Raw genomic sequence first — 65,695 nt, 5'->3', positions numbered from 1 at the left:
TAGTTCAAAAATTTTAAAAAAAGTGTTTTTTTCGCCTCCCATACTTCGCCATACTTGGCCCATAGTTCGCCCGTAGTTCGAAAATTTAAAAATAAATGTTTTTTTCGCCTCCCATACTTCGCCATACTTGGCCCATAGTTCGCCCATAGTTCAAAAATTTAAAAAAAGTGTTTTTTTCGCCTCCCATACTTCGCCATACTTGGCCCATAGTTCGCCCATAGTACAAAAATTTAAAAAAAGGGTTTTTTTCGCTTCCCATACTTCGCCATACTTTGCCCATAGTTCGCCCATAGTTCGAAAATTTAAAAAAAAGTGTTTTTTTCGCCTCCCATACTTCGCCATACTTGGCCCATAGTTCGCTAATAGTTCGAAAATTTAAAAAAAAGTGTTTTTTTTGCCTCCCATACTTCGCCATACTTGGCCCATAGTTCGCCCATAGTTCGAAAATTTAAAAAAAAATGTTTTTTTCGCCTCCCATACTTCGCCATACTTGGCCCATAGTTCGCCCATAGTTCGAAAATTTAAAAAAAAGTGTTTTTTTCGCCTCCTATACTTCGCCATACTTTGCCCATAGTTCGCCCATAGTCCAAAAATTTAAAAAAAGGGTTTTTTCGCTTCCCGTACTTCGCCATACTTTGCCCATAGTTCGCCCATATTTGAAGAATTTGAAAAAAATGATTTTTTTCGCCTCTTATTCTTCGCCATACTTGGCCCATAGTTCGCCCATAGTTCAAAAATTTAAAAAAAGTGTTTTTTTCGCCTCCCATACTTCGCCATACTTAGCCCATAGTTCGCCCATAGTTCGAAAATTTAAAAAAAAATGTTTTTTTCGCCTCCCACACTTCGCCATACTTGGCCCATAGTTCGCCCATAGTTCGAAAATTTAAAAAAAAGTGTTTTTTTCGCCTCCCATACTTCGCCATACTTGGCCCATAGTTCGCCCATAGTTCAAAAATTTAAAAAAAGTGTTTTTTTCGCCTCCCATACTTCGCCATACTTAGCCCATAGTTCGCCCATAGTTCGAAAATTTAAAAAAAAATGTTTTTTTCGCCTCCCACACTTCGCCATACTTGGCTTATAGTTCGCCCATAGTTCGAAAATTTAAAAAAAAGTGTTTTTTTCGCCTCCTATACTTCGCCATAGTTGGCGCTTAGTTCGCCCATAGTTCAAAAATTTAAAAAAAAGTGTTCTTTCGCCTCCCATACTTCGCCATACTTGCCCCATAGTTCGCCCATAGTTCAAAAATTTAAAAAAAAGTGTTTTTTTCGCCTCCCATACTTCGCCATACTTTGCCCATAGTTCGCCCATAGTCCAAAAATTTAAAAAAAGGGTTTTTTTCGCTTCCCGTACTTCGCCATACTTTGCCCATAGTTCGCCCATATTTGAAGAATTTGAAAAAAATGATTTTTTTCGCCTCCCATACTTCGCCATACTTGGCCCATAGTTCGCCCGTAGTTCGAAAATTTAAAAATAAATGTTTTTTTCGCCTCCCATACTTCGCCATACTTGGCCCATAGTTCGCCCATAGTTCAAAAATTTAAAAAAAGTGTTTTTTTCGCCTCCCATACTTCGCCATACTTGGCCCATAGTTCGCCCATAGTACAAAAATTTAAAAAAAGGGTTTTTTTCGCTTCCCATACTTCGCCATACTTTGCCCATAGTTCGCCCATAGTTCGAAAATTTAAAAAAAAGTGTTTTTTTCGCCTCCCATACTTCGCCATACTTGGCCCATAGTTCGCTAATAGTTCGAAAATTTAAAAAAAAATGTTTTTTTTGCCTCCCATACTTCGCCATACTTGGCCCATAGTTCGCCCATAGTTCGAAAATTTAAAAAAAAATGTTTTTTTCGCCTCCCATACTTCGCCATACTTCGCCCATAGTTCGCCCATAGTTCGAAAATTTAAAAAAAAGTGTTTTTTTCGCCTCCTATACTTCGCCATACTTTGCCCATAGTTCGCCCATAGTCCAAAAATTTAAAAAAAGGGTTTTTTCGCTTCCCGTACTTCGCCATACTTTGCCCATAGTTCGCCCATATTTGAAGAATTTGAAAAAAATAATTTTTTTCGCCTCTTATTCTTCGCCATACTTGGCCCATAGTTCGCCCATAGTTCAAAAATTTAAAAAAAGTGTTTTTTTCGCCTCCCATACTTCGCCATACTTAGCCCATAGTTCGCCCATAGTTCGAAAATTTAAAAAAAAATGTTTTTTTCGCCTCCCACACTTCGCCATACTTGGCCCATAGTTCGCCCATAGTTCGAAAATTTAAAAAAAAGTGTTTTTTTCGCCTCCCATACTTCGCCATACTTGGCCCATAGTTCGCCCATAGTCCAAAAATTTAAAAAAAGGGTTTTTTTCGCTTCCCGTACTTCGCCATACTTTGCCCATAGTTCGCCCATATTTGAAGAATTTGAAAAAAATGATTTTTTTCGCCTCTTATTCTTCGCCATACTTGGCCCATAGTTCGCCCATAGTTCGAAAATTTAAAAAAAAGTGTTTTTTTCGCCTCCCATACTTCGCCATACTTGGCCCATAGTTCGCTAATAGTTCGAAAATTTAAAAAAAAGTGTTTTTTCCGCCTCCCATACTTCGCCATACTTGGCCCATAGTTCGCCCATAGTTCGAAAATTTAAAAAAAAGTGTTTTTTTCGCCTCCTATACTTCGCCATACTTGGCCCATAGTTCGCCCATAGTTCGAAAATTTAAAAAAAAATGTTTTTTTCGTCTCCCATACTTCGCCATACTTGGCCCATAGTTCGCCCATAGTTCAAAAATTTTAAAAAAGTGTTTTTTTCGCCTCCCATACTTCGCCATACTTGGCCCATAGTTCGCCCATAGTTCGAAAATTTAAAAAAAAGTGTTTTTTTCGCCTCCCATACTTCGCCATACTTGGCCCATAGTTCGCTAATAGTTCGAAAATTTAAAAAAAAGTGTTTTTTCCGCCTCCCATACTTCGCCATACTTGGCCCATAGTTCGCCCATAGTTCGAAAATTTAAAAAAAAGTGTTTTTTTCGCCTCCTATACTTCGCCATACTTGGCCCATAGTTCGCCCATAGTTCGAAAATTTAAAAAAAAATGTTTTTTTCGTCTCCCATACTTCGCCATACTTGGCCCATAGTTCGCCCATAGTTCGAAAATTTAAAAAAAAGTGTTTTTTTCGCCTCCTATACTTCGCCATACTTGGCCCATAGTTCGCCCATAGTTCAAAAATTTAAAAAAAGTGTTTTTTTCGCCTCCCATACTTCGCCATACTTGGCCCATAGTTCGCCCATAGTTCAAAAATTTAAAAAAAGTGATTTTTCCCCTCCCACACTTCGCCATACTTGGCCCATAGTTCGCTAATAGTTCGAAAATTTAAAAAAAAGTTTTTTTTTCGCCTCCCATACTTCGCCATACTTGGCCCATAGTTCGCCCATAGTTCGAAAATTTAAAAAAAAATGGTTTTTTCGCTTCCCATACTTCGCCATACTTGGCCCATAGTTCGCCCATAGTTCGAAAATTTAAAAAAAAGTGTTTTTTTCGCCTCCCATACTTCGCCATACTTCGCTTATAGTTCGCCCATAGTTCAAAAATTTAAAAAAAAGTGTTTTTTTCGCCTCCCATACTTCGCCATACTTTGCCCATAGTTCGCCCATAGTTCGAAAATTTAAAAAAAGTGTTTTTTTCGCCTCCCATACTTCGCCATACTTGGCCCATAGTTCGCTAATAGTTCGAAAATTTAAAAAAATAGGAAAAGAACTAGGCGCTATTGCGCCTACATCTAGGGTTTCGTGGCGCTTTAAATTTTAATTAAAAAAAAAAAATCAAAAATAAATAATTTAAAAATAAATAATAAAATTTATTTTATAAATTTTATGTACTATTAAATTTTATTTATTTAGCAAAATTTTTATTATAAAAAAAAAAAATTTATGGCAAACTTTTTAAAAAATGGCAATCAAAGAAAATCAAAAATTGCCAAAAATCAAAATTGAAAAAAAAGGTAAATGAAAGAAAAAAAAAGAGTGGCTGTGGAGTGGAGGTCTTTCTTCTATCATTTATCTTTTTTGATTCACAAACAAAAAAATTAGGTAAAATGTCCATTCGATAATGTCCACTATTAAGACATGTCAACTAAGACATGTCAAGAAAAAAGAAAGAGTGGCTGTGGAGTGGAGGTCTTTCTTCTATCATTTATCTTTTTTGATTCACAAACAAAAACATTAGGTAAAATGTCCATTCGATAATGTCCACTATTAAGACATGTCAACTCTTGGACATGTCAACTATAGAGACATATCAACTATAGGGACATGTCAACTATAGGGACATGTCAACTATATGGACATATCAACTATTGGGACATGTCAATTACTGAGACAGGTCAACTACTGGGACATGTCAATTATAGGGCCATGTTAACTAATGGGACATGTAATGTCCATTCATGTAATGTCATTTCGGAAAAATGTCCATTCAGTAAATGGAGATTTGGGATCTGTGGGGCCCCAAAATTTGAATTTGGGAGCTATGGTGCCCCAAAATTTGAATTTGGGATCTGTGGTGCCCCAAAATTCGAATTTGGAAGCTATGGTGCCCCAAAATTTGAATTTGGGATCTGTGGTGCCCCAAAATTCGAATTTGGAAGCTATGTTTGCCCAAAATTCGAATTTGGGATCTCTGGGGCCCAAAAATTCGAATTTGGGAGCTATGGTGCCACAAAATTCGCATTTGGGATCTCTGGTGCCCCCAAAATTTGAATTTGGGATCTGTGGTGCCCCAAAAGTTTAATTTGGGATCTGTGGGGCCCCAAAAGTTGAATTTGGGATCTGTGGTGCCCCAAAATTTGAATTTGGGATCTGTGCCCTAAAATTTGAATTTGGGATCTGTGGTGCTCCAAAATCGAATTTGGAAGCTATGTTTGCCCAAAATTCGAATTTGGGATCTGTGGGGCCCAAAAATTCGAATTTGGGAGCTATGGTGCCACAAAATTCGAATTTGGGATCTCTGGTGCCCCCAAAATTCGAATTTGGGATCTGTGGTGCCCCAAAAGTATAATTTGGGATCTGTGGTGCCCCAAAATTTGAATTTGGGATCTGTGGTGCCCCAAAAGTTTAATTTGGGATCTGTGCCCTAAAATTTGATTTTGGGAGCTGTGGTGCCCCAAAATATACTACGGACAGACGGACGCCAAAGTGAAACTATAAGGCTTTCGGCCATGGGCCACGAAACCCTAAAAAAGTGTTTTTTTCGCCTCCCATACTTCGTCATACTTGGCCCATAGTTCGCCCATAGTTCAAAAATTTAAAAAAAGTGTTTTTTTCGCCTCCCATACTTCGACATACTTGGCCCATAGTTCGCTAATAGTTCGAAAATTTAAAAAAAAGTGTTTTTTTTGCCTCCCATACTTCGCCATACTTGGCCCATAGTTCGCCCATAGTACAAAAATTTAAAAAAAGGGTTTTTTCGCTTCCCATACTTCGCCATACTTTGCCCATAGTTCGCCCATAGTTCGAAAATTTAAAAAAAAGTGTTTTTTTCGCCTCCCATACTTCGCCATACTTGGCCCATAGTTCGCTAATAGTTCGAAAATTTAAAAAAAAGTGTTTTTTTTGCCTCCCATACTTCGCCATACTTGGCCCATAGTTCGCCCATAGTTCGAAAATTTAAAAAAAAATGTTTTTTTCGCCTCCCATACTTCGCCATACTTGGCCCATAGTTCGCCCATAGTTCGAAAATTTAAAAAAAAGTGTTTTTTTCGCCTCCTATACTTCGCCATACTTTGCCCATAGTTCGCCCATAGTCCAAAAATTTAAAAAAAGGGTTTTTTTCGCTTCCCGTACTTCGCCATACTTTGCCCATAGTTCGCCCATAGTTCGAAAATTTAAAAAAAAGTGTTTTTTTCGCCTCCTATACTTCGCCATACTTGGCCCATAGTTCGCCCATAGTTCAAAAATTTAAAAAAAGTGTTTTTTTCGCCTCCCATACTTCGCCATACTTGGCCCATAGTTCGCTAATAGTTCGAAAATTTAAAAAAAAGTGTTTTTTTTGCCTCCCATACTTCGCCATACTTGGCCCATAGTTCGCCCATAGTACAAAAATTTAAAAAAAGGGTTTTTTTCGCTTCCCATACTTCGCCATACTTTGCCCATAGTTCGCCCATAGTTCGAAAATTTAAAAAAAAGTGTTTTTTTCGCCTCCCATACTTCGCCATACTTGGCCCATAGTTCGCTAATAGTTCGAAAATTTAAAAAAATGTGTTTTTTTTGCCTCCCATACTTCGCCATACTTGGCCCATAGATCGCTAATAGTTCGAAAATTTAAAAGAAAGTGTTTTTTTTGCCTCCCATACTTCGCCATACTTGGCCCATAGTTCGCCCATAGTTCAAAAATTTAAAAAAAGTGTTTTTTTCGCCTCCCATACTTCGCCATACTTGACCCATAGTTCGCCCATAGTTCGAAAATTTAAAAAAAAATGTTTTTTTCGCCTCCCATACTTCGCCATACTTGGCCCATAGTTCGCCCATAGTTCGAAAATTTAAAAAAAAGTGTTTTTTTCGCCTCCTATACTTCGCCATAGTTGGCCCTTAGTTCGCCCATAGTTCAAAAATTTAAAAAAAATGTTCTTTCGCCTCCCATACTTCGCCATACTTGCCCCATAGTTCGCCCATAGTTCAAAAATTTAAAAAAAAGTGTTTTTTTCGCCTCCCATACTTCGCCATACTTTGCCCATAGTTCGCCCATAGTCCAAAAATTTAAAAAAAGGGTTTTTTTCGCTTCCCGTACTTCGCCATACTTTGCCCATAGTTCGCCCATATTTGAAGAATTTGAAAAAAATGATTTTTTTCGCCTCTTATTCTTCGCCATACTTGGCCCATAGTTCGCCCATAGTTCAAAAATTTAAAAAAAGTGTTTTTTTCGCCTCCCATACTTCGCCATACTTAGCCCATAGTTCGCCCATAGTTCAAAAATTTAAAAAAAGTGTCTTTTTCGCCTCCCATACTTCGCCTTCCATAGTTCACCCATAGTTCAAAAATTTAAAAAAAAGTGTTTTTTTCGCCTCCCATACTTCGCCATACTTGGCCCATAGTTCGCCCGTAGTTCGAAAATTTAAAAATAAATGTTTTTTTCGCCTCCCATACTTCGCCATACTTGGCCCATAGTTCGCCCATAGTTCAAAAATTTAAAAAAAGTGTTTTTTTCGCCTCCCATACTTCGCCATACTTGGCCCATAGTTCGCCCATAGTACAAAAATTTAAAAAAAGGGTTTTTTTCGCTTCCCATACTTCGCCATACTTTGCCCATAGTTCGCCCATAGTTCGAAAATTTAAAAAAAAGTGTTTTTTTCGCCTCCCATACTTCGCCATACTTGGCCCATAGTTCGCTAATAGTTCGAAAATTTAAAAAAAAGTGTTTTTTTTGCCTCCCATACTTCGCCATACTTGGCCCATAGTTCGCCCATAGTTCGAAAATTTAAAAAAAAATGTTTTTTTCGCCTCCCATACTTCGCCATACTTGGCCCATAGTTCGCCTATAGTTCGAAAATTTAAAAAAAAGTGTTTTTTTCGCCTCCTATACTTCGCCATACTTTGCCCATAGTTCGCCCATAGTCCAAAAATTTAAAAAAAGGGTTTTTTTCGCTTCCCGTACTTCGCCATACTTTGCCCATAGTTCGCCCATATTTGAAGAATTTGAAAAAAATGATTTTTTTCGCCTCTTATTCTTCGCCATACTTGGCCCATAGTTCGCCCATAGTTCAAAAATTTAAAAAAAGTGTTTTTTTCGCCTCCCATACTTCGCCATACTTAGCCCATAGTTCGCCCATAGTTCGAAAATTTAAAAAAAAATGTTTTTTTCGCCTCCCACACTTCGCCATACTTGGCCCATAGTTCGCCCATAGTTCGAAAATTTAAAAAAAAGTGTTTTTTTCGCCTCCCATACTTCGCCATACTTGGCCCATAGTTCGCTCATAGTCCAAAAATTTAAAAAAAGGGTTTTTTTCGCTTCCCGTACTTCGCCATACTTTGCCCATAGTTCGCCCATATTTGAAGAATTTGAAAAAAATGATTTTTTTCGCCTCTTATTCTTCGCCATACTTGGCCCATAGTTCGCCCATAGTTCGAAAATTTAAAAAAAAGTGTTTTTTTCGCCTCCTATACTTCGCCATAGTTGGCCCTTAGTTCGCCCATAGTTCAAAAATTTAAAAAAAAGTGTTCTTTCGCCTCCCATACTTCGCCATACTTGCCCCATAGTTCGCCCATAGTTCAAAAATTTAAAAAAAAGTGTTTTTTTCGCCTCCCATACTTCGCCATACTTTGCCCATAGTTCGCCCATAGTCCAAAAATTTAAAAAAAGGGTTTTTTTCGCTTCCCGTACTTCGCCATACTTTGCCCATAGTTCGCCCATATTTGAAGAATTTGAAAAAAATGATTTTTTTCGCCTCTTATTCTTCGCCATACTTGGCCCATAGTTCGCCCATAGTTCAAAAATTTAAAAAAAGTGTTTTTTTCGCCTCCCATACTTCGCCATACTTAGCCCATAGTTCGCCCATAGTTCAAAAATTTAAAAAAAGTGTCTTTTTCGCCTCCCATACTTCGCCCTCCATAGTTCACCCATAGTTCAAAAATTTAAAAAAAGTGTTTTTTTCGCCTCCCATACTTCGCCATACTTGGCCCATAGTTCGCCCGTAGTTCGAAAATTTAAAAATAAATGTTTTTTTCGCCTCCCATACTTCGCCATACTTGGCCCATAGTTCGTCCATAGTTCAAAAATTTAAAAAAAGTGTTTTTTTCGCCTCCCATACTTCGCCATACTTGGCCCATAGTTCGCCCATAGTACAAAAATTTAAAAAAAGGGTTTTTTTCGCTACCCATACTTCGCCATACTTTGCCCATAGTTCGCCCATAGTTCGAAAATTTAAAAAAAAGTGTTTTTTTCGCCTCCCATACTTCGCCATACTTGGCCCATAGTTCGCTAATAGTTCGAAAATTTAAAAAAAAGTGTTTTTTCCGCCTCCCATACTTCGCCATACTTGGCCCATAGTTCGCCCATAGTTCGAAAATTTAAAAAAAAGTGTTTTTTTCGCCTCCTATACTTCGCCATACTTGGCCCATAGTTCGCCCATAGTTCGAAAATTTAAAAAAAAATGTTTTTTTCGTCTCCCATACTTCGCCATACTTGGCCCATAGTTCGCCCATAGTTCAAAAATTTAAAAAAAAGTGTTTTTTTCGCCTCCCATACTTCGCCATACTTGGCCCATAGTTCGCCCATAGTTCAAAAATTTAAAAAAAAGTGTTTTTTTCGCCTCCCATACTTCGCCTTCCATAGTTCCCCCATAGTTCAAAAATTTAAAAAAAAGTGTTTTTTTCGCCTCCCATACTTCGCCATACTTTGCCCATAGTTCGCCCATAGTTCGAAAATTTAAAAAAAAGTGTTTTTTTCGCCTCCCATACTTCGCCATACTTGGCCCATAGTTCGCTAATAGTTCGAAAATTTAAAAAAAAGTGTTTTTTCCGCCTCCCATACTTCGCCATACTTGGCCCATAGTTCGCCCATAGTTCGAAAATTTAAAAAAAAGTGTTTTTTTCGCCTCCTATACTTCGCCATACTTGGCCCATAGTTCGCCCATAGTTCGAAAATTTAAAAAAAAATGTTTTTTTCGTCTCCCATACTTCGCCATACTTGGCCCATAGTTCGCCCATAGTTCAAAAATTTTAAAAAAGTGTTTTTTTCGCCTCCCATACTTCGCCATACTTGGCCCATAGTTCGCCCATAGTTCAAAAATTTAAAAAAAATTATTTTTTTCGCCTCCCATACTTCGCCTTCCATAGTTCCCCATAGTTCAAAAATTTTAAAAAAAGTGTTTTTTTCGCCTCCCATACTTCGCCATACTTTGCCCATAGTTCGCCCATAGTTCGAAAATTTAAAAAAAAGTGTTTTTTTCGCCTCCCATACTTTGCCATACTTGGCCCATAGTTCGCTAATAGTTCGAAAATTTAAAAAAAAGTTTTTTTTTCGCCTCCCATACTTCGCCATACTTGGCCCATAGTTCGCCCATAGTTCGAAAATTTAAAAAAAAATGGTTTTTTCGCTTCCCATACTTCGCCATACTTGGCCCATAGTTCGCCCATAGTTCGAAAATTTAAAAAAAAGTGTTTTTTTCGCCTCCCATACTTCGCCTTCCATAGTTCCCCCATAGTTCAAAAATTTAAAAAAAAGTGTTTTTTTCGCCTCCCATACTTCGCCATACTTTGCCCATAGTTCGCCCATAGTTCGAAAATTTAAAAAAAAGTGTTTTTTTCGCCTCCCATACTTCGCCATACTTGGCCCATAGTTCGCTAATAGTTCGAAAATTTAAAAAAAAGTGTTTTTTCCGCCTCCCATACTTAGCCATACTTGGCCCATAGTTCGCCCATAGTTCAAAAATTTAAAAAAAGTGTTTTTTTCGCCTCCCATACTTCACCATACTTAGCCCATAGTTCGCCCATAGTTCAAAAATTTAAAAAAAGTGTCTTTTTCGCCTCCCATACTTCGCCTTCCATAGTTCACCCATAGTTCAAAAATTTAAAAAAAAGTGTTTTTTTCGCCTCCCATACTTCGCCATACTTGGCCCATAGTTCGCCCGTAGTTCGAAAATTTAAAAATAAATGTTTTTTTCGCCTCCCATACTTCGCCATACTTGGCCCATAGTTCGCCCATAGTTCAAAAATTTTAAAAAAGTGTTTTTTTCGCCTCCCATACTTCGCCATACTTGGCCCATAGTTCGCCCATAGTTCAAAAATTTAAAAAAAGGGTTTTTTTCGCTTCCCATACTTCGCCATACTTTGCCCATAGTTCGCCCATAGTTCGAAAATTTAAAAAAAAGTGTTTTTTTCGCCTCCCATACTTCGCCATACTTGGCCCATAGTTCGCTAATAGTTCGAAAATTTAAAAAAAAATGTTTTTTTTGCCTCCCATACTTCGCCATACTTGGCCCATAGTTCGCCCATAGTTCGAAAATTTAAAAAAAAATGTTTTTTTCGCCTCCCATACTTCGCCATACTTCGCCCATAGTTCGCCCATAGTTCGAAAATTTAAAAAAAAGTGTTTTTTTCGCCTCCTATACTTCGCCATACTTTGCCCATAGTTCGCCCATAGTCCAAAAATTTAAAAAAAGGGTTTTTTCGCTTCCCGTACTTCGCCATACTTTGCCCATAGTTCGCCCATATTTGAAGAATTTGAAAAAAATAATTTTTTTCGCCTCTTATTCTTCGCCATACTTGGCTTATAGTTCGCCCATAGTTCAAAAATTTAAAAAAAGTGTTTTTTTCGCCTCCCATACTTCGCCATACTTAGCCCATAGTTCGCCCATAGTTCGAAAATTTAAAAAAAAATGTTTTTTTCGCCTCCCACACTTCGCCATACTTGGCCCATAGTTCGCCCATAGTTCGAAAATTTAAAAAAAAGTGTTTTTTTCGCCTCCCATACTTCGCCATACTTGGCCCATAGTTCGCCCATAGTCCAAAAATTTAAAAAAAGGGTTTTTTTCGCTTCCCGTACTTCGCCATACTTTGCCCATAGTTCGCCCATATTTGAAGAATTTGAAAAAAATGATTTTTTTCGCCTCTTATTCTTCGCCATACTTGGCCCATAGTTCGCCCATAGTTCGAAAATTTAAAAAAAAGTGTTTTTTTCGCCTCCCATACTTCGCCATACTTGGCCCATAGTTCGCTAATAGTTCGAAAATTTAAAAAAAAGTGTTTTTTCCGCCTCCCATACTTCGCCATACTTGGCCCATAGTTCGCCCATAGTTCGAAAATTTAAAAAAAAGTGTTTTTTTCGCCTCCTATACTTCGCCATACTTGGCCCATAGTTCGCCCATAGTTCGAAAATTTAAAAAAAAATGTTTTTTTCGTCTCCCATACTTCGCCATACTTGGCCCATAGTTCGCCCATAGTTCAAAAATTTTAAAAAAGTGTTTTTTTCGCCTCCCATACTTCGCCATACTTGGCCCATAGTTCGCCCATAGTTCGAAAATTTAAAAAAAAGTGTTTTTTTCGCCTCCCATACTTCGCCATACTTGGCCCATAGTTCGCTAATAGTTCGAAAATTTAAAAAAAAGTGTTTTTTCCGCCTCCCATACTTCGCCATACTTGGCCCATAGTTCGCCCATAGTTCGAAAATTTAAAAAAAAGTGTTTTTTTCGCCTCCTATACTTCGCCATACTTGGCCCATAGTTCGCCCATAGTTCGAAAATTTAAAAAAAAATGTTTTTTTCGTCTCCCATACTTCGCCATACTTGGCCCATAGTTCGCCCATAGTTCGAAAATTTAAAAAAAAGTGTTTTTTTCGCCTCCTATACTTCGCCATACTTGGCCCATAGTTCGCCCATAGTTCAAAAATTTAAAAAAAGTGTTTTTTTCGCCTCCCATACTTCGCCATACTTGGCCCATAGTTCGCCCATAGTTCAAAAATTTAAAAAAAGTGATTTTTCCCCTCCCACACTTCGCCATACTTGGCCCATAGTTCGCTAATAGTTCGAAAATTTAAAAAAAAGTTTTTTTTTCGCCTCCCATACTTCGCCATACTTGGCCCATAGTTCGCCCATAGTTCGAAAATTTAAAAAAAAATGGTTTTTTCGCTTCCCATACTTCGCCATACTTGGCCCATAGTTCGCCCATAGTTCGAAAATTTAAAAAAAAGTGTTTTTTTCGCCTCCCATACTTCGCCATACTTCGCTTATAGTTCGCCCATAGTTCAAAAATTTAAAAAAAAGTGTTTTTTTCGCCTCCCATACTTCGCCATACTTTGCCCATAGTTCGCCCATAGTTCGAAAATTTAAAAAAAGTGTTTTTTTCGCCTCCCATACTTCGCCATACTTGGCCCATAGTTCGCTAATAGTTCGAAAATTTAAAAAAATAGGAAAAGAACTAGGCGCTATTGCGCCTACATCTAGGGTTTCGTGGCGCTTTAAATTTTAATTAAAAAAAAAAAATCAAAAATAAATAATTTAAAAATAAATAATAAAATTTATTTTATAAATTTTATGTACTATTAAATTTTATTTATTTAGCAAAATTTTTATTATAAAAAAAAAAAATTTATGGCAAACTTTTTAAAAAATGGCAATCAAAGAAAATCAAAAATTGGCAAAAATCAAAATTGAAAAAAAAGGTAAATGAAAGAAAAAAAAAGAGTGGCTGTGGAGTGGAGGTCTTTCTTCTATCATTTATCTTTTTTGATTCACAAACAAAAAAATTAGGTAAAATGTCCATTCGATAATGTCCACTATTAAGACATGTCAACTAAGACATGTCAAGAAAAAAGAAAGAGTGGCTGTGGAGTGGAGGTCTTTCTTCTATCATTTATCTTTTTTGATTCACAAACAAAAACATTAGGTAAAATGTCCATTCGATAATGTCCACTATTAAGACATGTCAACTCTTGGACATGTCAACTATAGAGACATATCAACTATAGGGACATGTCAACTATAGGGACATGTCAACTATATGGACATATCAACTATTGGGACATGTCAATTACTGAGACAGGTCAACTACTGGGACATGTCAATTATAGGGCCATGTTAACTAATGGGACATGTAATGTCCATTCATGTAATGTCATTTCGGAAAAATGTCCATTCAGTAAATGGAGATTTGGGATCTGTGGGGCCCCAAAATTTGAATTTGGGAGCTATGGTGCCCCAAAATTTGAATTTGGGATCTGTGGTGCCCCAAAATTCGAATTTGGAAGCTATGGTGCCCCAAAATTTGAATTTGGGATCTGTGGTGCCCCAAAATTCGAATTTGGAAGCTATGTTTGCCCAAAATTCGAATTTGGGATCTCTGGGGCCCAAAAATTCGAATTTGGGAGCTATGGTGCCACAAAATTCGCATTTGGGATCTCTGGTGCCCCCAAAATTTGAATTTGGGATCTGTGGTGCCCCAAAAGTTTAATTTGGGATCTGTGGGGCCCCAAAAGTTGAATTTGGGATCTGTGGTGCCCCAAAATTTGAATTTGGGATCTGTGCACTAAAATTTGAATTTGGGATCTGTGGTGCCCCAAAATCGAATTTGGAAGCTATGTTTGCCCAAAATTCGAATTTGGGATCTGTGGGGCCCAAAAATTCGAATTTGGGAGCTATGGTGCCACAAAATTCGAATTTGGGATCTCTGGTGCCCCCAAAATTCGAATTTGGGATCTGTGGTGCCCCAAAAGTATAATTTGGGATCTGTGGTGCCCCAAAATTTGAATTTGGGATCTGTGGTGCCCCAAAAGTTTAATTTGGGATCTGTGCCCTAAAATTTGATTTTGGGAGCTGTGGTGCCCCAAAATATACTACGGACAGACGGACGCCAAAGTGAAACTATAAGGCTTTCGGCCATGGGCCACGAAACCCTAAAAAAGTGTTTTTTTCGCCTCCCATACTTCGTCATACTTGGCCCATAGTTCGCCCATAGTACAAAAATTTAAAAAAAGTGTTTTTTTCGCCTCCCATACTTCGCCATACTTGGCCCATAGTTCGCATATAGTTCAAAAATTTAAAAAAAGTGTTTTTTTCGCCTCCCATACTTCGCCATACTTTGCCCATAGTTCGCCCATAGTTCAAAAATTTAAAAACAGTGTTTTTTTCGCCTCCCATACTTCGCCATACTTGGCCCATAGTTCGCCCATAGTTCAAAAATTTAAAAAAAGTGTTTTTTTCGCCTCCCGTACTTCGCCATACTTTGCCCATAGTTCGCCCATATTTGAAGAATTTGAAAAAAATGATTTTTTTCGCCTCCCATTCTTCGCCATACTTGGCCCATAGTTCGCCCATAGTTCAAAAATTTAAAAAAAGTGTTTTTTTCGCCTCCCATACTTCGCTAAACTTGGCCCATAGTTCGCCCATAGTTCAAAAATTTAAAAAAAAGTGTTTTTTTCGCCTCCCATACTTCGCCATACTTGGCCCATAGTTCGCCCATAGTTCAAAAATTTAAAAAAAAGTGTTTTTTTCGCCTCCCGTACTTCGCCATACTTGGCCCATAGTTCGCCCATAGTTCAAAAATTTAAAAAAAGTGTTTTATTCGCCTCCCATACTTCGCCATACTTGGCCCATAGTTCGCCCATAGTTCGAAAATTTAAAAAAAAGTGTTTTTTTCGCCTCCCATACTTTGCCTTCCATAGTTCCCCCATAGTTCAAAAATTTTAAAAAAAGTGTTTTTTTCGCCTCCCATACTTCGCCATACTTGGCCCATAGTTCGCCCATAGTTCGAAAATTTAAAAAAAAGTGTTTTTTTCGCCTCCCATACTTCGCCATACTTGGCCCATAGTTCGCCCATAGTTCAAAAATTTAAAAAAAAGTGTTTTTTTCGCCTCCCATACTTCGCCTTCCATAGTTCCCCCATAGTTCAAAAATTTAAAAAAAAGTGTTTTTTTCGCCACCCATACTTCGCCATACTTGGCCCATAGTTCGCCCATAGTTCGAAAATTTAAAAAAAAGTGTTTTTTTCGCCTCCCATACTTCGCCATACTTGGCCCATAGTTCGCCCATAGTTCGAAAATTTAAAAAAAAGTGTTTTTTTCGCCTCCCATACTTCGCCATACTTTGCCCATAGTTCGCCCATAGTTCAAATATTTAAAAAAAGTGTTTTTTTCGCCTCCCATACTTCGCATTACTTGGCCCATAGTTCGCCCATAGTTCAAAAATTTAAAAAAAAGTGTTTTTTTCGCCTCCCATACTTCGCCATACTTGGCCCATAGTTCGCCCATAGTTCGAAAATTAAAAAAAAAGTGTTTTTTTCTCCTCCCATACTTCGCCATACTTTGCCCATAGTTCAAATATTTAAAAAAAGTGTTTTTTTCGCCTCCCATACTTCGCATTACTTGGCCCATAGTTCGCCCATAGTTCAAAAATTTAAAAAAAGTGTTTTTTTCGCCTTCCATACTTCGCCATACTTGGCCCATAGTTCGCCCATAGTTCAAAAATTAAAAAAAAAGTGTCCATTTTCGACCCTTACGTAATAACTTTTCGGGCTCCAAACTAGCTAAAAAAAGTTGTTTTTTTACCCTAAACAACCACCATGTATTTAGACCCTTCGGACCCTCCCCCAAAAGCCACCCCACTCTTGGTGAAAAATCGAAAAAGTCCATTTTTTATCTATTTTTTAAAAATTAACATTTTTGGTCGAGTTTTTAAAAAACTTCAAACTTTTTGGAAAAAGTTCTTTTAAAAAAAGAAAGAATTTTTTTTTGAAACTTAGTTTTTTTCGTCAAATTTCTCAAAATTCAAAGTTTTGAAAAAGTATGGGAAAAGTATGGGGAGAGTATGGGAGGCGAAAATTATGTATTTTTTCAAAAATTAACATTTTTTGTCGAATTTTATAAAACTTCAACCTTTTTGGAAAACTCCTTTTAAAAAAAAGAAAAAATTTAATTTTTTTTTAATTTTTTTTTTTAAAAAGAAGAATTGCTAGAAAAATTATTTCTTGATCGCAATAATTTTCGTGGATCAGGAGATAATTTTTTTGACAATTTTTCTCCTTAAAAAAATGTTAATTATCTAATCAATTAAATAATGAGTTAATTAATTTTTTTTTTAAGAGAAGAATTATCAGAAAAATTATTTCCTGATCGCAATAATTTTTGTGGAATCGATATATCAAAATAATCGATATATCGAAATATTCGATATATCGAGATAATTGATATGTCGAAATAATCGACATATCGAGATAATCGATTTATCGATATATTCTATATACCAATATTATTTATATATCGAGATAATCGATATGTCGAAATAATCAATGTATCGAAATAATCAACATATCGACAAAATCGTTTTATCGAGATAATCGATATGTTAAAATAATCAATGTATCGAGATTATTATCGATCTATCGGGATAATCGATATACCGAGAAAATCAATATATCAAGATAATCAATATTTGGAAATAATCAATATATCGAGATAATCGATATATTGAGATAATCGATATATCGAGATAATCGATGTATATAGATAATCTATATCGAGATAATCGATGTATATAGATAATCTGTATATCGAGATAATCGATGTATATAGATAATCTATATCGAGATAATCGATGTATATAGATAATCTGTATATCGAGATAATCGATGTTAATAGATAATCTATATATCGAGATAATTGATGTTAATAGATAATCTATATATTGAGATAATCGATGTATATAGATAATCTATATGTCAAGATAATAGATATCGTTCACCCCAAGTCGAACGTACGTATAACTTTTATGACCAATGCAGAATGTACGTATCTCGAATACTCCTGATCAAAACTACTTATGTTTGAGGTTACGTTTATTACTTACCTATGAGAGTTTACATGATTTTTCAACTAACGAAATGCAACATTGTAACGTTATCAAATATAGAAATATTTTATCAAAAATGGAACTGATGTAATCTAGAGTTTAATTAATATCTTATTATTATTTATATTTTTCTCGAAACTCACAAAAGTAGACTTAAGTGAGTTCTAAATATTTTTTTTTGGGTTAAAGCTTTCACTCCCCCTTAAGTTCTGAATTTAACAACAAACTTACAGGCGAATTGACATAAAAAGACCCTTATATCTACCTATATTAGTATTAAAACAAATAGAACCTCGAAATTCAAAGGCATTGGGTCCTAGGATTAATGGTTAGAGATTAAACATAACCTCAAAATTCTAGCATTTGTTATGTCCGACAAACATAACTTCAAATTTGCCTAACCAAAAAACGAATATATCCTCAAAATTCAAATAAAATTTAAATAATTTTTATACTTGCAACCCTTTTAAAAATTAATCATTAAAGTGGAAAATAATGAGGGTGGCATTTTCAATTTAATCGTTCTTAATCATTTTTTTTATTTAATAAATTTGCTTTTACATCATCAGCAACAAACGCAAAGTGAAAATTGTCGTCTTTGTCATCAACAAACCCATCTTCTTCAACGTAATTTTCATCTTCATATTCATTATCATTATTATTAATATTACTAATATTTTCACTTTCATTCCCTAGATCGTCATTGTCATCGTCTAAATCCTGATAGTCTAAATCCTGATAACACATAGTTTAAAAATGTCATGATTCAGAGTCTAACATTAAGCCTTGATCAATGATTAATCCTGGAGTTATGATCATGCCTTGAGACTTGATTCAGAGTCTGAATTTAACCTTGAGCCATGATAAATTTTTGAACAATGATTCAAATGCAGAATCAAGTTTTGAGCCATGCTCAAACCTTGAACCATGATCAATCCTTGAGCCATGATCTAGAGTCTAAATTAAGCCTTGAGCAATGATCAACCCTTGAGCCATCATCAATCCTTGAGCCATGATAGAGTCTGAATTAAGTCTCAACCCATGATCAATTCTTGACTCATCATTAAGGATCTAAATCAATCCCTGAGCCTTGTGCAAGTCTTGAACCATTATCAAGCATTGAACCATGATTCAGAGTCTGAAATTAAGCATTCTTCCATGATTAATCCTTGAGCTATGATCATGCTTTCAGACTTGATTCAGAGTCTAAATTAAGCCTCGAGCCATGATGAATCCTTGATCCACGATTCAGAGTCGGAATCAAGTTTTGAGCCATCATCAATCCTTGAGCCATAATAATCTGAGTCAAGGCTCAACCCATGATTAATTCTTGACTCATCATTCAGGGTTTAAATCAATCGCTGAGCCTTTTTCAAGCCTTGAACCATTATTAAGCCTTGAGCTATGATTCAGAGTCTGAAATTAAGCCTTGATCCATGATAAATTCTTGAATCATGATCATCCCTTGAGACTTGATACAGAGTCTAAATCAAATCTTGAGCCCTGTTCAAGTTTTGAAATTATCAAAATAATGTGGAATAGAAAATATTTTGTTGCAAATAATTATACATTCTCCATCATTTATAAATTTGAAGTAATTGACTTGGAAGTTATTCAAAATAAAAATTGTATGTTAAAATAGAGTATTTTATAAGGGTTCTGATTAAGCTCCAGGCAGCTTTTTTCCTAAGTCTGGTATTGGTTGGAAACATATTGTATCTCATATTACATACTCACATTTTCACCATCACTCTCCTCATTTGAATCTGAGCTATCGCTTTTGATCTGATAAGGCGGAGGATATGATACTTTTTTTTTTAACATTAAGTTAAGTGCCTGGGTACGAGAACCTGTGAATGTAATAATTTATACATAACGAAGATCTTTTAATTATTTTTACAAAATTAATGAATGAAAATTAGTTTTCTCATTTAGTTCATATTGATTTTAGTTTGAGGTTATGTTAATGGGCTAAGTACCCTTAATTATTGACCGAAATTTTTTTGATCATTAAAATTAAGAACTATTTTAAAATTGTAATTTCTAACAAATTGTTTACATGTACCAAATTTCAAAAACTTTTAAAAATGGAACATTAAGACTCTTTTTTTGAAAATGTGTTCTACTTAATTAAGATTTAGAAAATTTGTTTTAGTTCGATTTTGAAATATTCAAAATATATTTTCTTGATAATATTCTTATAGATTTATTCTTATTACACTGAAAAAAAATCTATTTTCATCAGATAAAAAGTATTTGATCAAAATACAATAAATATGTATTTGAACCAAATACACATTTACTAAGCCTAAGTATTATATTTTATTGTGCCAAATAAATAATAATTTGTATCAAATACAAAGTATTCTAATCCAAGTACATGGAATATATCAATCTAATAAATACTTATTTCAATCAATTATGTAAATTATTCCATTCAAATAAATATTTACTAGACATAAGTATTTTATTTTTAAGAATCAAATAAATAGTAATTTGAATCAAATATAAAGTATTCAAATCAAATAAATGGCATATTCAAAGTTAATAAATAATTATTTGAATCAATTATGAAAATTATTTAATTCAATATTGCATGTTTTTTGATTTAAATAAATATTTATTTGCATCAATAAAATATTTTTCTTGAAAAAAATAAAAAATTATCTTGAATAAAATATTTAATTATTTAACATAAATAATTGTTTTAATTGCAACTAAAACCTCTTTAATTGCGTCAATTATTATTTTATATGATCCAATTACATAATTTATTTGCTTTATTACCAACTACGCTACGCACGCTACGTGAAAACGAATGTTAACTTCTTGATGCCATTTAAACTTGAAAATACCTACCTCAGAAAAGTGCTTAACATCATTTAGTTAAAGTTAAGATAATAAATTATATTTTCCAATCAAATGCAATTTATAAAATATAATTAATTATATGCTTTATGATTATTATCATGAATCATCCCAGGCGAATTGTCAAAAAAAGTGAGAATATATTTTCATGAAAAACGCGTTTTTCATTGTTCTGAATTATTGTAAACATTAATTTTTTGGTGATAAAAAAATATTTTACTTTTGGAATTAGAAAATTTTGCTATTCGATAATGTGGGCGAACTATACGGGCTCCCTTACGTTGGCCCTTATGTCTCTTGCCATATGTGAGAGTGTTATTTTCAAAAAAGTGTAAATATATTTTTATTAAAAACGCGTTTTTCGTTGTTCTGAATCATTGTAAACATTAATTTTTTGTTGAATCTAATAAATTTTTTTTTAGTGTGAGAAATTGATAAAATAAATTTAATATCTAATAACATTAGTCATTTCATGAAAAATGATTATTAACTAATTAAATGTAACTCACATCCTTGCTCTATAAAGCCTATTATTACGGGGCATCGTTTCACTTTTAATTCGTCACCGGGACATATTGCAGAGTAAATTTTTTTTGGATTAAAATACATTCCTCTTCCATCTAAATTAATATCATTTACACTAATAATATATGATTGTTTATCGTCGTGCCGTAAACAGCATGTCAAAAACTTGACACAAGCCCATGCCATTTTGCTCTTTTTAATTATTTTTGTTAACTGACAAAAAGAGGTTAAGAGAAACAAAAAACACTCTGAGCGCATGAAGTTTCCCAAAATTAAAAACAATCCAGGGCCGCATTAAATGATACGATTATTTAAATTTAAATATCATTATTGCTAATGATTAAATGTGCATTAAATTAAATTATGAATTAAATTATTAAATTTACTATCAAAATTAAACGCGAGCGAAAATGGGATTTTCATTGTTTTTTATAAAGAAATGTTAAAGAAACCAATTCCGAAATTAAAAAACACAATTATACAACTTGGCAAAAATGAGAAAAGTAATATTAAAAATTTGACACGTCATAACATTACAATTCAAAATACACGTGAAATCAGCATAGACCAACTTCCAAGTTAGGACAGAAGGACAGACAAAGCATTATATTATATAATAATATAATAATAATAATTTTAGATAAAATGTTCTACTGAAAAATGAAAAAATCCTTTAAACAATTAAATAAAATTAAACAGCATGTCTGTATTATTTTTTTACTGTAAAAAAACAATTATTACTTTCAAAAAATCCTACTAATTAAACTTCAATTGCAATAGAATAAGAATAATCAATTTTTTCAACTTTTTTTGATAGAATGATTTCCTGGAAAATGAAAAAATCCCTTAAACAATTAAATAAAATTAAACAGCATGTCTGTATAATTTTTTTACTGTAAAAAACAATTATTACTTTCCAAAGATCCTACTAAGAAAACCTTAATTGAAACAGATTAAGAATAATCAATTTTTTTCAATTTTTTTGATAGAATGTTTTCCTGGAAAATGAAAAAATCCCTTAAACAATTAAAAAAAATTAAACAGCATGTCTGTATTATTTTTTACTGTAAAACAACACTTATTACTGTCAAAAAACCTACTAATAAAACCTAAATTGAAACAGATTAAGAATAATCAATTTTATTCGATTTTTTTTGATAGAAAGTTTTCCTGGAAAATGAAAAAATCCTTACAATGTTAAATAAAATTAAATAGCATGTCTGTATTATTTATTTACTGTAAAAAAAACACTTATTACTTTCAAAAAAACCTACTAATAAGACCTAAATTGAAACAGATTAAGAATAATCAATTTTATTCGATTTTTTTTGATAGAAAGTTTTCCTGGAAAATGAAAAAATCCTTACAATGTCAAATAAATTTAATCAGCATGTCTGTATTCCTGGAAAATGAAAAAATCTATTAAACAATTAAATAAAATTAAACAGCATGTTTGTATTATTTTTTTACTGTAAAACAACTCTTATTACCTTTAAAAAAAACATACAAATTAAACCTAAATTGAAATAGAATAAGAATAATCAATTTTATTCGATTTTTTTGATAGAATGTTTTCCTGGAAAATGAAGAATCTATTAAACAATTAAATAAAATTAAACAGCATGTTTGTATTATTTTTTTACTGTAAAACAACTCTTATTACCTTTAAAAAAAACATACAAATTAAACCTAAATTGAAATAGAATAAGAATAATCAATTTTATTCGATTTTTTTTGATAGAATGTTTTCCTGGAAAATGGAAAAAGCCCTTTAACAATTAAATAAAATTTAAACAGCGAAATTGGGTATGTAATGGTTTATTATAAAGAAATTTTAAAGAGAGCAATTCCGAAATTTGAAACTCAATTATACAACTTTGGCAAAAATTTGAAAAAGTGTTTTCAAACTTGGACATAAATTTGACACGTCATAACATTACAATTGAAAAAACACGTGAAATCATTATCGACCAACTTCATGTTAGTACATTAGGACAGACAATGCATTTTATTATTATATTGGGATCTCTTGTGGGGCGTGGCTTAATCATTTAACCTCCTCTCAGTGGTACCATTTTTCGACACCGCGTTAAAAACCTACGCTGATTGGTGGAAGTTGGACAAAATTAGACAAAACGACCTACTCTCGAGGGTTACAAAAATTTTCACCAGAGAGCGTCTTACAGTACAAGAGATCCCAATAATTATTAAATTTGTTAAATTGTTATTAAATTAAATTATTTTATTAAATTATTAAATTTTTTTATAAAAAAAAATTGAAAAAAATTAATTTTAAAAAGAAATATTGGTGAAAAAAAAATTATTTCATTAAAAATATTGTTATTAAATTAAATTATTTAATTTTAATGAAATAATTAATTTAATTAAATTATTAAATTTTTTTATAAAAAAAAAATTGAAAAAAATTAATTTTAAAAAGAAATATTGGTGAAAAAAAAATTATTTCATTAAAAATATTGTTATTAAATTAAATTAGGTAGGGGAATAGTGTCAGGGTTGGAGACTTGTCAGGGTTGGACACTTGGCTTTTTTTAAATAAGAACACTAGCGCCACCTGTGTGCGTACGTGACGAATCTTCAAGTAGTATTAGCTAACTTTTTGTGGCATTACATTTTTGGAGAATCAAAAGTAGCGTCTCTGGTGACTTCAGTGCAATCGAAGAGACAAAAAAAGTTTTGTTTGACTTGTGAATAAATCTAAAAAATGTGTAAAAAAAAGCAAGAATTCGGCAAGATAAGCTTATTGAATGTATTGTGGGGTACATAATTTAAGAAGAAAAAAAGTGAAAAATCGAATCGCGACACATGTCCACAGTGGGACAAAATCTCAAAAACCTGGCCAAAAGTCTAAAATATATTTAAAATTGCTTGAAACTCGTTACTCGGGGGTTTTTTGGGTCCCTGATTTCGAATCCGGTGTTACTTTTTAAAAATTCAAAATGGCGGATCCAATATGGCGGACGTCAAAGTTAAAAACTAATCAGATTTGCTTGAATCTCGTTACTCGGGGGTTTTTGGGGTCGCTGATTTCGAATCCGGTGTTACTTTTTAAAAATTCAAAATGGCGGATCCAATATGGCGGACGTCAAAGTTAAAAACTAATCAGATTCGCTTGAAACTCGTTACTCGGGGGTTTTTGGGGTCGCTGATTTCGAATCCGGTGTTACTTTTTAAAAATTCAAAATGGCGGATCCAACATGGCGGACGTCAAAGTTAAAAACTAATCAGATTTGCTTGAATCTCGTTACTCGGGGGTTTTTGGGGTCGCTGATTACGAATTTGATATTGGTTTTCAAAAAAAAAATGGCTAATGCAATATGGCGAAAAAATAAGTTAAAATTTATAAAAGTAAATAAAATTTATTCACAAATAAACTGAACGTTTTATAATTATTCACTTTCGGAAGCACTACTAGAATCACTATCACTTTCATCATTTTCACTTTCAATCAATGAAAGTGGGTCTTCTGGAATGTCAGGAAAAACTAATAATTCAATTGCTTCAGGTGATAATGATTTCAATTTTTTAACAGGTAGTCTTCTTAAACTTGAAATCAAAGGGTCCGATGCGACTAACAACCTTTGAAAAATATCTTCCATATTTGTTTTTCTGCTAAATTTTCGAGCAAAATCTTCACGAAAACTTCTAATGAATTTGTTGCAAGACTCTTGAGCTTCTTCTGACATTTGGCCGATTGGAAGTTGCATTCTTTCGATGATTTCATAGCCATGAATAAGGATTTTATGCACACTTGTTGGCATGTAAAACCATGGATATAATTGCACAAAATATCTAGCTGTTTCTAAAGCGTAGTCTTGAAATTTCGTGACGTTCACCTCTAATCCACAAGAAATGGTTTGTAATACAACGTGAAATCTTTTAATTAAATCTTCGTCAATGCCAGTTATATCAGCTGAAATTGCAGAATTTTCAAAAAAACGTCTCGCTGTATTTCCGTCATTGGATGTTCCCCCTCCTTGTCTTGGTTGATCAACGATCAAACCCAGCTCTTCACGAAAACGTTTTTGAATCAGTTTTTTTCTTTCTTCGACGCTTTTTTTGTCATCTGGGTCAAAAATTTTCCACTTTTCAATGAAAAGTCTGTACGATAAATGCAGACAACACTCAAAAAACCTTATCCACGCATGAAGTGATGAAATTCCGAATTCTAAATTCTCTTTCAACACCGGCAATTCTAAAATTTTATCTATTTTATTAAACATCTTAGAAGTTGCGTGACAAAGATAACATCGCATAGCAGAGGATACATTTGCAACAGAATTGCAGACTTTACCGTCTACCATTGTGAAGAAAAGTTTGTAGATAACGCAAAATTCTTTTCCATTTACAGAAAAGTTGTGAGGAAGAAGATTTTTTTCTTCTTCTTTAATTGCATCAACATTTTTTCGAGTAACTTCAGGCGTTTCGTGTAAAAATTGGATGCTTATAGGACGACAAAACCGTGTGGATGAGGGTCGCGGATTTTTCCAAACAACATTTTTCACACTACTTTCTTGGTTAACAAACGACAGTTCTAATGGAACAAGCGATGTGAAAAAAATTTTAGAATCGTCGTTGCATTCTCCGTCGATAAATTTTTGTTTATAATTCCGTTGACTCGAAGTCCCGTCGCAACCCCATTTACATTTTAATTCCAAATTGCAAACTGTGTCACTTGGAAGGGCTTCAACAGCTTCAGCTTGAATTGATAAAATTCTATCAACTGTATAGTCTAATAATGCTTGGAGTGTGACAGAGGCTTTACTTTCAGTTATAGTTATTTCTGTGTCTTTGGGGTAACATCTTTTTTTAGCTTGTAAAACGTTCGAATAATGTGGAAACAATTTGCATTTTTTTCCCCTGCTTGTTTGCTGAAGTAACTGATACTGATGTTTCGAAAGTCTAGTTTCAATTAATAATGATAATGCCTCATCCTGCGAAAGTGCTTCTTCTTGAACAATTTTTAACGAATTTCTGTACAAAGAAGCTTTATCTTTAAATAGACTACAAGATGTGATGTCTTTTAAAACAAATGCCGCATCTAACTTTTTCTCTGCCCTCAAGCTCATTTGCGTTGCGTAAACCAATTCATCACTGCTTCTTTCTTTACGAATGTCTTCCGTTTTTCTGCGTTTAGTTCTTTCACTTGATTCAAGAAAGTTACTTGCAGGGCGACCCATACCAGTTTTACTTGTTTCAGGAGTAATGATCGAATCTACTTTGTCAACTAAAACAACAAACACACCTAACCAGTCATCAAATTTTGTTAAAAATTTCTCTTCTGTTCGATTAACTTGTTGCCATTTGTCTCTTATTTTTTGAACAAGACTTCTTAAAGCCAGTTTATACTTTTCATTTAAAGTAACAGTATATTTTTGTTTTCTACTTAAATCATTTTCGACAGTCTTATATATTTCACTCCATTGGTCATTTAGGTTACCTTTTAATAGGAAAAACAGTTCTTTTCTTGTAAAACCACACAAACTCATTGTTTCGGAATCTAAAATGCAACACAAATATTAATATAAACATAAATACAAATAAAAAACAATTCTAAACAAATGTATAAAATATAATAATTACCTGTTACAAATTACATGCTAGACAATCAAGTTCTAGGTTATAAGCATTAAAGGTCTTGAAGAAACATAACAGTTACGACGTCATTGTTTTCTGCGCATCATTACTAGACCAGCGGAAAGTATCAAAACGCGCGAAAAATTTGAATTAGAAATTTTAAGTTTGAATTTAAACTTTATTATTAAAATTTAACGCAATATTTTTTTAAAAAGAAACGTTAGTTAACATTTATAATACTTGAGGTTATGATGTATTCTTTAAAATTAAATAATAGCGGGTTATATATTATTCGTCCCTCTGCGAGTACAACCGGCTTATTGACAGTTGAGTTCTAACGATGTAAATAGAAGAAGTAATATAAAATCCATACCGCTGGCTAGATATTCATTGCGATGAAAGTCAACAAGAGCACAAACCCCAGGGTTAAAAGTTTTCAGCGAATCCGTTCAGTTTTTGATATTTTCGTCCACCATATTGGATCCGCCATTTTTTATTTCAAGAATCTGATAACATATTCGTAATCAGCGACCCCAAAAACCCCCGAGTAAAAAGTTTTAAGCAAGTCTGATTAATTTTTTATTTGAACATCCGCCATATTGGATCCGCCATTTTGTATTTTAAAAATCTAACATCATATTTGTAATCAGCGACCTTTAAAACCCTCGAGTATAGTGTTTCAAACAAATTTAAGTTGTTTAAATAATTTAAATATTAATAATTATGTCCATTACAATTAGTAATTTTCTGCACCAATCCATAAAAAGTGATATTAAAATCACAGAGGCAGCTAGTGGCAGCCAAATCTTGATTTTTCATAACATTGAATGTTTCAGGAATAAACCTGTAAAAGTTTCACAGTGGTCTTTTTTGACCATTTTTTTATATCTCTACATAAATATAATTTTTTTTTTCATTTTTAGAATTTTTTTGTAATAATTTATTGTAAATTATTCTTTTTTTTATAATAAATATTAATACTTCAATATTGTACATTGATTCTACATACCTTTATTCACTGATTCCAATTTACAGAAGTCAATTTGAACTACATAATAATTTTTTATTCACTTTTTAAAATGAACGGTTTATCGATGGCTATCACATGAAAAATTATATGGAACCAAGTATAAAGTTTGAAACAAAAATTACAGCAAAATTTTGTCTACTGCGCCCTCTATTATATGAAATTAAATGCTCCTGGGGGTAATCTACCGATATATATATAGAAATAATAGCATTTGAAAAAACTTTTTTTTTTACTTTTGGCCAGGTTTTTGAGATTTTGTCCCACTGTGATGTCTAGTTATGGTTAGCACAATTCGAAAATGATGCTTCTAGTTAGGGTTGGACACTTTATACAGTTAGGGTTGGACACCCATATTAATTATGAATTTGACACAATTTATAAATAAATTTTATTTTATTGATATTTCAGTGCAAAATTGTGCCAAAGATATTAGAAAAATAATACTTAAATTGTATAACTTTTGTTCATCATTTCATTGAGTTATTTGGAACAATAAAGCGTTATTTTTTATAATTTGAGTTCATTCCTTTTTTAAACCCATGAAGCTTTACAATTTGTAAACAATAAGTAAAGATAAACATGAAAAAATAAGAATAAAAAACATTACAAATGTTATTTTACGTTTTTACCAATAATGCGTTTCGATTTTCAAAAAGTGTCCAACCCTGACTGAAAAGTCCAACCCTGACTAGATTTTTTTTTTTTTTTAAATGTTTATAACTTTTTTAATTTTGGACCAATCAATTTACGGTCCACAGCAAAAGTGTTCCTCTTTTGTAGATCTTTCCACCCATATACCACAATTGACTGAATTTATCTAAACAAAATATTTATAAACAAAAAACCGAAACTGTGTCCAACCCTGACACTATTCCCCTATTTAATTTTAATGAAATAATTAATTTAATTAAATTATTAAATTTTTTTATAAAAAAAAATTGAAAAAAATTAATTTTAAAAAGAAATATTGGTGAAAAAAAAATTATTTCATTAAAAATATTGTTGAAAACAAAATCTTCACTATAGCAACCGTTTCCATAGCAACCATTATCGAAACCCTGATTCCTGATTTTTATATTCACATATTGTGCCTTACGTGATGAGGCAAGACATTTTCAAAATGTCCTCCCCCAACCCGGAGGCAACACCTTGCTCTTCGCAGAAGATTTTGTTTACATTTATTGAGCATCTCTGGGGATACTGACAAAAGAGCCTCTCTTATTTTTTCGTGGAGGTGTTCCAAATCACGAATTGGATTTTTATAAATGATTGATTTTAAGTGACCCCACAAAAAAAAATCTAATGGGTTGAGGTCGGGTGACCTCGGCGGCCATTCAATCCTTGCGCCCAACGAAATGACTCGTTCGCCGAATCTGCCGCGAATTGTCCGCATTACTGCATCAGTACGATGTGGTCTTGCACCGTCCTGCATCAACCAAATCTCTCTTTGCCTTTGAGCATTAACATTGCTGGCTTCCAACAACCTCGGCAAATCATTCGCAATGAAATTATTATAGCGGTTACCATTTAAATAACCATTTATTTGGTAGGGTCCAATTAAACGTCCGTCCAAGATTCCCGCCCAAAGATTTACTTTTGGGAATCGTACTTGGAACGAACGTTCGCGAGCAAGAAAAAGGTTAATATCGCTCCAATAATGCTCGTTTTTCTTATTGAATGAGCCATCCCGTCAAAAAGAGCATTCGTCAGTAAACAATATGTTGTTCAAAAAATTTTGATCATTCCTATTTTGCGCCAACAACCACCTGCAAAATCTTAGCCTTCTCTCAGCATCTCCATCATGCAGCTCTTGAACCGATGTAAATTTATAATCATGCAATCTGAAAATAAAGAAAAAAACTTGGTCAGGAGGAAAAAGGAGAGGAAAGTGAAATAGGGAAAGTAGAAAGGAATTCTTGAATCCGGAAAATAAAAATTAGAATCGGAATGTGAAATATGGAAAGAGGAATCGGAATGTTGATACCGGAATATGAAAGGGAAATCGGAATTTGACATGAAACGTGGAATTGGAATGTGCAAAGTGACATCCGAATGTGAAATATGGAAATTGGAATTGGAATGTTGAATACAGAATGCGGAAAGTTATATTGAAATGTGAAATATGGAAACTGGAATCGGAAGTTGGAAAATGATATCGGAATGTGGGAAGTAAAATTGGAATATTGAATCCAAAATGTGGAAAGTGATATTGAAATGTGAAATACGGAAACATGAATCGGAATGTGACATATGGAAAGTGGAATCGGAATGTGGAAAGTGATATTAGAAAGTGAAATATGAAAAATGGAATCGGAATATGGGAAGAAGAATCAGAATGTTAAATACAGAATGTGAAAAGTGTTTTTGAGATGTGAAATATGGAAACACGAATCGGAATGTGGAAAATGATATCGGAATGTGAAATATGGAAAGAGGAATGAGAATATTGATACTAAAATGTGAAAAGTGAAATCGGAATATGTAAAGTGGAATTGGAATATTGAATCAAAAATGTGTAAAGTGATATTGAAATGTGAATATATAGAAACAGGAATCGGAATGTGGAAAGTGATATCGGAATGTGACATGGAAAGTAAAATCGGAATGTGTAAAGTGGAATTGGAATATTGAATAAAAAATGTGGAAAGTGATATTGGAATGTGACATATGGAAAGTGAAATCGGAATGTGGAAAGTGGAATCGAAATGTGGAAAGTGAAATCGGAATTTAGATACCGGAATGTATAAATTGATATCGAATTGTGAAATATGGAAAGTGATATCCGAATGTGTAAAGTGGAATTGGAATATTGAATCCAAAATGTGGAAAGTGATATTGAAATGTGAAATATCGAAAACAGATTTGGAATTTGGAAATTGATCTTGTATTTAAAATATGGAAAGTAGAATCGGAATATGAAAAGTGATATTGGAAAGTGAAATCGGAATGTGGAAAGTAGAATCGAAATGTGGAAAGTGAAATCGGAATTTAGATACCGGAATGTATAAAGTGATATCGGATTGTGAAATATGAAAAATGGAATCGGAATGTGCAAAGTGGAATTGGAATATTGAATCAAAAATGTGAAAAGTGATTTTGAGATGTGAAATATATGGAAACAGGAATCGAAATGTGGAAAGTGATATCGGAATGTGACATGGAAAGTAAAATCGGAATGGGTAAAGTGGAATTGGAATATTGAATCAAAAATGTGAAAAGTGATTTTGAGATGTGAAATATATTGAAACAGGAATCGGAATGTGGAAAGTGATATCGGAATGTGACATATGGAAAGTAAAATCGGAATGTGTAAAGTGGAATTGGAATATTGAATAATAAATGTTAAAAGTGATATTGAAATGTGAAATATATAGAAACAGGAATCGGAATGAGGAAAGTGATTTCGGAATGTGACATATGGAAAGTAAAATCGGAATGTGTAAAGTGGAATATTGAATCAAAAATGTGGAAAGTGATATTGAAATGTAAAATATATAGAAACAGGAATCGGAATGTGGAAAGTGATATCGGAATGTGACATATGGATAGTAAAATCGGAATGTATAAAGTGGAATTGGAATATTGAATCAAAAATGTGGATAGTGATATTGAAATGTGAAATATATAGAAACAGGAATCGGAATGTGGAAAGTGATATCGGAATGTGACACATGGAAACAGGAATCGGAATGTGCAAAGTGGAATTGGAATATTGAATCAAAAATGTAAAAAGTGATTTTGAGATGTGAAATATATGGAAACAGGAATCGAAATGTGGAAAATGATATCGGAATGTGACATGGAAAGTAAAATCGGAATGTGTAAAGGGGAATTGGAATATTGAATCAAAAATGTGAAAAGTGATTTTGAGAAGTGAAATATATAGAAACAGGAATCGGAATGTGGAAAGTGATATCGGAATGTGACATATGGAAAGTAAAATCGGAATGTGTAAAGTGGAATTGGAATATTGAATCAAAAATGTGGAAAATGATATTGGAAAGTGAAATCGGAATGTGGAAAGTGATTTTGAAATGTGGAAAGTGAAATCGGAATTTAGATACCGGAATGTATAAAGTGTTATCGGATTGTGAAATATGGAAAATGATATGGGAATGTATAAAGTGGAATTGGAATATTGAATCTGAAATGTTGAATCCGGATTGTGGAAATTAATATCGAAATATAGAATATGGAAAAGGAATTGGAATGTGGAAAGTGATATCGGAATGTGAAATATGGAAAGAGGAATCGGAATGTTGATACCGGAATGTTAAAAGTGGAATCGGAATGTTACTACGGGAATGTGGAAAATGAAATCAGAATGTGAAAAATGGGAAGTGGAAATAGAATGTAATATACTTTGAAAAATATATTTATAAACATGACTAAAATAAATTACCCAGCTTCTTTAGCAGTTCTCTGAACTGTTGAATAGGATGTTCTCGTTTCCCTTGCTACTGGACGCAATCCGGTTCGAGGATTTTCCTCTAAAGCTCTTAAAATTCTGTCTCCCCGTTCTTCATATCTAGCTGCATGTGGCCGTCCAGGATTATTCGCCTGATCTGGAATCATGCGCCCTTCAGCTTCCCGACTCCTTCGCACGGCATTATAAATAGTTTCGTGGTTTGGAAAACGGGGCCGCCTAGGAAACCTTTCCTGATATAATCTGGCTGCAGCTCTGGCATTATGATTCGATGAATTGTAACAATTTATCATATCTTGATACTCTGCTGCAGTATACAACACCATTTTTTCCTTAAAAATGTTGAATTATGCCAAATTATTAAATTGAAATACTTTTAATTTGATTTCTTTACTTAACCCTTACAGTCACGCAATTCAGATAATAACTAAAACATTCAAAATGCTATTGTATCTATGGTTTTTGGGGTCGCTGATTACAAATATGAACTCAGATTTGCAAAATTTTAAAAATTCAAAATGGCGGACAATTTTTTTAAATTCATTCTAATTTGCATGAAATTTGTTACTCGGGGGATTTCGGGGTCACTGATTACGAATCTAAAGTCAGTTTTCAAAAATTAAAATGGCGGATCCAATATGACGGACGACAAAATTAAAAATTCATTTCATCGGCATGAAACTTGTTACTCGGGGGTTTTCGGGGTCGCTGATTACAAATCTGATGTCAGTTTTTGAAAATTCAATATGACGGATAAAAAATTAAAAATTCATCGAATTCGCCTCAAAAAAATCTATTTAGTGGCATAATTAAAATTATGTAGGAGTCATGAAATTTAAACAATATTATTGTAGCAAAGTAATGTAATTTAGGGGCAAGAAACTTAGCTAAGAATACAGTAGTCGAAGTAATTTTGAAACTTTAATATGTAAATTTATTGTAGTCTACATAATGATGAGATAGTATACATTCAATTCAAAGCAACATCAGTGTAAATTACTGTATCTAATGTTGTCGTCCGCCATATTGGATCCGCCATTTTGAATTTTTAAAAACAAACTTCAGATTAGTAATCAGCGACCCCGAAAACCCCCGAGTAACAAGTTTCATGCCGATTAGATGAATTTTTAATTTCGTCGTCCGCCATATTGGATCTGCCATTTTGAATTTTTAAAAACCGACTTCATATTCGTAATCAGCGACCCCGAAAACCACCATTTTCAATTTTCAAAATTTTGAAATGAATTTTGTAATCAGCGACCACAAAAACCCCCGAGTAACAAGTTTCAATCAAATCCAACCGCTTTTTAAAAATTCGTCCGCCATATTGGATCCGCCATATTAAATTTAGAAATTCTGACTTCAGATTCGTAATCAGGGGCCACAAAAACATCCGAGTAACAAATTACAATCAAATCCAATCACTTTTAAAAATTCATCAGCCATATAGGATCCGCCATTTTGAATTTTGAAATTCTGACTTCATATTCGTAATCAGCGACCACAAAAACCCCCGAGTAACAAGTTTCATTCAAATCCAACTGCTTTTTAAAAATTCGTCCGCCATATTGGATCCGCCATATTGAATTTAGAAATTCTGACTTCAGATTCGTAATCAGCGGTCACAAAAACATCCGAGTAACAATTTACATGCAAATCCAATCAATTTTAAAAATTCATCAGCCATATAGGATCCGCCATTTTGAATTTTGAAATTCTGACATCCGATTCGTAATCAGCGACCACAAAAACCCCCGAGTAACAAGTTTCAATCAAATCCAACCGCTTTTTAAAAATTCGTCCGCCATATTGGATCCGCCATATTGAATTTAGAAATTCTGACTTCAGATTCGTAATCAGCGGCCACAAAAACATCCGAGTAACAATTTACATGCAAATCCAATCACTTTTTAAAAATTCATTAGCCATATAGGATCCGCCATTTTGAATTTTGAAATTCCGACTTCATATTCGTAATCAGCGACCACAAAAACCCCCTAGTAACAAGTTTCAAGCAAATCCAACCACTTTTTAAAAATTTGTCAGCCATATAGGATCCGCCATTTTGAATTTGAAATTCTGACTTCAGATTCGTAACTAGCGACCCTAAAATCCACGGAGCCCTGCATTTAAAATTTTTAAATAGTGCCGTTTTTTGAGTCTTCTTGAAAATAAAAAAAATTAAATAATCATGCTAATAATAAATAAAGTAATTATTATCGAAATTTGTAATTAATTAATTTAAAATTAATTAGAAAAAAATCTCGTAAATTGATGGTCTAATAATGAATTACAAATAAACGTTACATTAGCGGCTTTGTCCCGCTTTCTCCTATCAATAAAAGATGAATAAAGCAGACACCAAAATTATAAATTGCGCTTTATATAAGAATTGTAAAAGGTTAGGAATAAAAAAGAAATTTAATATTTAAATACTATCATTGAATTTTAAATATCATGTATCAATACTAAAGGGCAATCTACATTTTCTTTCAAATAATTAAATAATGTATTCATACCTTCAAAGCGTAGGAAAAAAATTCGAACAGCAAAACAACAAAACCGGAACACCACACGAATTATAACGAAAAACAAGAAACTAACGTTTGTGCATCTGAAAAAAAATGTAAACTATTTGGAAATCTAAAAAAAGAAAATTTGTCGAAGTTAAAAAAAAGAATTAAATAATTAATTATTAAATTAGTTAATGAATTAAATAATTAATTATTAAATTAGTTAATGAATTAAATAATTAATTATTAAATTAGTTAATGAATTAAATAATTAATTATTAAATTCGTTAATGAATTAATTTTTTTTTACAGAAAAAAAATTGTCAAAAAAATTATTTCCCCAACGAAAAAAATCTTTTTGGGCAAGAAATAACTTTTTTGACAATGTTTCTATGTAAAACAATTAATTAATTAATTAATTAATTTTTTTTACAGAAAAAAATTTTTTTCTCAACGAAAAAATTTATTTCGGTATAAATATAGTTATTTTAACAATTAATTGTTTTACATAGAAACATTGTCAAAAAAGTTATTTCCTGCCCAAAAAGATTTTTTTCGTTTGGGAAACAAATTTTTTTGAAAATTTTTTTCTGTAAAAAAAATTAATTAATAAATTATTGAATTAATTGATTACTTAACTTTTTTTAGGGAGAAAAAAAAATTGTCAAAAAAATTATTTCCCCAACGCAAAAATTTTTTGTGTTCTGAAAATATTTTTTTGAAAATTTTTTTCTGTAAAAAAAAATTAATTAACTTATTTATACAATAATTAGTAAATTAATTTTTTTTACAGAAAAAAATTGTCAAAAAAAATTATTTCACCAACGAAAAAAATCTTTTTGGTCTGGAAATAATTTTTTTGACAATGTTTCTAAGTAAAAAAAATTAATTAATCAATTAATTCATTAATTCATTTAAAAAAAAAAAATTTCAAAAAAATTATTTCCTCATCACAATAGGTATTTTAGGTCTGGAAATAGTTTTTTCACAATTTTTATTTTAAAAAAATTTAATTAACCAAATTATACAATAATTTGTCAATTAATTTTTTTTATTGAAAAAAATTGTAAAAAAAATTATTTCCAGGCCAAAAAAAATTTTTTCGTTGTAGAAATAATTTTTTTGACAATTTTTTTCTGTAAAAAAAATTAATTGATTAATTATTGTATAATGTATTTCATTAATTTTTTTAAAAAAGAAAAATTGTTAAAATAACTATTTCTAGACCCAAATAAATTTTTTCGTTGAGGAAAAAATTTTTTTCTGTAAAAAAAATTAATTAATGAATTAATTGATTAATTAATTGTTTTACATAGAAACATTGTCAAAAAATTTATTTCCTGCCCAAAAAGATTTTTCTCGTTTGGGAAACAAATTTTTTTGAAAAATTTTTTCTGTAAAAAAAATAATTAATAAATTATTGAATATTAATTAATTCATTAATTAATTTTTTTTTTTTATTTTCAAAAAAATTATTTCCTCATCACAATATTTTTTTTGGTCTGGAAATAGTTATTTTCACAAGTTTTATCTAAATAAAATTTAATTAACTAAATCATACATTAATTTGGAAATCGAAAAAAAGAAAATTTGTCGAAGTTAAAAAAAATTAAGTTGATAGTACCTATGTTAAATTTCGAAAAATTGAAAATTTCTACTTACAGAAAATTTGAAAATATTGAACATAAAAGATATGGAAAATCAGGCCGTAATTAATAAATTTTTTTACACAAACTAAAGAAAAGCACTACAAAAGACTCAAAAAATTGAAACGTCAAGAAATCAAAGGTTATATTCACAAAAAAAAGTGAATGAAAATATATGCATTTAACAGTCTTTTGTTTAAAATTTATAGAATTGGCACTTCTGATTCCGTAAATGTACAGCTTTTCTTTTAACATTTAATAATAGCGCGCGCTAATTTGAAACGTACAAACTTTTTGTTTATAAAAAGTAAAAATTTTGATACGACATCAAATTATTACAAATTGTAAAAAAAATTATTTCCAGGCCAAAAAAAATTTTTTCGTTCGAGAAATAATTTTTTTGACAATTTTTTTCTGTAAAAAAAATTAATTCACTAATTATTGAATTAATTGATTCATTAATTTTTTTTATTGAAAAAAATTGTAAAAAAAATTATTTCCAGGCCAAAAAAAATTTTTTCGTTGTAGAAATAATTTTTTTACAATTTTTTTCTGTAAAAAAAATTAATTGATTAATTAATGTATAATGTATTTCATTAATTTTTTTAAAAAAGAAAAATTGTTAAAATAACTATTTTTAGACCCAAATAAATTTTTTCGTTGAGTAAAAAATTTTTTTCTGTAAAAAAAATTAATTAATGAATGAATGAATTAATTAATTGTTTTACATAGAAACATTGTCAAAAAAGTTATTTCCTGCCCAAAAAGATTTTTTTCGTTGGGGAAATAATTTTTTTGACAATTTTTTTTCTGTAAAAAAATTAATTAATAAATTATTGAATTAATTGATTACTTAACTTTTTTTAGGGAGAAAAATTGTCAAAAAAATTATTTTCAGTCGAAAAAAAATTTTTTTGTTGGGGTATTACTTTTTTTTGACAATTTTCTTATGTAAAAAAAAAATTAACTAATTATTGTATAGTTTAGTTATTTAAATTTTTTTAAAGAAAAAAATTATCAAAAAAATTATTTCCTCAACGAAAAAATTTTTTTGGGTCTGAAAATAATGTTTTGACATTTTTTTTCTTTAAAAAAAAATTAACTTATTTATTTAATAATTAGTAAATTATTTTTTTTTACAGAAAAAAATTGTTAAAAAAATTGTTTCACAAACGAAAAAAATCTTTTTGGGCTGGAAATAATTTTTTTCAGAATGTTTCTATGTAAAACAATTATTTAATCAATTAATTCATTAATTAATTTTTTTTACAGAAAAAAATTTTTTCCTCAACGAAAAAATTTATTTGGGTCTAGAAATAGTTATTTTCACAAGTTTTATCTAAATAAAATTTAATTAACTAAATCATACATTAATTTGGAAATCGAAAAAAAGAAAATTTGTCGAAGTTAAAAAAAATTAAGTTGATAGTACCTATGTTAAATTTCGAAAAATTGAAAATTTCTACTTACAGAAAATTTGAAAATATTGAACATAAAAGATATGGAAAATCAGGCCGTAATTAATAAATTTTTTTACACAAACTAAAGAAAAGCACTACAAAACACTCAAAAAATTCAAACGTCAAGAAATCAAGGGTTATATTCAGAAAATAAAAAGTGAATGAAAATATATGCATTTAACAGTCTTTTGTTTAAAATTTATAGAATTGGCACCTCTGACTCCGCAAATTACAGCTTTCCAGTTTACATTTAATAATTGCGCGCGCTAATTTAAAAAGTACAAACTTTTTGTTTATAAAAAATAAAAATGTTGATAAGACCTCAAATTATTACAAATTGTATAAAAAATCATTTCCTGTCCAAAAAAAATTTTTTCGTTGGACAAAAAAATTTTGTTCACAATTTTTTTCTGGCAAAAAATTAAATGACTAATTATTGAATTAATTAATTTATTAATTTTTTTACAGATAAAAATTGTAAAAAAAATTATTACCAGTCCAAAAAAAATGTTTCGTTGGGGAAATAATTTTTTTGAAAATTTTTTTTTTAAATAAATTAATTAACTAATTATTGTATTTGTTTACAAATTGTAAAGCTTCATGGGTTTAAAAAAGGAATGAACTCAAATTATAAAAAATAACGCTTTATTGTTCCAAATAACTCAATGAAATGATGAACAAAAGTTATACAATTTAAGTATTATTTTTCTAATATCTTTGGCACAATTTTGCACTGAAATATCAATAAAATAAAATTTATTTATAAATTGTGTCAAATTCATAATTAATATGGGTGTCCAACCCTAACTGTATAAAGTGTCCAACCCTAACTAGAAGCATCATTTTCGAATTGTGCTAACCATAACTAGACATGTGTCGCGATTCGATTCTTCACTTTTTTCTTCTTAAATTATGTACCCCACAATACATTCAATAAGCTTATCTTGCCGAATTCTTGCTTTTTTTACACATTTTTTAGATTTATTCACAAGTCAAACAAAACTTTTTTTGTCTCTTCGATTGCACTGAAGTCACCAGAGACGCTACTTTTGATTCTCCAAAAATGTAATGCCACAAAAAGTTAGCTAATACTACTTGAAGATTCGTCACGTACGCACACAGGTGGCGCTAGTGTTCTTATTTAAAAAAAGCCAAGTGTCCAACCCTGACAAGTGTCCAACCCTGACAAGTGTCCAACCCTGACACTATTCCCCTATAATTTAGTTATTTAAATTTTTGTACAGAAAAAAATTGTGAAAAAATTATTACCTGTCCAAAAAAAATGTTTCGTTGGGAAAATAATTTTTTTGACAATTATTTTCTGTAAAAAGATAAATAATTTTTTTTAAAATTTTTTTCTGTATAAAAAATTACTTGACAAATTATTGTATAATTTAGTTAATTAAATTTTTTTTAAAGAGAAAAATTGTGAAAAAAATTATTTTTAGCCCGAAAAAATTTTTTTGTTGGGGAAATAATTTTTTTTGAAAATTTTTTTTTTTTAAAAAAATTAATTGAAAAATTACTGTATAATTTAGTTATTTAAATTTTTGTAAAGAAAATAATTGTGAAAAAATTATTACCTGTCCAAAAAAAATGTTTCGTTGGGAAAATAATTTTTATTAAAATTTTTTTCTTTAAAAAAAATTCATCGACTAATTATTGAATAATTTAGTTAATTAAATTTTTTTTAAAGAGAAAAATTGTGAAAAAAACTATTTTTAGCCCGAAAAAATTTTTTTGTTGGGGAAATAATTTTGTTGACAGTTTTTTTCTTTAAAAAAATTTAATTGACTAATTATTGATTAATTTAGTTATCAAATTTTTCTAAAGAAAAAAATTGTGAAAAAATGATTTCCATTCCAAAAAAAATGTTTCGTTGGGGAAATAATTTTTTTGACAATTTTTTTCTCTATAAAAAATTAATACACAAATTATTGTATAATTTAGTTAATTAAATTTTTTTAAAGATAAAAATGATGAAAAAAATTATTTTTAGCCCGAAAAAATTTTTTTGTTGGGGAAATAATTTTTTTTACAATTTTTTTCTTTAAAAAAAATTCATGGACTAATTATTGATTAATTTAGTTAATTAAATTTTTCTTAAGAAAAAAATTGTGAAAAAAATTATTTTTAGCCCGAAAAAATTTTTTTGTTGGGGAAATAATTTTTTTGACAATTTTTTTCTTTAAAAAAAATTTATGGACTAATTATTGATTAATTTAGTTAATTAAATTTTTCTAAAGAAAAAAATTGTGAAATAATTATTTCCAGTCCAAAAAAAATGTTTCGTTTGAGAAATAATTTTTTTGAAAATTTTTTTCTTTAAAAAAAATTAATACACAAATTATTGTATAATTTAGTTAATTAAATTTTTTTAAAGATAAAAATGATGAAAAAAATTATTTTTAGCCCGAAAAAATTTTTTTGTTGGGGAAATAAAATTTTTTACAATTTTTTTCTTTAAAAAAAATTCATCGACTAATTATTGATTAATTTAGTTAATTAAATTTTACTTAAGAAAAAAATTGTGAAAAAAATTATTTTTAGCCCGAAAAAATTTTTTTGTTGGGGAAATAATTTTTTTGACAATTTTTTTCTTTAAAAAAAATTAATACACAAATTATTGTATAATTTAGTTAATTAAATTTTTTTAAAGATAAAAATGATGAAAAAAATTATTTTTAGCCCGAAAAAATTTTTTTGTTGGGGAAATAATTTTTTTTACAATTTTTTTCTTTAAGGCCATGTGGGAAAGTCCCACGTGATCAAGTATGGGAATATAGGGTTTCGTACTTTTCACTATTTTTAAAATAGAATGAATATTTTGGGTTGAAAATGGTGTGAGATGATAGAGGAGGATGTACCCGATCTCGCTGTTCTCAGTTTGGAACATAAATTTGGGTATAAATGTTAAAGACAACTATTAAAAGTTGCACTGTTTCCCATGCAAAGTGACAGGTAACATGGCGGCAAAGCACTGAGCGTCCGGCTGGGCTCACGTAGGTTGGCGTCGCGCGAGTGTGTGAGTGTGTAAGCCTCAGCGCCCCGGTAGTGGCTGCTGCGAAAAGTGGAAAGCTTTGGCGGCAACAATTCAAAAACTTCCAATCGTTCACTTATTATTTATGTAATAAGAAATAATGTAAGTATTATACCAATAAACTATTGTAATTTTGAATATAAAGATGTACTTGCAATGTTATGATGATTAGTTCATAAGAGTATTTGTGTATCAAATATATCTTGTTTATGAAAATAAATAAGTAATTAGATATTTGCGATATTTTACTGAATAATAAATGTGTAACTCTCTAGATTTTTACCTTTTCTTCTTTTTGTTTGAAAAATAAAATAATGATTTTTAAATGTTATGTATTTTTTTTTATCGAAAATTATAAAAATTAATGAGGATCACTTATTTTTTTGTACTTTTACATTTTTTAGCTGACACAATAGTAATAATAATAATAATTTTGTTTTACATAAACACGGTTTCTACGTGCAAAAAAATTAATTTGTTTTTGGTAAGTAATAATATTTCAAGAAATGAATAATTTTTTAATAATGTTTTTAAAAACGTGCCAAATTTCGCCAAATTATAATAAAAATTATTCAATGACCTGGAATTAATAACGAAAAAAAACTCTATAATCTGAGGTATCAATAAATGATGTCAACTCACTATTTAAATAAGTAATGCGTGTTAATAAAGCAATTATGTTTATTACAGGGTTTGAATAGTTACAGACAATTTTAAAAAAACATTGTTTCCTTGTAGTTTAACACAACAAAAATTGATGATATTTTAATGTTCAGAGAACAAAAACCGAATGAAATTATAAAACGAAATCTAATTCAAAAATGAACAAATGTCAAAACGTGCGTTGAACGCAAAAAATGAGGTTAAGCTAATGGAATCTGTCATACGGCTGGAACCTGTCGTATGGCCTGGATCGATCGTACGGCTGGGATCGGTTGTACGGCTGAGATCGGTTGTACGGCTGGGATCGATTGTACGGCTGGGATCGATTGTACTGCTGGTATCGGTTGTACGGCTGGGATCGATCGTACGGCTGGGATCGGTTGTACGGCTGGGATCGATCGTACGGCTGGGATTGGTTATTGGGCATGAATCGAGAGACAAATTGTCCTCTACCTGTACCACGTCCACGTCCTCTTCGCCCACGTTCTCGTCCGCTTGCTTGCATCTAAAATAAATTCAAACTTGATTAAATAGAACATTGTATATACTCTCTAAATCTGACTTAGTAGCTTTCTACTAATTCAGATTTCGATAGTAAACAGGCCCGATTGGAAAATTGTGAGTAAAAATTCTGGCATACTTACCGACGATTGAAAAAATGTTGATTGCATGTTCAGCAAGTTCTGCTCTCGAAGAATAATACTTCTTTCGCGAATGAGGAGTTCTTCACGTCTTTTTATTTCCTCTTCTCTCTTGTTTCTCTCTCTTTCTTCTCGCTCTTGTCTCTCTTTTCGTTTTTTTATTCTCTCCTCTTCAGACTTCTTCCTCTCTTGCCTCTCTCTCTCTTTAATCTCTTCCTCTTTTCTCTTCCTCTCTCTTATCATAGCCTCTTTTTCCTCTTTCTCTTTTTTCTCCTTCTCTTTTTCCTCTTGCTCTTTTTCCTCTTTCTCTTTTTTCTCTTCATTTTTGGTTGACAATAAAAATGACTTTAACATTTTCGAAAACTGATGCTGATGATTGTTAAGTGCTTCAGTCAGTTTTTCGATATTAGTTTCATTTATTTCTAAATTTTCAACTTTCTCTTTTTCCTTTTTTCTATTTTGCTCTTCCTCCTCTTTCTTTTCGTCTTCCTCTTTTCCATTTTGCTCTTCCTCCTCTTTCTTTTCGTCTTTCTTTTTTCCATTTTGCTCTGCCTCTTCCATGTCTTCATTTTCGCCTGTTTCCTGTTTATCATTCGCTTCCTCCATCTTATTTTTCTCTCTCTTCTTCCTCTCCTCTGACCTTCTACTTCTGGCTTCCTTCTCTTGCCTTTCTTTCTCTTTAATTTCTTCTTTTTTCTTCTCCTTCTCTGCTTTCACTCTCTCCTTTTTAGCCTTATTTCTTGATTTCCTTTGCTCCTCAGTTAGTTTATTCGCCAGGTCGGTAAACCTGGAAGTACCACATTCATAAAAAAAGTTTTTACATATGCCAACATTTAGGGCTCAATTAGGGCTAATTTAGTACCACATGCAAAAATTTAGGGCCCTTTACCTATTTGAAATAACCCTTGGTACTGCTGGCTTGACGTCAAGCTGGAAGTACCACACTATAGAACCTAAATATTTTTCAAAATTTCTTCCATAGGAATTTAGGGCTCATTTAGGGCTCTCAACTGGGACTATTTAAAATTTTTAAAAACCACCCCTAAGTACAAAAAAACATCCCCAATTATTTAAACTCAATTTAAGCAATCAATAATCATATAGGAATAAAGAGCTAAATCAGGGTTCTTCAATAGCACTAATTTCACTTTTTAAAAGTGCATCCCAACCACCCCAGCCAAGTAACTGATAGATAGTCAACCACAAAAACTACCCTCAACTAGTTAAAACTCAATATTTTCAAAAACAAACACATACGCAATTAAGGCTAATTTAGGGCTCTAAAATATAATTAGATTGCTTATTCAAAAATGATACACCAACTTTAAAAACTACCCCAGAGTGGTTCAAACTTAATTTTTTTAAAAAATAAATACTTAGGAATTTAAGGCTAATTTAGGGCTCTTAAATAAAACTACATTGAGTGTTCAAAAACGATACACCAACTTTAAAAACTACCCCAGAGTAGTTCAAACTTAATTTAAAAAAAAAGAAAACATTTAGCAATTTAAGGTTATTTTAGGGCTCTTAAATGGATCTACATTGGGTGTTCAAAAGTGACGCATTAACTTTAAAAACTACCCCAGAGTAGTTCAAACTTAATTTTTTGAAAAAATAAATACTTAGGAATTTAAGGCTAATTTAGGGCTCTTAAATGGAACTACATTGGGTGTTTAAAAGTGACGCATAAACTTTAAAAACTACCCCAGAGTAGTTCAAACTTAATTTAAAAAAAAAGAAAACATTTAGGAATTTAAGGCTAATTTAGGGCTCTTAAATGGAACTACATTGGGTTTTTAAAAGTGACGCATTAACTTTAAAAACTACCCCAGAGTAGTTCAAATTTAATTTATTGAAAACAAAAATACTTAGGAATTTAGGGTTAATTTAGGACTCTTAACTGAGACTATTTAAAATTTTTAAACACCACCCCTAAGGGGCCATTCATTAATTACGTAAGGACAATTTTGGCTAATTTTGACCCCCCCATCCCCATGTAAGGATACATAAGATTTTTCGGACCCCCCCCCCTCCCCCTTCTTACGTAAGTTTTTAACAATATTAATGTCATTAAAAAATTATTTACATCAATACAAATGGAAAATACTTGTCAAAATCTTACGTAGGATTAGCTTCAACCCCCCACCCCCTCACGTAAGACCATGTAGAGATTTTATAAACCCCCCTCCCCCTAAGGACCCTTACGTAATTAATGAATGGCCACTAAGTACAAAAAAACATCCCCAATTATTTATCTACTCTGGGGTAGTTTTTAAAGTTGCTGTATCGTTTTTGAACACCCAATGTAGTTTTATTTAGAAGCCCTAAATTAGCTCTAAATTCCTAAATATTTTTTTTTTTGAAAAAATTAAGTTTGAACTACTCTGGGGTAGTTTTTAAAGTTTATGCGTCACTATTGAACACCCAATGTAGTTCCATTTAAGAGCCCTAAATTAGACCTGAATTCCTAAGTATTTATTTTTTCAAAAAATTAAGTTTGAACTACTCTGGGGTAGTTTTTAAAGTTTATGCGTCACTTTTGAACACCCAATGTAGTTCAATTTAAGAGCCCTAAATTAGCCTTAAATTCCTAAGTATTTATTTTTTCAAAAAATTAAGTTTGAACTACTCTAGGGTAGTTTTTAAAGTTAATGCGTCACTTTTGAACACCCAATGTAGATCCATTTAAGAGCCCTAAATTAACCTTAAATTGCTAAATGTTTTCTTTTTTTTTTAAATTAAGTTTGAACTACTCTGGGGTAGTTTTTAAAGTTGGTGTATCGTTTTTGAACACTCAATGTAGTTTTATTTAAGAGCCCTTAATTAGCCTTAAATTCCTAAGTATTTATTTTTTCAAAAAATTAAGTTTGAACTACTCTGGGGTAGTTTTTAAAGTTTATGCGTCACTTTTAAACACCCAATGTAGTTCCATTTAAGAGCCCTAAATTAGCCTTAAATTCCTAAGTATTTATTTTTTCAAAAAATTAAGTTTGAACTACTCTGGGGTAGTTTTTAAAGTTAATGCGTCACTTTTGAACACCCAATGTAGATCCATTTAAGAGCCCTAAAATAACCTTAAATTGCTAAATGTTTTCTTTTTTTTTTAAATTAAGTTTGAACTACTCTGGGGTAGTTTTTAAAGTTGGTGTATCGTTTTTGAACACTCAATGTAGTTTTATTTAAGAGCCCTTAATTAGCCTTAAATTCCTAAGTATTTATTTTTTCAAAAAATTAAGTTTGAACTACTCTGGGGTAGTTTTTAAAGTTTATGCGTCACTTTTAAACACCCAATGTAGTTCCATTTAAGAGCCCTAAATTAGCCTTAAATTCCTAAGTATTTATTTTTTCAAAAAATTAAGTTTGAACTACTCTGGGGTAGTTTTTAAAGTTAATGCGTCACTTTTGAACACCCAATGTAGATCCATTTAAGAGCCCTAAAATAACCTTAAATTGCTAAATGTTTTCTTTTTTTTTTAAATTAAGTTTGAACTACTCTGGGGTAGTTTTTAAAGTTGGTGTATCGTTTTTGAACACTCAATGTAGTTTTATTTAAGAGCCCTTAATTAGCCTTAAATTCCTAAGTATTTATTTTTTCAAAAAATTAAGTTTGAACTACTCTGGGGTAGTTTTTAAAGTTTATGCGTCACTTTTAAACACCCAATGTAGTTCCATTTAAGAGCCCTAAATTAGCCTTAAATTCCTAAGTATTTATTTTTTCAAAAAATTAAGTTTGAACTACTCTGGGGTAGTTTTTAAAGTTAATGCGTCACTTTTGAACACCCAATGTAGATCCATTTAAGAGCCCTAAAATAACCTTAAATTGCTAAATGTTTTCTTTTTTTTTAAATTAAGTTTGAACTACTCTGGGGTAGTTTTTAAAGTTGGTGTATCGTTTTTGAACACTCAATGTAGTTTTATTTAAGAGCCCTAAATTAGCCTTAAATTCCTAAGTATTTATTTTTTAAAAAAATTAAGTTTGAACCACTCTGGGGTAGTTTTTAAAGTTGGTGTATCATTTTTGAATAACCAATCTAATTATATTTTAGAGCCCTAAATTAGCCTTAATTGCGTATGTGTTTGTTTTTGAAAATATTGAGTTTTAACTAGTTGAGGGTAGTTTTTGTGGTTGACTATCTATCAGTTACTTGGCTGGGGTGGTTGGGATGCACTTTTAAAAAGTGAAATTAGTGCTATTGAAGAACCCTGATTTAGCTCTTTATTCCTATATGATTATTGATTGCTTAAATTGAGTTTAAATAATTGGGGATGTTTTTTTGTACTTAGGGGTGGTTTTTAAAAATTTTAAATAGTCCCAGTTGAGAGCCCTAAATGAGCCCTAAATTCCTATGGAAGAAATTTTGAAAAATATTTAGGTTCTATAGTGTGGTACTTCCAGCTTGACGTCAAGCCAGCAGTACCAAGGGTTATTTCAAATAGGTAAAGGGCCCTAAATTTTTGCATGTGGTACTAAATTAGCCCTAATTGAGCCCTAAATGTTGGCATATGTAAAAACTTTTTTTATGAATGTGGTACTTCCAGGTTTACCGACCTTTATTCGCCATGTCCTTCACTTGATTTCGATAGCCGGTTTCTTGATCCTTCTTGGGTCTACCCCTTTGTTTCTTGCCATTCACTGAAAGAGAATAAATATTTAATGACATCTATTTATTGAAATGGGTAGATGCTATAAATTTCGATAAAATAAAAGTTCTATACATCAAAAAAGCTCAATAATAATTGAAATTGAAATATAAATTTCAATTTATATTGCGTAAAACATTTGATGTTCAGATTTTTTATTTTATCGAAATTTACATTAATTTTTTTATCAATTTATTAATGTTTATTATTTATTTTTAAAAAAAGTATATATAAATTGAGCAAAACATCTGATGTTTAGATTTTTTACCATATCGAAATTTACATTATTAATTTTTTATCAATTTATTATTAATTTTTATTATTTATTTCAAAGAAAAATGAATTTTTAATTATAATAAACACAGATTTCAAAATATTTTGAAATGTTTGTCAGAACTCGAATTTTAATCCCCCCCTCTCTCCCTCTCTCTTTATATATAAATTTCAATTTATATTGAGCAACACATTTGATGTTTAGATTTTTTTGTTTTATCGAAATTTACATTATTAATTTTTATTATTTATTTAAAAAAAAAAAATTTTTAATTATGATAAACACGAATTTCAAAATATTTTGAAATCCATGTTTATCAGAACTAAAATTTTAAACTTTCTCTCTATCTTTATATATAAATTGAGCAAACTATTTGTTGTTTAGATTTTTAATTTTATCGAAATTTATGTTATTAATTTTTTATCAGTTTATTAATTTTTATTATTTATTTCAAAAAAAGTAAATTTTTAATTATGATAAACATAGATTTCAAAATATTTTGAAATCCGTGTTTATCAGAACTAAAATTTTAAACTCTCTCTCTCTATCTTTATATATAAATTGAGCAAACTATTTGATGTTTAGATTTTTAATTTTATCGAAATTTATGTTATTAATTTTTTATCAGTTTATTAATTTTTATTATTTATTTAAAAAAAAGTAAATTTTTAATTATGATAAACATAGATTTCAAAATATTTTGAAATCCGTTTTTATCACAACTAACATTTTAATCTCTCTCTCTTTCTCTGCTTCTTACTTACTCATTCGCTGAAAAAAATTTTGGAAAATAAGCTGAATAATTAAATATTGTTCAAATTTTGTGTAAAACGTTGTCTTGGTTTAAATCGATTTTCATTTTTAAAATTTGTACTTTTTATTAGGTCTACAGTGTCCGATTTTCAATTACATTGAACCTTAAAATAGCTGAATTTCAAATAATTAATTTTTCACTTGGAAAGCATTTTTTGATTTTGAAATAACTGAACTTTAAATTTATTAAATTTTAGAATAATTGCATATTTCAATATAAATGAATTTTTATTAGTTAAAAAACGTTATTATTATTAATTTGTGCCATCACAAATTACGCAAAAAAGTACATGCGCCATTTTTTGGTCAGTCGACCTTCAGTTCGGACACTTGTCTTTGAACTAAAATAAATGAGTCGCAGTACGTAATATTGAAAATTTGAAGTTTGAAAACTGGGTAATAATAATTATAATAATAACTAAATGTATATACATACTTTTTTTTGTTGGAAAATCCGGGTTCACGACGAGAATTTACTGCTGCAAATGAGACACACAAGACGCTTCACTTTTCACAAGTCCTTTCTAAAAAAATACATGACATAAAAAGGTGGAATGGATATGTCGTTAACTCTCGAAAAAATCAAACTTTTAATTAAAAGCATGGGGAATGTAAAATTTTAATAGAAGGGCGAAACATATCTTGAGATTAGAAATGTACAGGTGGAGCTGATGTTGATTTCGTCAAAAATAAGCGCTAATATTTAAATTTTATATTACACATATAAATCTTATTTATCAAAAACACAAACTTTGAAAATGTTTAAATTGCATATATACAAAAAATTAATCATTACAACACTATTTTACACAAAACGGAAATAAATTTCGAATCTCCTTTAAGTTTTTTATTATCCTTTTAGATTAGAGAACAGCTGTTACGTTGTGGAAATGAACATAACCTATTCAGTTAAAGCGACCTAATTGGTCGCAATAATTAGCGCGCGATAATTTTAAAATATGTAATTCATTTTAATATAACACTTACATAATATAATATATTATTTTCCTTTGTTATCAATAAATAATTTATAAAAAAAACAAAAATGAACATAATTACAACTGTAGGTAGTGAAAAATATTGTTTTTAAAGAAATTTTTTGAAAAAGATTAGCGCAAAAAAATGCGATTATATATATATAATATATATATATATATATATATTGCCAATTGTCAAAATTAAAACTAGTTAGTACTGAGACAGTTTCATATTTTCCTACAATTAGTTGGAATATATTTTTTATAGTTTTTGTATGAAAAATTGAATCTTATATCTGTATTGATGACCGTTACTTTCAATATAACAACTTTTTGTCATTTTTGAAACGTTTTCGGAATAGTTTCTTTTTTTCAATAAACAATAGAATTAAATTATTATTTTTAAATTGGTGCGCTTTACCTCGATAAATCGAACGATTTTGATGTATCATATTTCTGTTATCGTCGTTCATTTGTTTCTTTACATATATTTGCATATGGCGGCTGACTAATCAAAGCTGTGCCGATTGCAGTGATAATTTTTTACTCAATAGAGAGTCTTAAGTTTCCAAAAACGATTTAGTGAATACAGTTTACTTTGGAAGTATTTCGTTTATCAAAAGCTGGATAATATATAAATCTGCAGAGAATGGGATCTTCCAAAAAAATAAGTCAAAGTACCCGTCTACGCGAGGAAAATCTAGACGTTTTGCTAACCGCGAGCGGTAGGTTTATAGACAATGATTTTTTTATGCATTGTATACAACTACAGTATTTTAACACTAAATTTTGTGTTAAATATTTTATTTGTTTTTTAAATTCCTTATAGTTTACTTTTATTTGGACATTGAATAGTTTTTCTAAGGTTGTAACCAGTGTCTGAAAAAAATGTATTTCAAATCAAATATCATATCAAATATAAACAAAAGGTACTTGTTCCAACATACAAAAAAAGCTCGCGATTCAAAGAACTATTTTACTAAAGAGAAATTTCAAGACATTACGCTACGGTGATTAAAAATCCCTTTTTTCTTTTTGTTTATATCATTCATTGTGTTTAAATGGCAAGTTATAAAATATAGAATTTTTATAATTTTAAAATTAATAATTTTGTTTTTTACGATTTCTAGGTTATCCGTCCATTATTTTTTATCAACATTAAATTAGTTATTTATTGATACACGCAAATAAACATTTAAATTTATTTAAAAATTTATTTAGCATTTTAATTAATTAACATTAGTGTTTTCATTAGAAAAATATCGTTTGCCATTGTCGAAAATTTATAATTATCAATTTAATAAATTTTTATAAGCAACTCTATTAGGACAAAGCTTTTTTTGTATTTAGAAAATATATAGGTATATGGAACATAAGAACGTCTGTCCCTTTCTATTCAATGAATGTGTCTTTTTCATTCTTATACAAGTAGTGGCGCGCGGCAGGTTTCTGTACAGTTCATAGGAAGAGTTTTTCGTTCAACAAAATAACGTCTTAAAATTGTTTTCAATAGGATAAACAATGACATTTTATTTTATATATATATATATTTTTTAATTCTTTATCATAACATTAAACAATTTTTTTTCCTTACTTTAAAATCTACACATTTTATTAAAATCAGTTTCCAACTTTTGTCTTGGTACTGTACTGCGTAGAGATCATAGTGGCTTAGGCACTTGTACACCCCATGTTGTCCTATTCAAAATGGATATCAAACTATTCGCATTGTTGAATAGATTTTGTAAAAATTAATGACACTTTTAATAGCATCTTGATAGTTTTCATTCAATAAATGTACATTTAAATATGCAATTTGAAAACTGCTTTCTCTATTTAAAAATACCCGACAGTTAAACAATATATTGCAGTAAAACTTGTCGGATTGAGACTCGAAATTTTTTGGTATTTTACATTAAACATTATTGGTAAGCGACTCAGGAACTCACAGTTTTCCTGAAATTCTAAAATTAAAACCAAAAATTGCATTAAATCGTTACAAATATTTTGATGCACAAAAGTTTTTGAAAATGAGACCGTTTTTTGTGTCATTTTTACACAGCTTTCCAAGGTAGATTAAATTGAACCACAAAATCGGTTCAAAATGTGTGGGTGCAACGTTTGGAACCCATTTTTTAGACCAATTTGATCCACCTTGGAAAACTGTGTAGAAGTGAAGCAAATAACGATCTAATTTTTTAAGCAAAAAATTGTCTCAAATCATAGTAATAATGGTCGATATAAGTCAACTAATAATTTAATGAACCTTCTTACGTTACTTTTTCAAAACACTGATAATTCAGGGCGTTTATTTTTCGAGCTCCCATCTCGCAACAATGTCAGGAATAGCGAAAAAAAACTAAATCCGATTTTTATCTATAAAATAAAATTTATTTATTTTTCATAAAATATGTAGATAGTGTCTTTTTAAATCAGGACGGCGGAGATTCAAAATCAAAAATTCGTTTTGTTGGGAAATTTTTCGATCCTGTCGAATCAGGTCGTTTATTTCTTGAATCCCCGTCTTGTTACAGTGTCAAAAACATGAAAAACCAAAAATCCGATTTTTTTTATTTCACGAGTTTCAAAATCGAAAATTCGTTCTTTAGGAAAAGTTTTTGATCTTCATGATTTGGAGCGTTTATTTCTTATTACCCCGACTTTTAACAGTGTCAGGAAAAGTGAAAAAAACTAAATCCGATTTTTATCCATAATATAAAATATTTTACTTTCAGTTTTACGAGATTCAAAATTGAAAATTCGTTTTGTTGGAAAATTACTCGGTCGTGGCGATTCGAGACATTTTTTTCTCGAATCCCCGTCTTATATCAGTCTCAGAAAAGTGAAAAAGACAAATACCGATGTTTTTCTCAAAAACTGATTTTTTTTAAAATTCACGTGTTTCAAAATCGGAAATTCTTTTCCTAGGAAAGGATTTTGATCTTCATGTTTTGGGTTGTCTATTTCTCCAATCCCCGTCTTGTTAGTGCCTAAAACGTAAAAAAGCAAAAGTTCGACCCCCCAAATTGAATTTCTTATTCTCAATTTGACGCATTCCAAAATAGCAGAGTCTTTTTTTAGTTAAAGTTTTGGATCTTCATTATTCCAGATGTTTATTTCTCGAATCTCCGTTTTGTAACTGTCAGAAAAAGTGGAAAGAAACAAAATTCGATTTTTTTCCTGGAGAATTGAATTTTTTACTTTTAGTTTTACCGTATTTAAAATCGAAAATTTGTATTTTTAGCTTATTTAAGCAAAAATTAAATTTTTGCTTTTCGGTTTCAGCTGATTGTGTCAGGAAAAGTGAAGAAAACTAAATCCGATTTTTTTCCCTATATTATAAAATTTTTTAAATTTTCATTTTTTCCAGATTCAAAACCGAAAATTCGTTTTATTGGTTAATTTTTTGGTCGTGGCGATTCAAGGCGTATATTACTCGAATCCCCGTCTTGTTATAGTGTCAAAATCGTGAAAAATCAAAAATACGATTTTTATCCCTGAAAATTGGTTTTCTCATCCTCAATATCACGAATATTAGAAAGTAAAATTTGTTTTCTAGGTAATGTTTTGGATCATTATGATTCGGGGCATTTATTTCTCCAATCTCCGTCTTGTATCAGTCTCAGAAACGTGAAAAAGACAATTACCGATTTTGTTCTCGAAACTTGATTATTTTTTATTTGAAATTCACGGTACTGAAAACCAAAAATTCGTTTTTTTTGAAAGGTTTTTGATTATCGTGATTTAAGGCATCTATTTATCGAATATCCGTCTCGTGGTTGGCAGAAAAAGTGAAAAAAAACAAATCTGATTTTTTTTATCGAGAATTGAATTTTTACTTTTACTGTATTAAAAATCGAAAATTTCTTTGTTTGGATAATTTTTCGATGGTGTCGATTCGAGGCGATTATTTCTTGAATCATCGTCCTGTAACTGTCAGAAAAAGTAGAAAAAACCAAATCTGATTTCTTTCCTCGAGAATTAAATTTTTTACTTTTACTTTTACCGGATTTAGAATAAAAAAATTGTATTTTTAGGTAACCTTTCGATCGTGTCGATTCGACTCATTTATTTATCGAATCTTTATCTTGTAACAGTGCCAATAAAGTAAGAAAGCCGTAATCCGGTTCTTTTCACAAAAATTGAATTTTTTATTTTCAGTTTCAGCAGATGGAAAATCGAAAATTGATTTTTAGAAAAGGTTATTTACTTGTGATTGGGAGCATTTATGTCTAGAATCCCCGTCTCGTAACATTTCCAGAAAAAGTGAAAAAAACGAAGTCCGATTTTTGCCTGAAAATTTAATTTTTTATTTTGAATCCGATGAAACTCAAAATAAAAACTTTCGGGACAAAAATTAACATTTTTTTTTATAACTAATTTTGACAGTGTAACAAGAAGAGGATTCGAGAAATAAACGCATTGTAACCCAAGTTTAATGTGTTCTTGATTCTAGAAGTATCTTCTAGCTAACTAAGTTCTTCGTTCTATAATTTTTATGCTTTGGACATGAAGAGAAAAATTCATTAAAGCACTCTGCTGTTTGAATAATTTAGACTTTCATTTTTAATAATTATCATCTTAGTTTTTTAGTAAACCTTTTGATATTTTTTCATTTTGGTCCGGAAAAAAATCAAATTTTCTGCATAAAAAATTCAGCTTTTTTTGGATGTAGCAGCCAATTCTATTTCAGATAAGTAAAATTAAAAAATGGTTGCGGGCCAATCAAATGACATGTCAGCTTGGTGAATCATTTGGAATTTTCCAAGAGTCGTGTCTAGGTTACATTTGCAATTGAGAATTTTAGCAGATTTATGTTCAAAAGGTACGAATAATATTATATAGGTTTTATTAAAACTTTTGTTCAAGTACTGTTTGATTCCCTAAGCAAAAATCAGAAGTGAAAAAATAGTCTAACCATAATTTTATGTAAATTTTTTCTTTAATTGTGGGTAAAGATGTCAGATTAATTTTCTTTGTGTAAATTAAATAATAATTAGGCAATAGTATGTCAATTCTTTTTCTATTTGTTATATGGTTGCCTAATAAATAGTTCTCTTGATAAAAATATAAATAAAAATGAATATATATATATACATATACAATTCAGAGGACCCATTCAACAACGCACCAGGCGCGTTTACTTAAGCGCTTAGTGACTTATTGCATTGGGCCCCTATATTGGATTTACCATTTGTAAGTGTCACTATAATAAAAATAATAATATACTATTGATTTGGTTAGGGTAATCACACAAGTAGGTTGGTGTGTCCAGCTCTGCCCACAGGACCGAAAATTTTCTAAAAATTTAAAATGTGACTTTGACATTTAAAAAGGAATTTATATCTGAGAAAATAGTTTTTCACTTTTTCTTTGGTTCTGATACATAGAAAAAAATGTGCTCTTTTCAATACAAAAAGTCGTGCATCTCTAACTTTCTTAGTTTTTTTTTAAATGCGCTTCAACGATAGACACAACTGTAGTTAAGAGAAAAAGTAAAAAATCTCAGTAAAAAAGTAGGTGTATAAAAATATTTGATCGAATCAGCTTGAAATTCGTTAGTTAAAAATTTTTGGAATCGCTGATTACGATTCAGTTATTAGTTTGCCAAATTTGAAAATTGCAGATTAAATATGGAGGATGTGAAAATTATAAATCTATAGGAATTTGACGTTTAACCCTTTCCGTGTTTGAGAAAAAATCCATGATGTGGTCCCAAAATATTCAGTAAATTCTAACCGATAGATTTTTATGAAACTTAGTATATAAGGGTTTTTAAGGTCAATAAATAATTAATTAATTATTGCAAAAACTAGAGTCAGTGCTATCTGTAGTGTGCCAAAGATGATATAAAAAATATAATTTTGCAGTTTGTATAATAAATTACATGTATTTTGCGATAAGATGTTCACGACCCAACGTTGGGTCGCTGACACGGAAAGGGTTAATTATTTTAGTAAATTTGTTTCTAACCCACCTACAGAAAGATATTTTTTTCCAATTTTTAAATTCAAAGTATTTATAGTGCATTAATAAATAAAGATCGATATTTAAATGTTTATTATTACTATGTAAATAAAACGTTGTTGCTAATAATAACTTTTTACTATGAAAACTACAAGAAACTATGTGCAAGGACCTGCTCATTAATTACGTAAGGATGATTTTGGATTTTTTCACACCCCTCTCCCCCACGTAAGATTTTTACATGTATTAGCGCCACCATTTCTATTAGACGTAAGATATGCTGGACCTCCGCCCTCCTATAAGCATTACATCATTAAGAAACGTCCTCTTCAACTTCTTAGGAACCAATAGAAATAGTTGCAACATCCAACAAATTAAATAGCGCTATAGAATCTTTTATAAGTAGGTAGATTATCCAATTCTTAATATTATCTGTTCAACTATTTTTCTCCGTGTAATATAATAAAGAAAACAAATTACATGTATAATAATAAAATTTTTCTATTAAAAATAATTGTAACTTTAAAAATTAAAAAATAAAAGATCTTGCGGTATTCTTTGGCCTAATGGTTCCTGTATATTTATATTAAAAATATGACAGGTTTCGAAACAGTATCATAAACATATAAGAATAGACTGCACCAGAGGGCAGAAATGTAAAATAATAAGAGGAGGGTATAGCAGTTGAACCGTTTATATCTTTCTCTAGTTCTACGCATGCGCGTTATTAAACAGCTGATACTGTTTATCATGAAAAAGTAAATGAGCAGGCGCGGATGTTGAGTGGGAGAGAGAGAGAGAAAAAAAAATCGGTTCTTACGCTCTACCTATCTCTTTTTATACTATCGGATCGTTTGATATTCTTATTATAAAAAATAAAATATGCCACATGTGAAATGTTACATAGGTAACACGCGTCACAGGTATCGTATGTCAAATTTGTCACAAGTGTCATATGTAAAATATTTCTTCAAATAAGCCCTATCCACAGGTATCTGAAAGCGCCTTTATTTGTGCCCTCCCTGCTGGTAGTAGATGGATAGAAATCTTATCCCTATGAATCTTTTTTAATCCAAAAGATTGAAAAAGTTAGAGTAAGGCTATATGTTTAATTAGCGTTATTCCCTTTTTATCCTTACTTTATTCACATGCATCCACATCTATCACTTTTTCATCCCATTAAAATTTCTATTTTTACGAATCTATACAATTTTATCCAAACCTGTCTTAATACTATCTAATCAATAGTTATCTATACTTTTTCAATGCTTGAGTGAACCAATCTTTTCTTATATCAATTTTTCTATCCAATTCTATTTAACTCCTTTTCCTAGCAATCTTTATTTATCCCTGCAATTATCGATTTCACTTCAGATCCACTGCATCCAGTAGATTTTAATCCCAATTTATCATTACTATGCCCACTTGAATGTTCTTTAATCCATGAGGCAACTAATATTTTTATATCCAAATTTTTCTATCCAATTCTATCTTGTACTGTTTCCTTGCGATTTTTTTATTTATATATATTAGGGATGTGCAAAAAGCCCGAAAAGTCGGGTCGAGTCGGGCTGAATTTTTTTCGGGTCGGGTCGAGCTCGAGCTTTCTCGATGTATCGGGTACCCGAATGTGTTCGGGTACCCGAGTTCATTCGGGTTTTTGAATCCTCGACAATATACAATATACAATTGTTTGAAATTTATTAAATGGAAAATGCAATTAAATAAACTTTTAATAGATAATAATATATAAAATGATCAATACGCGTATTAGTGAGAAGAAAATTCTTCGGTGTACTTAATAATAAATGTAAAATTAAATATGAAAAATAATAAGTAAAAAATTATTAAATGCAAATGTAATAACAAATATTGAAATAAATATATTATAAATATAGTCACCAAAACAACATTTTTTAATTATTTCACTCCCATTTTCCAAATTATGACTAATTCAACGATACAAATTTCATTACTGTGTCGGCCCGTGTTCTGAACCATTTGAATACTCGAAAATCTTCGAGTAACCTGAATGCACTCGGGTACCCGAAAATTACAAGAACCCGAACGCATTCGGGTACCCGAAACTTTCGAGAACCTGAATGGGTTCGGGTACCCGAAAAATTTCGAGCTTGTGAAAAGGCCCGACCCGAACCCGACCCGAGCCCGAATTGACCAAACCCGACCCGACTCGAAAAATGAAAAGCCCGAATTTTTCGGGTCGGGTTTCGAGTTTCGGGCTTTTTGCACAACCCCAATATATATATATATATATATATATATTTTGCTTCAGATGCATTTGAATCAGTAAACTTCAATCCAAATTCATCATTATTACATTCTCTTTAATACTTCTTCAATCAATGAGCCAAATTATGTTTTTTATCTCAATTTTAGATAAATAATAGATAGAATGATAAAAAATAATAGTATAGATAGAAAGAATAATATATGGATATATAATATATAAAAATATATAATAATATACAATAAAATAATAAATTTATATAATAAATAATATGAATAGATAGAAAGAGAGATAGAAGCAAGATAGATTTGGATAGAAAAATTGAGACAAAAAAAATAATTTAGCTCATTCATTGAAGAAGTATTGAAATAGATATACTAATGATAAATTTAGATTGAATTTTAATAAATGAAATGCATCTGAGATAAAAGGGATAAATGTAAGATTAAAAAAAATGCTCATGGATTGAAGAAAAAATGAAGTGGATCTAGCAATAATAAAATTGAATTCAATTTTACTGAAAGAAATGCATCTACAATGAAATGAGTAGATGTAGATTAATGAAAGATTGAGAGGAAAAAGAGCAAGATAGAATTGGATAGAAAAATTGAGATTAGAAAATATTGGTTCGTTCTTGGATTGAATATGTATAGGTAAGGATTGATTGAAAAGTATCAAAATATGTTTTGATAAAATTCTATAAATTTGTATAGATCTAAAATTTAGTAGCTATAAAAAAAGGTGGATGTGGATACTTACAGATAAAGTAAGAATATAAAAGCAATAACGCTAATTCAAATAGATGGACTTACTCTATCTTTTTCAATCTTTTGGATTAAAAAAGATTCAAGGGGATAAGATGAAAACAGAAAATAGTCTTTTAGTAATTTGCAGACTCTCGCAGCGAGCGTGCGTGGTTAGTTGGTTAACCCTTTCGTGCCTCCGGTACATATATGTACCACTTACAAAATTTGATATAACTCTTACAAATTTAACCCAATCAGTAATTCCAATGGATAGTTTTATTGACAATCGTTATTACTATATGTTAAAAAATAGAAAACAGTATAATACAGTTATAATTATTTTAAACAATAGGTACAACATTGATAAAAAATTTACAAAAGTTATATATCAATAATGTTAAGTCATTCATTTAGGCTTCATCCGTTTTTAAAAACACATTGACTCTTAATATTTTCGAGGTCGCTGATTACGAAACTGGAGTCAGATTTTCAAAATGCAAAATGGCGGATCCAATATGGCGGTCGAATATCCAAAATTTTATCTGTTCTCTTCAAATTCGTCACTCGGGGGTTTTTGGGGTCGCTGATTACGAATCTGAAGTCAGATTTTCTAAATTCAAAATGGCGGATCCAATATGGAGGAATAAATTTCAAAATTTCACCGATTTCCCTTAAAACTCATCACTCGGGGGTTATTAAAATTATTATTTTATTAAACTAATTATATTGAAATTAATAATTTTATTTTAATCACCATCTGAAAATTATATTTAATTAATTTCTTTTATATTAATTGAACAATTTTTTGTATTTTGTTATATGTAAAGCTTACATCGAATTTGAAAATTCGCGAGACTCACATGATAATGAAATTCATCCACCTTGTTAAAATAGGGTTCTTGGCGAAGGTTTACTGTAAAAAAAACCTAACGCGCCTTATTCGGAACCTCTTAGGTGGTGTGGAAGACCGTCACCGCTGCAAACAATTGATTTGAAAGTGAGAAAAATTTAAAAATTTCTAAAAATTTTTTGAACAAACTCGATCCGTCATTTAGAATTTTGAAAATCTGACTGCAGATTCGTAATCAGCGACCCCAAAAACCCCCGAGTGATAAGTTTTAAGTGAAACCGGTGAAATTTTGAAAATTAGTCCGCCATATTAGATCGGCCATTTTGAATTTTGAAAATCTGACTTCAGATTCGTAATCAGCGACCCCAAAAACCCCCGAGTGATAAGTTTGAATGGAAACCGGTGAAATTTTGAAAATTAGTCCGCCATATTGGATCCGCCATTTTGATTTTTGAAAATCTGGCTTCAGATTCGTAATCAGCGACCCCAAAAACCCCCAAGTGATGAGTTTTAAGGGGAACAGATAAAAGTTTGAAAATTTGTCCGCCATATTGGATCCGCCATTTTGAATTTTCGAAATCTGACTTCAAATTCGAAATCAGCGACCCCAAAAACCCCCGAGTGATGAGTTTTAAGGGGAACAGATAAAATTTTGAAAATTTGTCCGCCATATTGGATCCGCCATTTTGAATTTTGAAAATCTGACTTCAGATTCGTAATCAGCGACCCCAAAAACCCCCGAGTGATGAGTTTTAAGGGGAACAGATAAAATTTTGAAAATTTGTCCGCCATATTGGATCCGCCATTTTGAATTTTCAAAATCTGACTTCAAATTCGAAATCAGCGACCCCAAAAACCCCCGAGTGACGAGTTTCAACAAAATCTATAAGCTAGGTTGCCCGGGGGCACGAAAGGGTTAAGGTATCAGATTGCGAACGTTAGGGTCGAGGGTTCAATTCCCGGCGATTGGGGATTTTCTCCGTTAGGTATATAAGCGTTAGGGTATAAAATATGCGATTGAATAGAAAAGAGGATGAAAAAGTAAATTCCATTGTTAATAAATAATTATAAATAATTTAATTTCACTATAGAAAAAGATAAATAATAAATAATAAATAATACTTATAGATATAAAGGATACAACATTTCATTGTTGCAGTGGATACAAAAGGATAGATATTCGTGGATTAAAAAGGATAATTTTTAAAAGATGCAAAGTATATACTAGAGAGGGATAGAAAATTTCTATCCATATTTATCAATTAGTTTCTATCTTTTTCTATGATTTTACTTTCAGCAGGGCTCGTAATAAGAAGTTTAGTAAGAGACATGGGGCTAATTAGTGAACCACGATTTTTGCGAACGAGTCCGAGGCCGAAACGAGTGATGCAAAAATCACGGTTCACTAATAGCTGTCTTTGGACCCTTGTTGCATAATATACTATTTACATAAAATTATTTCCGTTGGTTGAATGTCAATTTTTTTCTTTTACTTTCATATAGGAGACGGAACGAAAAGGAAGCTGCATTAAACAAGTTATTGGATGAAATCGTTGAAGAGGAATCTCAAAACAAAGAGAGCCCAATACTTGAAACTGATACAGAAAAAAGTGAAGTTCCGAAAAATACGTTTGAAGATAAATATGTAGAGACGGGAGTTAGAGTCGCTCATATGGGACACGTTATATGGCAAACGATGGAATTAATGAAGAACGAAAATGACATTCATAAAGATAATTGTGTTACAAAAGAGTGGCGTTACCAGAAAAGTAACCAGACAGGCATGAAAACCTTTATGTATTTCGAGTGCACTGAATGTAAGGTAGTGAGGAGTATAGTGACACATCCCGAAAATTTAGATCCAAATTATCAATTTACAGCTGGATGTATGGTTGCAGGAGTTGCATATGCCAATGCTGAAGAAATTTGCGCTGCTCAAGGTATCCCGTGTATGGACAGCAAAACTTTTCGTTCATATCAAGGAAAAATTACTCAACATGCATTAGGAATAGCAGAAGAGTGCATGGATAAAGCAGCTAAAATGGAAGCCGAGATTGCTATGGAAAAAGGACATGTTATTGATGATATACCGTATATAACTGTTGTAACCGATGCATCTTGGGCTAAGCGATCGATGGGAACCCGGTATGATTCGGCAAGTAATTGCAGCATAGTAATTGGTTATGAAACCGGCGAAGTTATAGATATAGTAGTGAAAAATAAGTCGTGCGCAACATGTGAATTTGCAGAAAAACAGGGGGTGCCATCTAAAGAACATATCTGCTACATGAATTATCCCAAGGACAAAAGTTCAAAGGCTATGGAACCTGACGGTGTCTCTGAGGCCTTTTGCCACAGTGTATCAAAAAGAGGATTAATTTATAAATATTTAGTAGCTGATGGTGACAGCAGTGTTATCAACAAAATCCACAAAAGTAATCCGTATTCTAAATATAATGTGACAGTAAAAAAGATCCAATGCACCAATCATTTGTTAAAGAGAGTTATGAAGAAATTGCTGAAACTTGCCCTAACAGCAGACAATCCTCAATTCCGTTATGGAGATTACGCTAAAGCACGCAAAGCATTAAAGAGACAAATATTGAAAATGCGACAAGAAATTATCAACGCTGGAAAGCGGAGAAGAGAAGATGATCAGTTAAGTAAAGCAGAAAAAACAAATTTATTAATGCAAGATATTCTCAACGTTCCTAGTCACGTGTTTGGAGAACATAAAGATTGTGAAAAATTAAAGTGGCCTAGTGAAGATGAAGATAGATGTAAAAATGATGAGTTCGAGTTACTGCAAAGGACAGGAATTTACAATAAAGTTTTAAAAGTTTATCGAAATTTATGTCTCGATGCAGAAAGTTTATTGTTCAATGCAACAACTAACAGATGTGAGTGGTTTAATAATTTGATTTGCAAAGCGAATGCTGGTAAAAGACCAAACTTTACAAGACTTGGTAGATATACTGCGGCATGTGCAATATCTGTGATCAAAACATCAACTAAAGCACCACTGTGCACTCTCTACGAAAGTACGAAAAAAGAATGTCCCAAAGTATTAAAGGAAATGGAAACCAAAAGGCAATTACAAATTGAACGAAACAGAACTTATGATTATGTGCCACGAAAAGGAGTAAAGGACAAAGACAACGGAGACCAATATTATGGTGCTAATGCAGAGCAAAAGACGTCAGAAGAAATTAAGATTTTATGTGACGAGTTGGAAAAGCGTCAAAAAGTTGATCAAGCTAACCGGTTGGAAATTTTCTCAAGAACATTGGATCAAGCGGACTCACCCCTTTGGTTTGCGATTCGACAAGAGATGTTGACTGCATCCAACTACGGTAAAGTCTGTAGACGACGAGATACTACATCTTCTGCAAAACTAGTGAGCGATATTTTATACTGGAAACCATCGAGGGGTAGAGTCATAGAAGCATTAGAATACGGCAAGGAACATGAGAAATTGGCTTTAATCGATCTGCAAAATGAATTAAATGTAACAATAAAACCGAGTGGATTTATAATTGATTTTGAATTTCCGTTCCTGGGAGCAACACCAGATGGAATTATTGATGCCGAGTTATCAAATTTGAAAATCCTTGAAGAGAGAGTCATGAACTCTGGAATATCTTCTGCAATGAATGATTCTACAATGGGAGGAATTGTGGAAGTGAAATGTCCAGTGAGTGCCGCAGGAGTCAAAACTTTAGACGAGTTATTAAAAGTTCCCTCTGTGAAAGCGATGCTAGAAAAAAGTAACCCAAATGCCTTAAACAAAAAGCACAACTATTATCATCAAGTACAGGGAGCACTTCGACATAGCCAAAGACATTTTTGCGTTTTTGTTATTTGGTCAAAAAATGTCATGCATTACCTTGTAGTCATTCGTGATGACGAATTCTGGAAGACTCAGATGGAAGAAAAGCTGCTAAGATTTTATAAAGAGTGCTTGGTTCTTGAAATTGTTGACAGTCAGAAGGCCAGGCATCTACCAATAAGAGAAGCTGAATATTGCTTAAAAGCCCAAGAGATAAAGAAGAAACAGATTTCTCAAACATTTGAAGAAAAAAGTGACGAAGATTTTTCAACATCTGGCGGAAGCACATCGAGCACATCCGACAATGGATCAATGGACAGTGATAAATTTGAAGCGATGATGGAAAAACTGGAAAAAGAAGAAAATGAAGAACAAAAGAAATCATCGAAGAAAAAGAAAATTGATAAAGCAGAAACGTTTTGTGAAAATGTAGAGATTGTGCAACAAAGTAAAAAAATGAAATATTGCGAACAAACCGCAAAGAACGAAGTGGAAGAAATTAGTTACGATGCTAAAATCATCTTTAAGGAAAAGTTAAGAAATCTTCTAGACAATTATCCACTAGAGGGTGAGAAAGAAGTTATCATAAGCAAAAATAAATGGTTAAACGATGTATGCTTAGACAGGTTGATTTATTTGATTAACAGAAATAGTAATTTTGACATGATTTCAGTTCAGTATTTGATGTATCCGGAGTATATAATTCCATTTGAAGCAACATATGAAAATGATAACAAGGATTTACAAATTTTTGGCGGAGGCAAATCCGGTCATTGGCGGACATTGTATTGGGATGGTAAAAATTTGAATATTTATGATAGTTTGAACCCAGTAAAAAAGTACCAGATTTTAAAAGAAGATGAAGAGACATATATTACACGACGATTTCCAAATATTAAGAAAGAGGAAATAGTATGGCGTACAGTGACTAAACAGCCAGATGGATCAAGTTGCGGAGTATACGCAGGAGCAAACGCTGTAGAAATTATATTTAACAGAGATCCATGCCAAGTTACACACTTGAATTCGGATGAAAATGTTATAAAAATGAGGGAGAAATTTTATGATATACTCGAGAAGGATCAACTGTCCCTCTTTCCTACAATATAGACAGACTTAGATGAAGAAGCAAAAGAATTTTCTTTAAATTTTAAATTCATTTGGAGGAATGTTTTACACTACGGCCCAAGTAAATCCGGTGTATATCGTCAAGATATACTCTACGGTCTTGGTAATTCCTGTGTAGGATCGGAGCATTTACACTACGGTCCAAGTAAATCCGGTGTATATCGTCAAGATATGCTCTACGGTCTTGGTAATTCCGGTGTAGGAACGATGTATTTGACGCTTTACACTACGGTCCAAGTAATTCCGGTGTATATCGTCAAGATATGCTCTACGGTCTTGGTAATTCCGGTGTAGGAACGGTGTATTTTGCGTTTATTACACTACGGTCCAAGTAAATCCGGTGTATATCGTCAAGATATACTCTACGGTCTCGGAAATTCCGGTGTACCTTCGGCGCCTGGATAGCTTTAAAGTAGGGTTAACATGATCTTATTTGATGTTTTTTTAATTAAAACCATGTAAGAGAGCTACTGGGTGGAAGCGGGAGGAGCTTTCTGTAAAAGTTTATTTGTTCAACAAATTATGTATATATCAAAAAATTGAAAAATTAGTAAGACGTCCAATATCAAGATTTCAGTATAATCACCATGATCCAGGTAATTCCGATATATATTTTTATTTCAATAAGTGGCGATCCAAAGCCAGAAAGCTAGAGAGTGGAAGAGTGTGGAGCTTTTTGCAAAATATTTGTTTCGAGAATAATATGAATATACAGAAAGTGAAGACTTATTAAAAATTTTGAAACCATGTTATAGCGATATATACCCTCAGAAGTGTGATCTGCCAACTTTATTTTTAATGAAAGCGTTTTAGGATAGTATTCCTTACATTTTAAATATGTTTGATTTACAACATTATTTTATTAATCAAGTAATCAGTATTTTGGACGAGAGTTACTGTCATCTTAACTGTCAATGAAATAATTATAGGAGCTAGTATTAAAGTGTGTGGATATTTTCGGTAAGTTTTGCACTTTTATTAATTATTAAAACTTTCTTTTGAAACAATATACATATAGTTTTTTACCTTACAAGGGAAAAACTACGGTATATTACAATAATACGTCGCTATATAACACACAATGAACCTATTCCCACTTTGGACCTCTTTTATACCTGCTTGAAAGAGATTCAAAATGGGGATGAGTTTGATCTGCAGTGTCCCAGTAAGAAGCGAAGAATTCAAAGAATTGGAAAATTTTAACTTTTCATTTAAGGGCAAGAAGGAGAAAAAGTGGTTTCGTGGTCGACTTTTCATTTAAAAAGAAATGTATATTTTGGGTTGGGAATTTGTGGTAAATGTAGGAGAAGGCGTCCTGATGGGGGCTCTTCTCGGTATTTTGCAAAATTTTGATAAATAATTAATGAAAAAATTGTTTGAAAATTGAAAAAAAGGGGTTTGAAATTACTTCTCATCTCGACAGAATTCAATATTTTGGGTTCATCTTTGGAGGAGTGATAGATTTTGGGTCACTGATGGGTGCTCTTCTCCATTTTTACAATAATTTTGCGAGGAAATTGTGTTATTTAAAGTTGAATAATTTGACGTTCGTTCGTTCAGCAGCGGCCACTGTCTGGAATTGGAGCCACCTTCTGGACCACTGACACATAGACTCAATGTCTGTGTGCTCGCCTCCCCTACTGTCCCCACTTCCGTCAAAAATCCAACTTTTATAACTACGAATTTCAATACTTTTTTCCAAAATTACTTGCAAAAATGCAGATAATTCTTAATCAGCGAGCTCTCATCTAATTATTCCGACAAATCCAAACGAGATATAAAAAGTTATATAAGAGTAATATCACAAGCGGGAAACCACATTTTTCGATGGATATCTCCCTCATGCCCTTAAGAGGATAAACTATGAATTTTTTGAATTCCGTTTCCGTCCAATTTCTATGTATTCCTTGTTGGAACAAAGATTGCATGAAACTCAATTCCTATCAATTTCGTTTTAATATTTCTCTATTTTTCAATTCCGTTTTAATATTATACTAATTTTATAATTCTTTTGAATTCCAATATACTGAGTAAGTAATTCTGACTAAATATTTTTGTTATTCCTGAAAATTAATTCCTACATCTGCTACGCTTTGATATTTCCCTAAGTTTTTAATTCTATTAAATTCTGCAACGATCTGAAGTAAGTACGGCTAAAATCAAATATTCACAGTTCAGCTGATATAGCTCCGTGGAACAGTTGTTCGGCTTCCGCACTAAAAGTCGAAGATTTAAATCTTTGAGCCGACAAAATTTTTTTTGCATAATATTTTTAAATGGAGTTGAAAGGAATTCAACTGAAACTATTTTTAACTGTTCAAGATGAATACAAAAGAATTGAACAGAAACGGAATTCAGAAGAATTAAAATTTTCCAATTCTCTTCAATTCCCTGCTTCTTACTAGGGTGGCAACTTAGTGCTGTCATTTGCCGCAGTTTTTCCGTTGTAAAGCAGTATTATATTCTAAATACTTTTTAGACAGGCAATAATATGGAATTGCAA

General features: G+C 31.3%; 1 protein-coding gene across 1 annotated transcript; it reads right to left on the bottom strand.

Moving 5' to 3' along the window:
- Window positions 1-41,078: 41,078 nt before the first annotated feature.
- LOC127291523 (uncharacterized) lies at window positions 41,079-48,464 on the bottom strand. The gene is made up of 4 exons (XM_051320708.1): window positions 47,884-48,464; window positions 46,269-46,352; window positions 41,723-42,506; window positions 41,079-41,583 (listed from the first exon to the last, which is right to left on the bottom strand). The coding sequence occupies exons 3-4, from the start codon at window positions 42,323-42,325 to the stop codon at window positions 41,284-41,286; spliced, it is 903 nt and encodes a 300-aa protein (XP_051176665.1). The 5' UTR covers window positions 42,326-42,506; window positions 46,269-46,352; window positions 47,884-48,464; the 3' UTR covers window positions 41,079-41,283.
- Window positions 48,465-65,695: the final 17,231 nt, after the last annotated feature.

Source organism: Leptopilina boulardi, unplaced genomic scaffold, assembly GCF_019393585.1.
Source record: "Leptopilina boulardi isolate dan_hultmark-lab unplaced genomic scaffold, ZJU_Lbou_2.1 LbouV2_139, whole genome shotgun sequence".
In the NCBI taxonomy this organism is placed as follows: domain Eukaryota; kingdom Metazoa; phylum Arthropoda; class Insecta; order Hymenoptera; family Figitidae; genus Leptopilina; species Leptopilina boulardi.
Note: the sequence above shows the minus strand (reverse complement) of the source record. Positions and strands in the feature narration are given on the sequence as shown.

Excerpts from the sequence above, each read along its gene's own strand:
- LOC127291523 (XM_051320708.1), bottom strand. The coding sequence starts at position 42,325 with ATGGAGGAAGCGAATGATAAACAGGAAACAGGCGAAAATGAAGACATG. Across the intron at positions 41,584-41,722 it reads CAACATTTTTTCAATCGTCG|ATGCAAGCAAGCGGACGAGA; the intron begins GTAAGTATGCCA and ends AATTTATTTTAG.